We start from the raw sequence: 52662 nt of genomic DNA, 5'->3' as shown, positions 1-52662 counted from the left end.
TAATTTGTTATCATGAATATATCACTATAATACATAAATACTTAAAATTATTAAATAATAAAATATAAATTAAAGATAATAAATATGAATTATGAAAATAAATTATATTATTATTATTTCGAAATGTTCAAATCATACAAATTTTACGGATCATAATTTTGAATGTTTTAATAGAAATCAAAATATATACTTGTAGTTTTAGTTTTGAATGTTTTAACCATAAAAAAATGGATGGTAAGAATTACTACTATAAATTAGTTTGAATCAAAATATATGCTTGCATTATTAGGTTCAATATTCAAATCATAATTTTTTTTAATTCAGTCAAATTTTTAGACAATTCAGTAATTGTTATGCATGATTTTGATTTTAATATAGAAGAATAAAATAATACAAACAAATGTTCAAATTGATTGCATTTAATGAAGAATAATAAATAATTAAAATGAATATTTCAATTGATTGCATTTAATAAAAAAATAAAACAAATAAAAAGAAAATTGATTGCATTTAACTTAGAAGAATTTATATGGGATTACCAGGTGGCATCACCAATTACAACAAAACATTTTTTTATATATAAACTATATTCGATATGATATTTTAGTTGGTTTTTAACTTTTTTATTAGTTGAAATGTTCATTTGTTTGTTCACTAAACAAATTTTTTTTAATAGATTCTAATGTTGTTTGAAACGTTAATTGGAGTATAATTTTTAAAACGTTAGCTTCTAACTTTTAGTTTTCTTATATTTTCTTTCACTTTCATCCTCAATATATTTATTGATTTTTCTTGTTATCTTTTTTTAATTAATCATATTTTATTATTTTTATGTAATTTTATACTTTTTAACTACACTAACTAGTTTTATTGAACACTCCTAATTTAATAAACTAGTTTTTTAATTTTCAACTACTAGCTATCAGCTAACTTTTCAGCTAGTTTTGTTGAACATAGGATAATGATATTAAAAAATTATATTATTAGTATGTATTATTTACTCTATATTTTACAATTGCAATTTTTATATTTATTAGTTTACAAATAAATTGTTCGTCCAAGTTAAATTAAACTAGATTCTCTTAAGCAATGTCTCAAATTTGAGTTTCATGGATGAAAAATATGATCGTAAGAAGAGATCCAGGTACGTATAAGTTATCAAGAAGGTTAATGAATACTTTTTATAAATGTTATTGTAGAAAAAAAAACATTTATAATTCTTAGAACTTGTTGATACATATTGTTACAAAATTATTCGTGTATATAGAAAATATGACTTATTTCATATTAGTAATTTGTTTTAAAAATATTTAATAATTCTAAAAGCAAATTATACCATATTGATAAAAAAAGTTGTAGTTTTAAAGATAAAGTGCAGTTATTTTTATTAATTATAAAATAATGATTGAAATATACACATTTTTATAATTAATTATATATTATTTTAGTGATCAACTTTTTAATTAATTGTTATTTTTTAAAAGTACATCATTTTTATTTTAGAAGAGATAGATTTAACAATATTAAATACTACTATTAATGTTCTTTTACCAGTTAGATTTCAATCTATGTTAGCCTTACTTAGGATATCTTCATACTATTTTTGTTCCAGATTTAAATTTTAATCTAACGAATTTTGCTTAAAAAAAAGCAAAAAGATTTTACAAAAGAAAAATCGTTTGGTGATCGAGTAGTCAAAGTCAAAATATTTTTTGTTTTTTAAAAACACTTGATAACCCTGATAAAAAAATAAGGTTTCATCAATAAGGTGATATTTGGTTTGGTTGTTTCCTATTTTCATTCTCACTAAAAACAGAAAATGGTGATGAAAATGTGTTTGATTGGATTTTTGAAAAATATTTTCCCAAACGAACTAGAAAATGGAAACAATAAAATCATGTTTTCAATGAAAATATTTTTACAGAAACCTCATTTTGGGTAAAATGAAAACGCGGTGGCAAGTAATTTTAAGCAAGAAGTCAAACCAAACATGTCAAAATTCTTATCTTTTGAAAATGAAAACAGTTTTTAGAAAATGAAACCAGGAAATAAAAATAGAAAATGAAAATGCAAACCAAACAAACCCCAAGGAAGTTGTTGGAAATAAAGTTCCATTCAATTCATGTTAACCTTTTAGAGGATAATGGTGGTGGATTTCTTGATAGCTTTTTTTTTAATCAATTCAAAGAATTACAAATGTTAGTGTTTGTAGGCACGGTTAAAAAATTAAAAATAGAAAAAAAATATTAGAATAAATAACATTGTGTTCATTAACTAATATCTTAAACATCCAGGTAAGTAAGACTCTAAAAAATAATAAAGAATTAAATTCTTATGAAAGGAGTCATGAGTCAACCTACTTTTATTTTAAAAACTAGTTTTGCATGGGGTATTAAACTCATATTTTATAATGAGAGAGATTAAGTTATATTGATATAATTTTAATAAATTATTATACTGTTTAATAACTTTAAATTAGATAATGTTTTCTTGAAACCTATTATTAGATTAAAATTTTATTTCATTTAAATCATATATAAAGAAATTTCATCTTAATACAAAATTATTTACTACCTCATTCATACAAATTAAAATTGATGTGATATAAATTTTTTCATATATACTAAAATATGAATCGTTTGATTACTTTCTTATTATTACTATTATTATTATTATTATTATTATTATTATTATTATTATTATTATTATTATTATTTAATTTTAAAAAAAATCACATAAAAAATATTGGTAATATGTAAATATAATTCAATTGATGGATCGATAAAAATCATATTCTATATCAAATTATAAAATACTATAATAGTTACTTAAGTTACATTAATATAATTTGCTTCCTCCTCTTTTATAATTTATAAGAATAATTTTTATATTATTTTGAACTTTTAATATAGTATTAATTATTTAGTTTAAATTTTAATAAATACTAGTCGGTAACTGTGCATACGGGTCGTTCGCCAATTGATTTTCGATGAATGAATTAAAAGAAAGGTATAGTAAAAAAACAAAGCAGTGAAAGAAAAAGAAAAACAAAAAGGAAGAAGGGAATAGCTGAAGGTGAGTGTGTTGCACTGGAAAAAGAGAAATGCAAAAAGGAAGAAGGAAATACCTGAAGGTGAGTGTATTGCGGTGGAGAAAGAGAAATGTGAATCCGAAAGAAGAAGAGATAAATGTGGTTGTGGAAGCGGAAATATATCCTACAGGAACGACAGCGAGATAAACCATGACTACCTAACCCATCGTCAAACCTTAACCAAAATTGTAAAAAATAGAATGAAGATGAGAAGAGAGTCATATCAAGAATAGAAAATGCAACAACGTTTCTAGAACCCTCCTATAGAGATTAAGAGAGAGAAAAGATCTCACTTTGTCGCTGCCACATGTCAACAACTCTGCCACACGTCAGCAAATTACGCAAAGGCCAAAATGACCAAAAAACCGACAAATGTGTCACGTGTCAAGCTGGATTTACAGTTAAAATGAAAAGAAAAAAAAGATAGTTAGAAATTTATGTAATATAGAGCATTACTGCATAGGCAAACGGGTAAACAAAGGGATTACTATATAGGCAAACTGGTACTTGCATGAATTTCACCAATGTAACTGCATGAAACTTAATGCTTCATAAAAGGAAAATGGTTTTAGTTGTTATTACCACCTATACACACCAGGAATCCCAAAGAAAAATCTCAATGTTCACTCTTTGCATTGCAACATAAAAAAGGGCTTTTCAGCTAGAGCATACACAATAATAATTATTATTATAATAATAATAACAACAACAACAACAACAATAACAACAACAACAATAACAACAATAATAATAATAAATGAGGCGAAGAAACAGGGAGAGAGAGGACAATTCTGATTATTAAGTGAAATTAAATGGGGAGTTGAAATCCGCCAATTAGGGAGTGACATATGTTTGAAACTTGATATGCAATGCGACACTTGGCGGTGGCAACAAAGCAAAACGGTGCAAAAAAAGGGAGGGGTAAAATGACCAAAAAAAAGTCTCGAAAATGCTTCATGGGGAGTTCAGAAAAGACTTCACAGCAGCATCTCAATTGTGTAAGTAAATAATATTACAGTGGCCTGAAGAAAAAGGGATGTGTTCTCATTGCCAATAAAGAGTACACCACAGAACAATGTGAGCAACTGTGATATGCATTTTTTAAATTTACAGTTCTCAATTCATACACAATTGTGAATGCCAATTAACCGTAAGATTGAAACCCCCCACTGTTGCCCTGTAACCTAACAAGCAAAGAGTACATCCTGAACCACTTTGAACCTCTAAATCTGCAAAATCCAGTCACAACCACCCCAAACTAGGTAAATAATATTACAAACATGAATTTGAAATGCGCGAGAAAATTAAAAAGCAATAAAATGAACTAGGAGTCTAGGATAGGTTTAGGGTTTAGGGCTTACCTTGAGAAACCGCAGAAATTGGTGCAGAAGCAAAAATCGCGAGCGAGAGAGCTTGAGTTCGAAGAGCGGGTCGAAGGAGCGAGCAACTGATTGTCCTTCGTTCGTCGAAAGGGGGTTAGGGTTTCGGTGGAATCAAATAGAGTTTTTTGGGAGTGAATTTTGGAGAACGTAATCAGTGACTCTGCTGATGTTGGATGAAGGAAAGAAAGAATAAAAATTCCCTCCCAAATCTATTTTTATTGTTTTAAAAATATGGTAAAAAGTATTTTAACAACCAGTAAAATATAAACTCAAAATTATCCAAACAAATTTTGAGTTAAAAATATCATTTCAAAAGTGAAAATTACCATGCCTTAGTCTTCATTCTATGCTTTTAATTTTGTACCCAAACTCTTTTTTTGTATTGCTCTTTTTAAATTAGGATTAGGTTTTAAATTTTTATTTATTTCAAAAATAATAACGAGTCTCAATAAGAAATAGTAGATAAATAAAATATATGAAAAGTTATTTCCTTCTTATTCTTAAGGGATAAAATACATATTTTTAAAGTTTTTAATTTATTTATTTAAATAGAAGTAACCATTTTAGGATGGACTAGAATATTATTATTTTTCTTGTGTGTAATTGAACTTGACACGTCTCAAATCTTATTTTAAAGATCAGATAAAATTGTAAAACTAAGTCAACAAACACACTTTCCTTATGGAGTCCGCGATCAAAAGAGACAATGTTTGACATGCTTTTGACCAAGCTTGACATGAGGGAAGACAACATTGATTTGCAATCACGATTAAAGATAGAGGTCATCCAAATCTAGATTGGTTAGGACCCTACATGAACATTTAGATTGGAGCCAATTTACAATTAGAAGTCAAAGGAAAAGTGATAAAGTTTTTTTGAAGCAACACTAACTTATTTGCATGGCCCATTGTTGACATGTCATGAATCAATTATAAGTTCATAAGCAATAGCTAGACCCATTAACTTCTTCAGACATTATTATATGATATCCGTAGCGGGTAGGAATGAAAACAAGGTGGATTCAGATTTACAAAACATGAGTGTAAAAATGAAACCAAATCTTATCCCCATTGGATTTTAGCGGGACACATATGGGACGAAGTGACATATCTAAACCCAAACTCAAACTCGCTTCTCCAAGTCGGGCAAAATCAAGGTGGGGTTGAACAGGTACCAACGAGTTCGATTTTTATTGCCAAGCTTATCCATAGGAATTGAAGATTATGTTAGAAAATTTTAACAACTCACGCATTTGTTTAACCAATTCAATTAGACCCCCTTAACCTACAACTACTATCTACTATACTATATAAGATTATGTTTGATTCTATTAGATGATGATATTGATTTCCTCCCAATAATTCAATTAATTAATGCGGATTTTATATTTATTCTATTTTATTATATTAAATTAATTTAATCATTGAATTAAATCTTAAATTATTAATTGATATGATAAAATATTAGTTGATTGATTAATATATATATATATATATGTGTGTGTGTGTGTGTGTGTGTGTGGGGGGGGGGGGGGGAGGAGTGAGTTAGTGGATGAAAATTTTGTATTATTATATATTTTCAATTTTTTTAACATATCTTCTTTTCTATTGTTCTAATTTCTTATTTGATCATAATTTTTCTCATTTTATTATCTCCTGACATTCTTTGTTTTCTCTAGGTTTTGATTTGTGTTTTTCCTATAAAATTAGTTTTTTCTCCTAGAATTAATTCTTCTACATATAATCATTATGATCATGTAGTTGACATTCTTTTCTATTTTTATTTTCATTTTTTTGTCCTTTGTTATGGAGGTCATGTTGTTGATTGATATATATATTTGTAGGTATGTGATTGTGGATAATTTTCAAGGTATGATTAGAAAGACATTGTCAAAGTCTCTAACATGTTAAACTTATTTTAATGTGTCCAAATTGATATTTTTATATTTTTACCTTTATTATTTTTTTGGCATTTATCATAATTACAATAATAAAGTTTTTAATAAAAAGGGAAAATTAAATATAAAAATTGAGTGGGCAATATTTATTTATTAATTTTAATAATGTTTAATTTCTTATGACATTTATTCACTTAAAAATATTCAATGAATTATTATAAAAAATTACACAAAATTATTTATTAACATTTTTTAACCATACTAAAATTTAAACCTTGCAAATGAAATTATACAAGATTTTATCATTCATGAAAGTATATTTCTCTATGGATATTTATTTATTTTAATAAATTTTCATTTCTTATGACATTTATTCACTAATTTTTTCAATGAACAAGTTATTTTTGGAACTAATTTAATTTAAAATAAAATTAACCATAATAAAATTTAAAACAAAATTGATGTAGGTAAATGACTTAATTTTTGGAATAATTCAAATTAAAAGGAAAGATATAATAATGCATATATATTTATAATTAAAATTTTAAAATAATATAACATGAAATTAATCAAATTGTCAAGTATCAATTCAAATAATTAACATTAATATAATTTATTTTATCCTTCAATTCCAACCATAATGAGATGATGTTTTTTAAACACTATTTTTTTACCATTTAAACATTTTTAGACGAAATTTAAAGCTTAAAAAAAGTAATCATATCGTAATTAAAAAACATTCTCAATTTTTTTAATCTCAAAACAAGCTTTCAAACCATAAAATAAATAAATAAATAGAAAAATTAAATTAACCTTTTTTAAAAGAAAATCAAAAGAGAGCATGCATACACCACCAAAGTGAAATAAATCATACCTAGGACAACACCCCAATTTTCTAGAGCATGTGTATATAAAAATATATTTAAATATTTATTGACATATTTACTAACATATCTATATATCTAATCTACTATATTATAAAAGAGAACCCCAGGAAAATTACTGGTGTACCCCTTAGAAAATTGTCACCTGTCCGTTTTGCTGGGTTTATTGTCATTTTGATGTGTTAAATTACTGGTGTGACCCTTCTAAGAAAATTGCCACATGTCCCTTTTGTTAGGTTTATTGTCATTTTGATGTGTTTTTTGTTTGTCCTCAGCTTCTACACGTGGGTGGTTTACGTGTTAAACTTTTTATCTGCAATGGTTTACGTGTTAAGCAAGTGGTTTACGTGTTAATTGTTTTGATCAGCAAGGAATTTTTGTGCCATGTGGCTGATGACTAAGGTAGCTTCCACTCTTTGATTGGGCACGTGGTTTGGGGGTTTTGTGCAATCCCGTTGGTTGTTGTTGTGTCATTTTGGTTTGTTTCTTTTTCAAGTTTGAAAGCAAAACTGGATTTGAAGGTGTGAGGCTCGGCTCTGGTTGTTTCTTTACTAACTTTTATGTGCATGGCTGTGATTTTCATTTTTGTTTTCCAGTTTGGTTTTGTTCTGTTGTTGGGGTTGTTCTATTTTTTTGTTTAATGTCTTTGTGTTGTGTGTTAATCTTTTTCGCTGTTTTTTTTCTTTGGTGCTTTGTTTACTAACTTTTATATTGTGCATGACTGTGATTTTACAGTTTTTCTTTGGTTGACAAGTTTCTTTTGGGGTTTGCTTTTCCTCCGTTGTTGGGTTTGACTGTGAGAAGAAAAGGTAATGTTTATGTTGTGCATGTGTGTTTTAGCTTTCGTTTGGCTTTTGCTGGGTTTGTTCTGATTTTGTTGTCCTTTTGTTTTCTTCTTCAGGTGCAACACGTCTGTGGTTTATGTGTTTGTTTTTTTCCTCAAAAAATAATTGTTGTCCCATGTGTCTGATGGATAAGCTAGCTTGCATTGTTTGATTGGACAGGTGGTTTGGGTGTTTTGCAGAATGGTGTTCGCCGTTGTTGTGTTATTTTCATTTGTTTCAGTTTTCAGTTTGAGAGCAAAAGTGTTTGTTTGATTGGTCGTTTGTTTTCTAACTTTTATGTTGTGCATGGCTCTTATATGATAAAAGAGAAGTATAGGAAAAATACTGGTGTGATCTTTTACGTGTTGATTTTTTTATCAGCAAGTGGTTTACGTGTTAAGCAAGTGGTTTACGTGTTAACTTTTTTATCAGCAAGGAATTTTTGTGCCATGTGTTTAATGGCTAAGCTAGCTTCTACTCTTTGATTGGGCACGTGGTTTGGGGGTTTTGTGCAATGTCGTTGGTTGTTGTTGTGTCATTTTCGTTTCTTTCCCAGTTTGGTTTAGCTTTGTTGTTCAGTTGGTTGTGAGAACAAAAGGTAATGTTTTTTTTGTTGAATGTGTTTGTCTAATTTTTCTATTGTGCATGACTGTGATTTTACATTTTTCCTTTGGTTGAGAAGTTTGTTTTGCAGTTTAGTTTTGCTGAGGTTGGTTGGGAGAAGCTAAGGTACTTCTTCATGTTGTACATTCTTTGCTTGACAGGTTTGTTTTACAGTTTGTTTAATTTTCAAGTTTCCGAGGAAAATTGTTTGTTTGTTTCGTCATTTGTTTTCTAACTTTTATGTTGTGCATGACTGTGATTTTCCTTTTTGTTTCCCAGTTTGGTTTAGGTCTGGTGTTTGGTTGGTTGTGAGAACAAAAGGTAATGTTTTTTTTGTTGAATGTCTTTATCTAATTTTTGTATTGTGCATGACTGTGATTTTGCAGTTTTTTTTTAATTGCCAATTTTGTTTTGCAGTTTAGTTTTGCTGAGTTTGATCGGGAGAACCTAAAGTGATATTCATGTTGTGGATTCTTTGGTTGAGTAGTTTGTTTTACAGTTTGGTTTTGTTTGGCTGTTAGTTTTGAGTGTGACAAATGGAAATTATACTTTTGTACCCATGTTTGGGTTTGGCTGAGAGAAGTTGTGGTTTGAGTTGAGGGTGGTTGTTTTTGTATTGTTTGTTAATTTTGGTGTTAATGGATTTTTATATGTTAATTCTGTTTAGTCACATGTGCAGATGTTTAGTCCACATGTTTATTTTTACTGATTTATATGGAGTTTATTGTGGTCTTATGTGTGTTTTATGAATTTTCTTCTTTGTTTTGTTGGTGACAGGCTGTTAACTTTGGTTTGCAGTGGTTGAGGTGTAGTTTATTTTTGTGCCCGTTTGACTATATGCTTGGTTTTTAACTGATGTTCTGTTTTTCTTGGAGTTGTTGTTCAGGGTTTCCGATTATAAAGTTATGGCACGTGTTGCTGATAAAATAAAATTGATAGATGGATCAAGGGAAGCTCTTAAGCTTTCTGTAAGGATCACTGATCTTTGGTTCATTGGGATTCCTGGAAAGACTGAACAAGCCGAAATGGTGGTTGTTGATTCTGATGTATGTTTTTGGTGGTTTTTTGGGATTATAAATTGTTATTATATTATTGGTCATTCAATGAAGTATTTATATGCTTTCTATATTGTAAGGAAATGAAATCCATGTTGTTTGCAAGCAGGATCAGCTGAAGTCTCGCAAGGCTTATTTGAAAGAGAATTTGACTTATGTGATGCATAATTTTAAAGTTATCAAGAATGATGGGAAATTCATAGTTTGTGATCATGAATAGAAATTATGTTTTACTGGAGTTATTGTTGTTAGGCAATGTGATATGGAACAGTTACCTTTTAGAAAATTCATATTTGTTTCTTTTTCCAGTGTCATTGCTGGTGATTTTAAAATTGGACTCTTGGTTGGTAAGATTGTTGTTTACAATTTGTGGATTGATTTTGATTGACTTGCTTATGTCTTTTTAAGTAAGATACATTTACCTTGTGGTTGTTTTAGATGTTATTGGCGTGGTTGATGAAATGATATTCCGATATGTGTCATCCAAAAATACGAGGGTTGTTTTGAATTTAAAGGATTTGAGGTTATCTTTGACAATTTAATTTAAGTGTGTATGATTGTTGTTTGTAACTGATGATGATTAGCTGCTGATATATTGATACATTAATTGTTGTTTCCTTCTAATAGTGGCCAGTTACTATCCTGTACACTCTGGGAAAATTACTGCTTACAGTTTTTGTCTTATTTGAATGATATTGAAGATGAAAGGCCGATCGTTATTCTCTTGACTCATGCTAGGATTAAGGAAGCACAGGGTCAGTGTAATGTTAGATTTCTCAATTTCCATGCTTGCTAGATTATATTTTTTTTGGGTCTAATCTGTAGGATCATATCCGGCATCGGTCAGTAATTCTTTCAAGGCGTCCAAACTCATGATCAATGACCTCGTGCTGGAAATTCAATAATTTAGAGAGAGGTATTTTGGCAATGTGGTGCTTATGTGATTGTAATTTCAAATTGTTAAAAATATAAGTAATGTTTGCTGGGTTTTTGCATTTGTTGTATTGTTATAGTCTTTTAGATTTAGGGATCGAGGTTAGATCAATTTTGGCGCCTATTGGACAAGGGAGTTCACAGGTTTCAGGCTCATCTCAATTATCATCAAAAGATGTGTTTCTGTCAAAGACTGAAGTAAAAAATATCTCTGAGATTAATGCCAGTTCAGAGGTGATGTTCTTATTCATTTGCAGCTTTTCTTTATAGAAAATCTAATGTCAGTTTCTTCAAACAGGAGTTTGTTCGTGTTACTGTCGCCAAGATTACAACCATAGTGATGGACAACTATTCATGGTGCTATCCGGCTTGTGGTCAATGTTATAAAAAAGCTGACATGCAAACTGTGCCATTCACATGTCTGTATGGCAAAGAGAATGATCAACCTGTACTGAGGTGATTGATTCACTGTTTAATTAGTATGAGGTTCATCAAGTACTTTTTCTTATGTTGGTATCTATATTGGCAGGTATCGGGTTGAGGTGATGGTTAGTCACAAGGGTGAACAAACCAAATTTTTGATCTGGGATCGTGAATATGCACAGTTAATTGGTCAGTCAGTGGATGAAGTCAACAGGCTCAAAATAGAAGTATGTTATTGTATTGTCATGCAATGTTTTTTAATTTACACTAAGCATTTGTTACCTTGCTATCGATTTTGATTCTTCTTTTTCTGTGCAAGGATGGAGATGTTGATTTAAATGCCTCTCCTCAAGCACTAGATAGACTATTGGGTTGTTTCCTTGCATTCAAAGTGAAGGTGCAACCAAGGTTCAGGAATTTTGTTGTTCTTAAATATTCAGATGAATTAGAGTTGATCAATGTTGTGCTAGATATGATTCCCGATAGTGAGGTTGTGTTTTGTCAAATCAATTTTAGTTATTGTGAGTGTATGCATATATTCCATTTGTTTTTTAACTGTCGATTCATATATCATCTAGCCATGTTGCAAGATCGAGAATTCAATACTTGAGTCGACCGATCCTACAGTGCTTGAATCTGTGAGCTAAGATTGTCTTTCTCTGTTTTTCTTGGTGTATGTTGCAATGATGGCAATAAAATTTAGCTGACTCATCAATCAATATTTGATGCAGCAATCTCTGTCTATTACAGCTGATCATGATCGGTCAATGCTTGCCTCAAGTGAGCCTACAGAGTTTGAATCTGTAAGTTGCGGTTATCGTTGTGTGTTTTTGCTAGTGTATTTTTGGATGATGTCAACAGAATTTAGCTTATCGGTCAATTAATATTTTATGCAGCAATCTGTGTCTGTTACCGGGGATCATGACCCTCTTCTCGGGATTCCATTGACACCAACTAAGCGCGTATCTTCTTATGAGTTAGATAATGAGCGAAAAAACTTTGAGATCTCACCTGCTGAAGTTTCCTCGAACAAATTAGCCAAGCATTCTTAGCCTGAATGAATTATGTTGTTGAAATGTTGCCTTGGATGTTTTTTTATGACCGTATGGTCAAATTGTAATATTTGTCCCGTCACAGTTTTTGTGGTTTTTGAACTCTTTGCATGGAGGACGTTCTTGGAACATTAATTTTCGTTAAATTGATTTTGTAGTTGTACACAAAACTGGTTTTCCCCTCTTTCATTAAATGAAACAGTAGTTTTTTGGGACTTTGCATTACTCTATTTGTTAACCCTGTGATGGAATTCCAATCTGTGCATTGTTGTTGTCAAAATCTTAATGTATGTAATCAATTCAAGTTAGCTGATGAATGTTAACGAGTTAAAATAACTGAGAAAGACAGATTGAGTGCAAGGATTATTTCGGTTCAATACAAGAATGCTGATAAATGCTACCAAGTCCAGATAACTCATGAATTAAGGTTTTTTTTGGAGGGAATTGCACATGAACTAAAATATAAGCTGACATTTACTAATTAAAAACTTAGTTTTTTGACTACTCAAATATTAATGGTAAGTCATTAGAATCAATAAAATACGAAATTGCTATTGCACAACTAATTTGGAAATTTAGTATAATCAGTGCTAAGTGAGGACAGATTCAAGGCATGGACTATTTCGATTCTATTAGAGATGAGAATTGCAAATATGACACATTGATCAATTAAAGAGAGATTGGACAGCGTTCAATATCAAAGTTTTCTCTACCCTGCATCTTTAGTAGTAGTTTTGTGTTGTAATTTCAATTTAATGCTAAATTTCCTTTTTTATCTTTCTCTACCCTGCATCTTTAGTTATAGTTTTGTGTTGTGATTTCAATTTGATGCTCGATTTTTTTTATTATAATGATAACTGTCAAAATGTCTAATCACATTTAATCTAGCAAACACATATTTGATATTTGGCATCTCTTGCTTTATGTTAATTAAGATTTGTTTATTAAAATTTACGCATGAATCTTCAACTGTAATTTTGGATGCCAAAATAAATCTACTCATTAATTATGAAATCCATTATATAAAAATGTCAAATCATATTTAATCCCCCAAACTGGCATTTTATATTTGGCATCTCTTGGTTGATGTCAATTAACATTTGTTTATTAATTTACAAAATATTTCATCCTTTGTTGTAAATTGCGTTCTAAATTTTTGACCTCTAAAAATGCAGATCAATCACATAGTCGATTCTATATCCAGAACTTACTCCTCTGTATATAATATATCTTTACAGCTGAGTCTGATCATTCCTCCATGACTGATTTTCGAAACTACTTAAATTCAACTTGCATGTTTACTTTTGTTTTTATTACAGAATTGAACATTTGAAATTACTTTGATGTATAATTTGTTCTCTGTGTATTTCAAATCTTTGTTGTGGTGAATTGATATACCAAAGAGTTTCATTGATATCAACTGCAAACATGCAAAAGAATGCAAATGCAAATGCATGTACCTCAGGTAAAGCCAGAATGTATAGAAAAGGTATCCAGCAAAAAAAAGAAAAGGCTCAGCTTGACAGATCACATGAGACAAGTATAGATTCCACTCTGAAAGATATACAATGTCATGGTGAGAAATTATAAATAAGATGTTTTCTTTTATAAATACATTAATTTGTTCAACTTGACTTAATTTGTCTCTATTTTTAAGTCATGACAGTTGATTTATTAGAAGATATGAATTCTGAATCTCCACAAGGTATGATGATAGAAAATCCTTACTCACTTTTTTGCCCAAATTTTAATTATATCTATGATATCTAACGTAAATTGTCACAGCATCTGATTCTAATTCTTTCTCTGACGATGAAAATTGCGAATCCAATACTAATGAAGCTGCAATCGATACTGAAGGTAATAATTATAGCTTTGATATAACGTTAAGGATATCAACTGATATCCTTTAAATTAAATTCCAGTATCTCATTAGACAATTTCAGGCTATTCAGACTTGGGTGATCAGGCCATGCAATGTACACATTGCAATGCAAAAATGTGGTATGATGAAAGAATTTCAAAAGATAGAAATACAACAAGTCCAAAATTCAGCTTATGTTGTGGAGATGGGAAAGTTGAGCTTCCGTTATTACAAAGTCCACTGAAATATCTTGAACGACTTCTGTTTGATGGTAAAGCAAGTGATAGTAAAAATTATCAATGTAACATACAGACATACAACATGATGTTTGCCTTTACGTCTGCTGGTATTAAGCTAGACAAATCAATTAATGAAAGTAGAGGACCTCCTACAATTAGAATTCAGGGTCAACTATGCCATCGAATAGGCAGCTTATTACCAATGCCTGGAAAGCAACCAAAATTTTCACAATTGTATATCTTTGATACGCAGAATGAAGGTGAAAATAGAATTAATACAATGAGGTAGTACTTCTTTTGTTTCTTTTATTATCAAATATGATGTATTCTAATTGCGAAAGCATTTTTTGTCACACCAATGGATCTGCTTTTATATTATTTTTTGCAGTCAACATGTTGGAATTCAACTAGAGATTGTTTCAACTTTAAGTCAAATGCTGGATGAGTACAATGTTCATGCAAAAAGTTTTAGAATGGTCAGGGACAGATTGGCAGATACTCAAGTCGATAATGTAAAATTGAGATTGATAGCTATACGTGAGAAAGATGGTCATACGTACAATCTCCCAAATGTTTATGAAGTTACTGCTCTAATTATTGGTGATTTTGATCTAGACTCAAGAAGGGATATTATTGTTGAAACTCAAAATGGAGAATTACAAAGAATCCATGAATTACACTCTAGCTATCTAGGACTCCAACACCCTATACTCTTCCCTTATGGTGAAGATGGATATAGACCTGATATACTTCACCGTTGTACACTTAGCAGCAGAAAAAGGAAGAGAAATCGTCTAACAATGAGAGAGTGGTTTGCTTATAGACTACAGTCCAGATCAAATGAAGCACAAACTTTGTTGCATTCTAGAAAACTATTCCAACAATTCATTGTTGAAGCATACACGATGGTTGAGTTTGAAAGACTTAGCTACATTAGGAATAATAAAAAAAAACTTAGAGTTGACAAGTATTGCAGTTTACAAACATCATTAGATGCTGGAAGCAGTAAAGGTTCTTCTAAAGGAAAAAGAGTGATTTTGCCGTCAACCTTTGTTGGCAGTCCACGCTATATGGACCAACTTTATTTTGATGGTATGACAATATGCAGCCATATGGGTTTTCCAAATCTTTTTATTACTTTAACCTGTAATCCAAATTGGCCTGAAATCCGTAGAGTGCTTGCACCTTTGAATCTAAAACCAACAGATAGATCGGATCTTATCTTACGTGTTTTCAGATTGAAGTATGAGCATATGCTTTTTGACTTAACAAAAAAACACTTGCTTGGAAAAGTTGTCGCATGTGAGTTTGCCATTAATATGCTTTTTAAAGTTACACATTTGTTTATTGTTTTTCATTTTTCCTTGATATAATACAACTATATAGAATTTCTATATTACTGTTCCACTATTAATACAATTAGCTAACAATTGCAGATATGCACACAATTGAATTTCAAAAAAGAGGACTTCCTCATGTGCATTTATTGCTATTCTTACATCCAGATAATAAATATCCATCTTCAGATGACATTGACCACATAATATCAGCAAAAATTCCTTCGCATGAAAATGACCCTGAACTCTATACATTAGTCCAAAATCATATGGTACATGGACCATGTGGAATTCTCCAACCTAAGTCTCCATGTATGAAAGAAGGAAAGTGTAGCCGTTTTTACCCAAAAATGTTTCACCCTCAAACTGTTTTAGATTCAAATGGTTGTCCAATCTATCGTAGAAGAAATGATGGTCGTATCATTTCAAAGAATGGAGTTATTATTGATAATAGATATATAGTACCTTACAATGCAAAATTGCTCAGGAAATACCAAGCACATATAAATGTTGAATGGTGTAATCAAAATACTTCCATTAAATATCTATTTAAATATATAAACAAAGGTTATGACAGAGTCACTGCTGTTGTTATTCATGATGCTAATGGTACACTTGAGAATGCTATCAGTCAAAATGATGAGATTAAAGAATATGTGGATTGCAGGTAATATTAATTCAACATGTATACTTAAGTTACTGATTGTTTCTTTAATTAATTCTTTTAATTATGATTTTTTTTTGTCAGATATATTTCTCCATGTGAAGCTACTTATAGAATTTTTGGTTTTCCAATACATGCTAGAAAGCCTGTTGTGGAGAGATTACATTTTCATCTGCCAGGACAACACAGTGTTTTTTATGAAGATGATGATGATATAGATGATATCCTGTCAAAGCCAAGTATTTCAGATTCAAAATTCTTAGCCTGGATGAATAGCAACAAATGTTTTTCAGAGGGTAGAAATCTGACTTATTCACAATTTGTTTCCAAATTTGTCTACAACCAAAAGGCTAGATCATGGAACCTTAGAAAGAAAGGCAATACAATTGGCAGGTTAATATGGGTTCCACCAACCATTGGTGAATTGTTTTATCTAAGAATGATGCTTACTACATGTAAAGGAGCTACTTCATTTGAAGATATTACAACAATTGAAAATGTTATATACCCTACATATAGAGAAGCATGCTTTGTAATGGGTTTTTTGCAAGATGTCAGAGAATTTGTGGAAGCAATCAAAGAAGCTAAGGACTAGGGTACATCTAATTATTTGAGGAAATTATTTGTGTTAATACTATTATCAGGTGTCATTACTAAACCTGAAGAACTTTGGAATCAAACATGGAATTGGTTAGCTGAAGACATTGCATATCATTATAAAAAAACAACTCTGAACACAAGTTAGTTTTAATCAGTTTGTAACTTTCTATATTGAATAACATCACAGATATGCATTGTTTAACTATCTCCTTTATCATTTGTTAGAATTACACATTGATGATGAGCAACTCAAAAATTTAACATTACTGGAAATTGAAAAACTTCTGCATCCAAACCAAAAATTACTCAGAGACTATCCTGCAATGCCATATCCTAAGGGTGGAAATCCTGCATCATGTCTAGAGAATAGTTTGATATTGTTTGAACTTAATTACAACAATGATGAGGCTAGATTAGAATTCGAAAATCTTTTTCTATCGATGACAGGTAATCTACCAATTCATATATTATAAATTGCATTTAACAAAGTTAAATTCCATCTGTATTTTCTAATTTTACATCCGCTAATTCTTCAATTCCATCAAATCTCAACTTATTCTTTATTCTAAACAAACAAAAACAAATTTATCACAAAATTATGGAAGTTGTCAACGACAATGAAGGTGACATGTTTTTTCTATATGGATATGGAGGTACAGGAAAAACATACATATGGAGAACATTAGCAAGTTCACTGAGGGCAAAAAATCAAATTGTGATTATGGTTGCTTCTAGCGGCATAGCTTCTTTGTTATTGCCAAGAGGCAGGACTGCTCATTTCAAATTTAAGATAATGGTGCCAATTTTTGAAGACTCAACATGCAATATACTTCAAGGAAGTCAGCTAGCAGAATTGTTAAATCAGACAAATCTGATAATTTGGGATGAAGCACCCATGGCACACAAATTTTGCTTTGAAGCACTTGATCAAACTTTAAGAGACATTATTAAAAAAAAAAAATCCCAATAAAATTTTTGGAGGCAAAGTTATTGTATTTGGTGGAGATTTTCGACAAATTCTGCCAGTCATTCCAAGAGGAAGTCGTTCAGACATTATAAATGCAACAATCAATTCATCATATTTGTGGCCTTCCTGTGAAGTCTTAACACTCACAAAAAACATGCGTTTACAAGGCAATGCCCAATTAATTGATGATCAAGAAACTACTAAATTTGCAAAGTGGATTCTAGATATTGGGGATGGATTTATTGGGAATCAAAATGATGGATATGCTACTATTGAAATTCCTGAGTACCTACTGATTACTGAATATAATGACCTCATTGATGCTATAGTCAAATCAACATTTCCAGATTTATATCAACATCACAATAATCCTGATTTCTTCAAATCTAGAGCAATATTAGCTTCCACCAATGAAACAGTTGAAGAGGTCAATGATTATATACTTTCCTTGATTCCAGGTATTTATGCATATCTGAAATTTATAAAAACTAAGGTATACTTAGTATTTATTCTCTATTTAGCTTTGTATGGTACCTCAAATAAATATAATAGGTGAACAAATGGAATACTTAAGCTCTGATTATATAGAGAAGTCAAAAACCATTGACAGTTGGCATTTCCAATCAATCACAATTGAATTTCTCAATTCACTAAACACATTTGGTCTGCCAAATCATCGTATCAAGCTAAAAATCGGTAGTCCTATAATGTTGCTAAGAAACTTAGACCAAACCCAAGGACTCTGTAATGGTACTAGATTAATAGTTACTAGACTAGCCAAACATGTCATTGCAGCTGAAATCATTTCTGGCAAAAATGTTGGTGATAATGTTTACATCCCAAGAATGTCAATGTCACCTTCACAATCACCATGACCTTTCAAGCTTTTAAGAAGACAGTTTCCAATCATGCTATCTTATGCAATGACGATTAACAAGTCTCAGGGCCAATCACTTTCTATGGTTGGGCTTTATTTGCCAAAACCAGTCTTTAGCCATGGGCAATTATACGTTGCATTATCGAGGGTCAATTCAAGGCAAGGATTAAAAGTTCTTATTCATGATAAAGACCAAAAAAATATGACTACTACTACTAATGTAGTCTTCAAAGAGGTTTTGAAAAATCTTACAATGTAACTCTAAATTTTCAAACAAGAAATTGTACTATCTATTGACAATAATTCCAAACTGTTATCTTACTTATATACATTCTAACATATAGCCAAAGATGATATCATATATTACAATGTTAAATTTAACATTGCCAGGTATGCAATCTTAATCACCACATTAATATCTTCCATTTATAATTTCATTTACTTAACATTATACTATTTAGCAGTTTATCACAGCTTAACATTTGCTTTGACATTTACATGAACAAATTTTCTTTATTTCTCTGCGAAATATAGAAATTTTAATTGCTGAAGTTCAATGATGAAATATCTAGCGTTCATATGTTACTGCTTATATGATAATTATGCTTGAAACAATATTTTTTAAAAATTGTTCGTGTCAATCGTCCAAATGTAGCACATCATGCTGCATATACTGCATTCCTTCAAACCAACATCATTCTTATTTTACACAAAAAAAACCACATTTAAAAAATGCAGTTATGCAAGATGACATAATCACCTTTAAATAATTCGTTCATACCCCCTCTGCAATACATAAAAAACAAAATGTTAACAAGCAATTCTAGAAGTTGGCCCAATGCTCATATCTTGGCCCAAGATAAATTTAGACAGTTACTGCCCTATAATACCAACGGTCTTAGGCTTCAAATTCGAACAAAAACTCTTCATCTACTTCATACTTCTTCAATTCACAGTTATTGATATCACATTTATTTACAACCGTGCGACATTGGAAAGAAGCAAATATTAAATACCACACTAAAGGCCTATCATCTACTTTCTTTTGCAAATCCTTTTTCATTCCTCTGTCCAAACTCTACTTTCATGCCATACAGAAAATGAGCACCACATCTTCAACCGCATCAACTGAGGTAAATCATTTCTACTCTTTTCTTCACGGCACCTAACTTTTTGTTGCGTTTATTTTCATTTTCATGGGTTTTTGGTTTGCGATTTTTCTGCTATGTTTCTGATGCACGTGGTTTAGCGGTTTTGTGCAATGTCGTTGTTTTTTGTCGTGTCATTTTCCTTACTTTCTTTTTCAAGTTTGAAAACAAAACTGGACTTGAAGGTGTCCGGCCCTCCTTGGTCGTTTCTTTTCTAACTTTTATGTGCATGGCTTGGTCGTTTCTTTTCTAACTTTTATGTGCATGGCTATCATTTTCGTTTTTGTTTTCCACTTTCGTTTTGTTCTATTGTCGTCGTTGTTCTATTTTTTCGTTTAATGTCTTTGCCTTTGATTTGGTTTCCGTTTGTATGCACATTACTCCTTTCCGCTGTTTTTCTTTTTTGGTGTTTTGTTTACAAACCTTTATATTGTGCATCCCTGTCATTTTATAATGGCATCATGCGACCACCACTGATCATGCAATTTATCGATGCCTTCAACAATGACAAGGTCATCTTTTTTCTCAATTCTTCCATTACTATTATTGTTACATATACATGCATTTATATTTCCCACTTTTTTTTCAGAATACCATACAACTTCCAACCTTCTATCATACTCAATGGGCACCAAACTATCCTGAGATTGTTCATCTCAGATACAATGGAGCCATTTATGAAGTACGAGTCAGACAACGCAGAGATAAAGTGTATTTAGCAGATGGACTCCAAAGCTTCTGGAAAGATTTGAAAATTTATGAGTCAACCAGCATCAACTTTTTTGCATGTGACAATCACTCTGTTTTTTACATACATTTCATACCACCACTGGAGCGGCAAACTTGCGGCAGGCAGAGGAAGACCATATGGACTCTTCAACTTACTCAGGAAATGCCGGATCATCCTGAACCCCTGGTAAGCTGACTTTCATATCTTAATCTCTTTAAACACATTTTTACCATTTTAACAATTTAATTTTTTTCCAAATTACAGAAACTCCCCCATTGTACAGAAGTTCCTCTTAGAGCTTGCGGCAACCACATGACAGTCTTAAGGCGGCATGGCCCCCCACTGCAATGGAAAGTTGAAACGCTGAATCCTGCTATTGGTGGAAAAGGTGTTGTCCAACCATGGTATGATTTTATTCAAGAAATGGATTTTTGATGATGGAGATGAAATCTCTATTTATTATAGGTATTATGAAAAAATTTGGGATATCATAATCAGGAGGCAGGAAGATTGGGAAGATGATGACAGTGAGTACGTTGTCTTTATCATTTTGCTGTTAGTATGTTGCTGGTGCAACAAACAATTTTTTTATTTTGCTATGTTGTTGGTGCAACGAACAATATTTTTATTTTCCTGTTAATTATCCATGAACAACTAGATTAATGCTTTAGTGTTAATTTTTATACTCATGCATGTGCACGGGTTGCAGACTAGTTATCTAATAAAAGAGAAGTAATTGGAAAAGCCTGTTGTGCCCCTACCTAGAATTTTGACACATGTCACTTTTTCGGGTTTTTTGGTCATTTTGTCTCTCCCTTTTTTGGCACCATTTTTTTGTTGCCTCCGCCACATGTCGCTTGCTGATTGACGGATTTTAACTTCCCATTTAATTCCACTTAATACTTGGAACTGCCCTCACCACATGTCGCTTCCTGACTGGCGGATTTAAACTCCTCATTTAATTCCACTTAATAATCACAACTTTCTTCTCTCTCCTGCATCATTTTCTCTGTTGTTGCGTTTTCTCCCTCAATCTTCTCTTTCTCCATCTTTCTCTTCCTCAATCTTCTCCTCTTTTCCTTACTTTCTTCTCTCTCCTGCATCATTTTCTCCGTTGTTGCGTTTTCTCCCTCAATCTTCTTTTTCTCCATTTTTCTCTTCCTCAATTTTCTCCTCTTTTCCTTTTATTCTTTTTGTTTCTTCCTTCATGCAGGCGATTACTAGCGATTCTGGCTCCATGCACGCAAGTTGCAGCCTACAATCTGAAATGAGGACGAGTTTTTACTACAACACACTCACCTTCAGGTATTTCCTTCTTTTTTTTTCTTTCATTGTAGCTTGATATCTAATTTTTTTTAACCTTCCTTTTCTCTGTGAGTATTTTCTGCTATGGCTGAAGAATTTGTGAAGGGCTCTGTTCATCAAAACGGCGTTGCTCTTATAACCCTCGATCGCCTCAAAGGTATTTTCTTCTTTCTTTTTCTTTTTCTTTCACTGTAGCTTGGTATCTAATGTTTTTTTTTTGTGGTGTTGTTGATTTGTTGTTCACAGAGGTAAATGTTTTTTGCTTTGTTTGTGGTTTTCCCTCTTATGAGCTGATCCACGAAAGAGCATCCACGAGGCAAGTTTGTTAGTTTTTGATCTATTTTTTGCATGCTTCTTTCTGGTGACTCTTTTTTTTCAAAAACTGATATGTCTGATGTTGTTTGGTGTTTAACAGACGAATGTTCGAGGTAAGCTATAATGACCATGTCTGGAATGTTTTCTAATATCTATGCATGTTTGTTCGTTACCTTTTCTTTCCACCCCTGTCTTGCCTAATGTTATTTGGTGTATGTTTTGGTTGTCATTTAGGCAGGTGTCATTCTTTGTTACTATTGTTGTGCATTTTACTTAGAGTTTGATGGATTCTATTTTATTATGTTTTTTTCCATGCTTGATCAAGCGTGATGATGTAATATTGTTTTTGGAAGTTTTTGTCAGCATTTCAGAGTCATAGATGATGGAAGGAAGAGCATTAACATGCAGGTAAATATCTATTGTTTTGCACTTCAATCCATATTAAATCTCATGATTGTTGTCTCATACTCATTCCAAAGAAGAATCCCTTCTTACTTTTACTGTGTCGTGATTATTGTCTCAAACAATTCAAATTTCAAATTTTAAACATCTCAACTAAAATATTTTGTTTTAAATAAATCTGATTGATACCTAATTCTCATTGTTACAATTTTTCCCCACCTCATTCTATATTCCTGTATCATTTGTGTCTGTTCATTTTTTTTAATTTCACATATTTTCTATTTTTTGGAATTCAAATTGCATACAGTTGTGGCTTTATTGATGGATTCTATTTTATTATATATTTTTTCCTGCTTGATCAAGTGTGATGATGTAATGTTTTTTTTTGGAAGTTTTTGTCAGCATTTCAGAGTCATAGATGATGGGAGGAAGAGCATTAACATGTAGGTAAATATCTATTGTTTTGCACTTCAATCTATATTAATTTTCTTGATTATTGTCTCATACTCATTCCAAAGAAGAACTTCTTACTTTTATTCTGTCGTGATTATTGTCTCAAACAATTCAAAATTCAAATTTTAAACATCTCAACTGAAATATTTTGTTTTAAATAAATCTGATTGATACCTAATTCTCATTGTTACAATTTTTCCCCCCACTTCATTCTATATTCTTGGATCATTTGTGTCTGTTCATTTTTTTTTAATTTCACATATTTTCTATTTTTTTGGAATTCAAATTGCATACGGTTGTGGCTTTATTGATGGATTCTATTTTATTATGTTTTTTTTTCTGCTTGATCAAGTGTGATGATGTAATATTTTTTTTTTGGAATTTTTTGTTAGCATTTCAGAGTCAGAGATGTGGAACCCTGTGTCTTGATCAAGTGTTATTGATGCTTTAGAAAGATTCAGGACTTCTTCACGAGGCCATCAGGGATGCAAAAACGCAATGATTTGACTTCTCAATATAATGCTGGTGGATATATACCTCAGCAAGATGGAGCTGGGGATGCTGCACATGGAGTTTTTGAAATTGAGGTATTTTTTTATCCCTTATTGGTCAGCATAATATATATCTCCAGGATGTCTACTATCTTTTAGTCAATTGTTAAATTAAATTTTATAGTATACATAATTATATAATAGGTATTATATACTTTAATCTCTGATACAATAACACATCTTCTTATTTTATTTGTTAAAGTTTTGTCATGATCAGTCGATTATATAATAGGTATTATGCGCTAACTTTTTGACGATGTGGTTGCTAGATTGTAACTATGAACTATATCAATTTTAAGCCAAAACTTGTAACCTAGGAAAACATTATGTTTTGTGCTACTAAGATCTTTTGAATTTATCTAAATTTTGTATTTTAAATTGTGAAAAAGTTGAAACTAATTGTGGGAATACATGGGATGCTCGTTGCTAATATCTTCTTTCGTTTGGTGTGTTGAAGATTATTTTGATGTAATGATTAATGGCACCGGTCTTGCTTTGTAATTTGTAAAAGCATGCTATCATAGTAATTCAATCTAGCCAATTTGTTGATTGTAATTTCAGGTCTGAGCAATTTGGTTGGTAGAACCTGTGGTCTTAGAGAGTCAAGTTTTTTTTGCCTAATTCAATATTTCATTTTAATTTTGTTGTACGGTGATTTTTAAGGCATGTGATTTTTTTTCCTAATTCAATATTCCATTTTAATTTTGTTGTGCAGTGATTTTTGTGTTATTTTTTTTTTGTTTAATTATTGTTATTATTATTATTATGTAGGTGCTAGCTGAAGGCCCCTTTTGTACGTTGTGATGACACATGTCTTCTTTCTACTCTCTCAGGTAAAACTAACATGCTAATTTGTTATAGAACCCTCTGAGTTACTTTTTAAATTTGAGGATTTACCTGGATAATTTCTTTTTACCAATGCAGGGGAAGGCATGAGTGAACTGTCTTTGGCAGATCGTGCCACCATAACAAACATGGAAAATAGTTATGTTTGGATTCTGATTATTTCTCATGCTACCACGTATAAAAACAAAATGTTGGGATATATTGAAGACTATTTTTTCCATATTCTCTTTATTGCAGGATTTTGGTGGCTGTTTTGACAGTATGTGAGAGAGTTAGTGATACTTTTATATTTAGAATAATTTTAATTTTACATGCAATGAAAAAAAATTCATCCCGTGATTCAAATTTGTCTTCTGAATCAGGTTTTGTGATTTTAATTTTGCAGGTTAATTTAGAATACCTTGGTAGAGTTGTGTTCAACACAAATGCCAGGAACTGATTCACACACAACTATGATTGATGGCCTTGGTGTTGCTGGATGGGGAGTTGGTGGAATAGAAGCTGCAATGCTTGGCCAGGTAAAACTAACATGCTAATTTGTTACATAACCCTCTGAGTTACTTTTAAAATTAGATAATGAAATTAATTTATTCTCTGAGTATCTCTCAAAAATTCCAATTCTCTCCTTTCTTTTAACAATATGCATGTTGTTTGTAATAATGTATAGACCTGTGTGGTTTTGACTATAGGAGAAGTTATTGTTAGAAGTTTTTGTATTTATCTAAAATCTTTTTATTTGGGGGTTTGGAGTTTGGACATTAAAGTTTTGTCTGGTTTGTTGCAGGTTAGTATTTATATTTTTTATTATTATTATTTTTAGTGAATGACAATTAAACCAAGGATACCAAGGATACCAAATGCTCTAACAAGAGGAAGACTTGAGCTGGGACATTGAAGATGATGATGATGAGACTGTTAAGGCTTGAAATGTTTGATGCATTATGTTCTGATTTCTCAATGGGAGTGTATGGTGTAAGTGTCATTTTCACGCAAAGAAATTTGTCCGTGTTTTTATATTTTCAGAAATTGGGATAGAAGTATTGTAGTTTGTTCTGTTCCTAAAATGCATGAAAAGTATTTATTTCTATGTTATTGTTTCTAAAAGTCTGCCTGTGCCTTTTATTTGACAACTTATGAATCAGGACTAATTATTTATTACCAGTAATATATTCCTTTAAGAAACTTGAGCTATGCTCACTTTATCTGGAAACATAAGTGATCAAATCAAAATCAAAGCAGAGGAAATGAACGAGTTTCCCGCAATTCTTTTAAAAATAAAAAAATGACTAAAATCAAATTAGAGAAAGTCAGATATAAACTACATCACTGTCATTCCTAACCCAAAAAGTCTTGCTACTATTCATGGAAGTTATAATGCTTTTCATGATTTCACATAGATAAAGTCAATAATTCACATTAGTATGAATTATATAAAAGGAAAAGGTAGTAAGCCGCAGTTGCATCGCACCACAAGAACACGGATATGTTGGAAATGAGAAATGGTAACCATAGTTTGTTTTTGTACAGCTTCTGTATAAAAGAAAAGAGAGATGAGAAGAAAAGAAAGAAAAGTTTGTGATGAGTGATGCAATAAAGATAAAAAAAAGAGAGGAAAATAAATGTTTTTAACAGTATTGTATGAATAATATAAATTGTGGAAAATATTCAGCTGAAATTGTGTTAAGTGTATACTTTCGAGACAAGAGATAGTTACTTATCTAACCAATATAAGAATAATTAAAACAATCCACAAATAACAGAGCGTGTTAAGTACATTATCTTAAGTACGATCATTGCTCATAGTGCAACATAAAAGTATAACCTCTTGAGTTTTTTTTTTTAAAGGAAAAGTATAACCTCTTGAGTTTTTTTTTAAAGGAAAAGTATAACCTCAAATTTATTTAACTAATTTAGTTCACCTGTTTTTAAAATGAAGCAGATCTAGTTTTGTGGTGTTTTTCTATCTTAAATTCTAAATTCTAATTTTCTATTAAAAATCTTCACAAATTCGATTGATTATTATCAATCTATTTTTCAGAATAGTTATAAATTTTAACATTTAAATTACAAATTAAAATTTAAAAACAAAGCAAATTTGACAAAAGTTGAGTTAAATTAATTTTACCTCACTTTCAAAATGGTTTTACATCAATTTTTTAAAAAAAGGCAATTTCAAGACGTGTTTGATTGTGTTTTTTTTTTAATCTATTTTATAGAATAATTTTAAAAATAGAGATGTTTTGATTTTTTTTAGTTTTTTAGTCACCATAACATTACATTAGTATAAAATATTAATTAATTTTATTAATGACTAATTTTTTATAAAGGCATATATTTATTACTACTAAAGAAGTTATTTATACTAATACAACTTAGTTTTATTTATTAACATTATCTTATTCATATATACTAATAATATTAACTATTAAATACTAAAAAACAATAAATATATAATAATACTAAAATAAATATAATATTATTAAAAAATAACTTATAATTCTAATACTATATCTTTTCCTAAAATAAATACTATAAACAATAACTTTTTTTTACATCCATTTTTTGCACCTTTTTTCCCTGTTGCCCCAGCCACATGTGACTCCCTGATTGACGGATTTCTAACTTCCCATTTAATTTTACTTAATTCCCCTGTTGCCTCTCCCACGTGTCTTGTTGTCCAGGCTTCTCCGGTCATGTCGGTGTAAACGTGCATTATGCTTCCTCCCATGTCCAAAAACCCATTTTTTTTTGTATTATCGTTTACCTATTCCTTCTTCGTGTTCTTCCTTCTCCAAAACCAAAACCAAACTTCTCTCTCTAAAAAGCGCAGTTTCAACTTTCTCTCTCATCGCTTCGCCGGAATCTCACCACCTCCGTCGCCAGAAAGGTGAGGCTTGGAGCTCACGAGTCGTGACGCCATCCTCAGGAGAACCTAATGCAGCCTTTTAAACAAATAATCACATAACCATCAGAATCACAAAAACAAAAATGTTCAGGCACATCATGTACATCATATAAAATGAATAATAATAATAATAATAATAATAATAATAATAATAATAATAATAATAATAATAATAATAATAATAATGATAATAATAACAACAACAACAATAAAATTAAATAGAATCCTAATCCAGTTTCCTGCAACAAACTATCTAACAAAAGAAATGTACCTGTTGTGCCCATACCTAAAATGCTTTATTATTATTATTATTATTATTATTATTATTATTATTATTATTAACTATTATTTGAGCCTCCAAAAGTATGCTGCTATGTATACTGTTATATCATACTGCAATTTTACATTTTAAATCATAAAATTTATTGTTGTTGCAGGAAGCTAGATTAGGATTTTATTAAATTTTATTGTTGTTGTTGTTGTTGTTGTTGTTATTATTATTATTATTATTATTATTATTATTATTATTATTATTATTATTATTATTATTATTATTATTATTATGCTCTAGCTGAAGACCCTTTTTTATGTTGTGATGCCGAGAGTGAACATTGAGATTTTTCTTTGAGATTCTTGGTGTGTCATTCTCCAATTGGCGGATTTCAACTTTCCATTTAATTTCACTTAATAATCTGACTCAAATCCTGAATCTTCTCTTCCTTGTTTATCTCTTTTTCTTCCTTATTACTCTCTCTCTTCGTTAATCTTTTCTTTCTTCGGCTTTCATCAATCTTCTATTTTCATTATTTTGATATTGTAATTCTGTTTTCGTAAATAAATAGGCACAGTTGTTGTTCCCAACAAGTGTGTTGCATCTTCGGCAGACACAATGGAGCAAGAGAATCACAATATCAAAGGAGTGAGTTTACTTCGAAAATCGGAATGTGTTGTGTGTGTTGGATTTTCTGTTTTTGATAGAGTTCTCTTCTCATCTTCATTCTATTTTTTGCGATTTTGATTATGATTCTTTTTTCTTTTTTTTTGGTCTGCTTTTTTGTGGTTTGATTTTTGGGACAAGCTACAGTAAGAACGACGGTGTTGAAGGTTATGATGCTTTGCCCATGCAAGGGTTGCAACAATAGGATTCACATGTCGGTGTTGAAGAATAAAGTCCCAAAGTGCATCCTATTTTTAAGGAACTCAAAGCCTACATGATAATAATAATAATAATAATAATAATAATAATAATAATAATAATAATAATAATAATAATCCCATGACCCTACCATTTTTCCAAATAATTAAAAGAATTAGGACTGGTGATTGACATGTGAGATTTTCTATAATAAAATATCTAATCACTTTAGTTGGAGAGGGCACCTCAGCCTCAACTCATCACCTTCCCTTTGTGTTCTTTAGTATTTTACATTAAACATTGCATTTGTGTAATAAGAGAATGACTGGATGAGTAATTATAAATACATGTATGATATTAATATGGAAATACATTTAAGAAAAAAAATTAACCTTTCTTTAAGGAAGATACTATAAGAAAAATGACATAATATAGGATCTCATATATACTTTTTTTAGGCAATGTAACAACCCGTCCATACACACAAGCTTCTGGAACCCTCTGATTGGCGGATTTCAACTCCCCATTCAATTCCACTTAATGCTCAGAACTGTCTTCTATTTCCTGCGTTTTCTCTATTACTCTCTCTCCCTGAATCTTCTCCTTCTCCATCTTTCTCTTCCTAAATCTTTTCCTTTTTTTTCTTTTATTCTTTTCGTTTCGTCCTTCATGCAGGCGATTACTAGCGATTCCAACTTCATGCAGGCAAGTTGCAACCTACAATTCAAACTGAGTACGAGTTTTTACCACAACACACTCACCTTCAGGTATTTCTTCATTCTTTTTCTTTTTCTTTTTCTTCCACTGCAGTTTACGCAAGGTTTTGAAACCCTCAACATGAAGAGAGAGGAAAATCTAAGGCTGCGACATGTGAGACTTTTTTCAGTTTTTTGGTCATTTTACCCCTCCCTTTTTTTGCACCGTTTTGTTTTGTTGCCACCGCCAAGTGTCGCATTGCATATCAAGTTTCAAACATATGTCACTCCCTAATTGGCGGATTTCAACTCCCCATTTAATTTCACTTAATAATCAGAATTGTCCTCTCTCTCCCTATTTCTTCGCCTCATTTATTATTATTATTATTGTTGTTGTTGTTATTGTTGTTGTAGTTGTTGTTATTATTATTATAATAATAATAATAATAATTATTATTATTATTATTATTATTATTATTGTGTATGCTCTAGCTGAAAGCCCTTTTTTATGTTATAATGCAAAGAGTGAACATTGAGATTTTTCTTTGGGATTCGTGGTGTGTGTAGGTGGTAATAACAAATAAAATCATTTTCCTTTTATGAAGCATTAAGTTTCATGCGGTTACATTGGTGAAATTCATGCAAGTACCAATTTGCCTATATAGTAATCCCTTTGTTTACCCGTTTGTCTATGCAGTAATGCTCTATATTACATAAATTTCTAACTATCTTTTTTTTTTCCTTTTCATTTTAACTGTAAATCTAGCTTGACACGTGACACATTTGTTGGTTTTTTGGTCATTTTGGCCTTTGCGTGATTTGCTTATGTGTGGCAGAGTTGTTGACATGTGGCAGCGACAAAGTGAGATCTTTCCTCTCTCTTCATCTCTATAGGAGGGTTCTAGAAACGTTGTTGCATTTTCTATTCTTGATATGACTCTCTTTTCATCTTCATTCTATTTTTTACAATTTTGGTTAAGGTTTGACGATGGGTTAGGTAGTCATGGTTTATCTCGCTGTCGTTCCTGTAGGATATATTTCCGCTTCCACAACCACATTTACCTCTTCTCCTTTCGGATTCACATTTCTCTTTCTCCACCGCAATACACTCACCTTCACGTATTTCCTTCTTCCTTTTTGCATTTCTCTTTCTCCAGTGCAACACACTCACATTCAGGTATTCCCTTCTTCCTTTTTGTTTTTCTTTTTCTTTCACTGCTTTGTTTTTTTTACTATACCTTTCTTTTAATTCATTCATCGAAAATCAATTGGCGAACGACCCATGCGTATGCACAGTTACTGACTAGTATTAATACTATATTAAAAGTTCAAAATAATATAAAAATTATTCTTATAAATTATAAAAGAGGAGGAAGCAAATTATATTAATGTAACTTAAGTAACTATTATAGTATTTTATAATTTGATATAGAATATGATTTTTATCGATCCATCAATTGAATTATATCTACATATTACCAATATTTTTTATGTGAAATTTTTTTAAAATTAAATAATAATAATAATAATAAGAAGAAGAAGAAGAAGAAGAAGAAGAAGAAAGTAATCAAACGATTCATATTTTAGTATATATTAAAAAATTTATATCACATCAATTTTAATTTGTATGAATGAGGTAGTAAATAATTTTGTATTAATATGAAATTTCTTTATATATGATTTAAATGAAATAAAATTTTAATCTAATAATAGGTTTTAAGAAAACATTATCTAATTTAAAGTTATTAAACAGTATAATAATTTATTAAAATTATATCAATATAACTTAATCTCTCTCATTATAAAATATGAGTTTAATACCCTATGCAAAACTAGTTTTTAAAATAAAAGTAGGTTGACTCATGACTCCTTTCATAAGAATTTAATTCTTTATTATTTTTTAGAGTCTTACTTACCTGGATGTTTAATATATTAGTTAATGAACACAATGTTATTTATTCTAATATTTTTTTCTATTTTTAATTTTTTAATCGTGCCTACAAACACTAACATTTGTAATTCTTTGAATTGATTAAAAAAAAAGTTATCAAGAAATCGACCACCATTATCCTCTAAAAGGTTAACATGAATTGAATGAAACTTTATTTCCAACAATTTCCTTGGGGTTTGTTTGGTTTGCATTTTCATTTTCTGTTTTCATTTTCTAAAAACCGTTTTCATTTTTAAAAGATAAGAATTCTGACATGTTTGATTTGACTTTTTGCTTAAAATTACTTGCCACCGCGTTTTCATTTTATCCAAAATGAGTTTTCTGTAAAAATATTTTCATTGAAAACGTGATTTTATTGTTTCCATTTTCTAGTTCGTTTGGGAAAATATTTTTTAAAAATCCAACCAAACACATTTTCATCACCATTTTCTGTTTTTAGAGAATGAAAATAGGAAACAACCAAACTAAATACCACCTTATTCATGAAACCTTATTTTTTTATCAGGGTTATCAAGTGTTTTTAAAAAATAAAAAATATTTTGACTTTGACTACTCGATCACCAAACGATTTTTCTTTTGTAAAATCTTTTTGCTTTTTTTAAGCAAAATTCGTTAGATTAAAATTCAAATCTGGAACAAAAATGGTATGAAGATATCCTAAGTAAGGCTAACATAGATTGAAATCTAACTCGTAAAAGAACATTAATAGTAGTATTTAATATTGTTAAATCTATCTCTTCTAAAATAAAAATGATGTACTTTTAAAAAATAACAATTAATTAAAAAGTTGATCACTAAAATAATATATAATTAATTATAAAAATGTGTATATTTCAATCATTATTTTATAATTAATAAAAATAACTGCACTTTATCTTTAAAACTACAACTTTTTTTTTTATCAATATGGTATAATTTGCTTTTAGAATTATTAAATATTTTTTAAACAAATTACTAATATGAAATAAGTCATATTTTCTATATACACGAATAATTTTGTAACAATATGTATCAACAAGTTCTAAGAATTATAAATGTTTTTTTCCACAATAACATTTATAAAAAGTATTCATTAACTTTCTTGATAACTAATACGTACCTGGATCTCTTCTTACGATCATAATTTTTCACTCAAATTTGAGACATTGCTTAAGAGAATCTAGTTTAATTTAACTTGGACCAACAATTTATTTGTAGAATAATAAATATAAAAATTGCAATTGTAAAATATAGAGTAAATAATATATACTAATAATATAATTTTTTAATATCATTATCCTATGTTCAACAAAACTAGCTGAAAAGTTAGCTGATAGCTAGTAGTTAAAAATTAAAAAACTAGTTTATTAAATTAGGAGTGTTCAATAAAACTAGTTTGTCTAGTTAAAAAGTATAAAATTACATAAAAATAATAAAATATGATTAATTAAAAAAAGATAACAAGAAAAATCAATAAATATATTGAGGATGAAAGTGAAAGAAAATATAAAAAAATTAAAAGTTATAAGCTAACGTTTTAAAAATTATACTCCAATTAGCGTTTCAAACAACATTAGAATCTATTAAAAAAAATTGTTTACTGAACAAACAAATGAACATTTCAACTAATAAAAAAGTTAAAAACCAACTAAAATATCATATCGAATATAGTTTATATATAAAAAAATGTTTTATTGTAATTGGTGATGCCACCGGGTAATCCCATATAAATTCTTCTCCGTTAAATGCAATCAATTTTCTTTTTATTTGTTTTATTTTTTTATTAAATGCAATCAATTGAAATATTCATTTTAATTATTTATTATTCTTCATTAAATGCAATCAATTTGAACATTTGTTTGTATTATTTTATTCTTCTATATTAAAATCAAAATCATGCATAACAATTACTGAATTGTCTAAAAAATTGACTGAATTAAAAAAATTATGATTTGAATATTGAACCTAATAATGCAAGCATATATTTTGATTCAAACTAATTTATAGTAGTAATTCTTACCATCCATTTTTTATGGTTAAAACATTCAAAACTAAAACTACAAGTATATATTTTGATTTCTATTAAAAATTCAAAATTATAATCCGTAAGATTTCTATGATTTGAACATTTCGAAATAATAATAATATAATTTATTTTCATAATTTATATTTATTATCTTTAATTAAAAATTCAAAATTATAATCCGTAAGATTTCTATGATTTGAACATTTCGAAATAATAATAATATAATTTATTTTCATAATTTATATTTATTATCTTTAATTTATATTTTATTATTTAATAATTTTAAGTATTTATGTATTATAGTGATATATTCATGATAACAAATTATTATTACTTATTAATTATTAATATAAGAAACGGATAAATATACATTATCAAATAATACTATTATCTTAATTTTTGCACACAATCTCTGATTTGGATTATTAAGTAATACTATTACCTTAAATATAAATCATTTCACAATATCTATGTTGATAATAAATTATTATATTTCTTATATATAATTACCTTGAATACTAACAAATATTTATTATTATTGATTTGAGTTTATAATACTTTTTTAAAAAAATCAATCAATTTCTACATATATTAGTAAATTTACATGATAACTATTACATGTATCAATGGTAAATTTATTTAAAACTTTAGTAACTTTAATTTAAGTATTTTAATTAATATGTTATGGAGTATTCATCGACTTTGCTTATGACTCATCTCTGTTGAAGAAGTAGACTCATCACCTTTGCTAATGATTAATCTCCGTCGAAGAATCGAGCGGATCACCTTGGTTAATTACTAATCCATCCTAAGTGAAACGACTCGTGTCTCACTCGATCTAATGTCTTATTGGTTCTATTTGTAATAATTAATTAAGTAATTACATTTAAAATCTATTACAAAATAAAATTTTGTCTCGTGAACATATGTTACTCTTTTTAATAAATATTAGTCATCAACAAAATTATTAGATATTTCATATTAATAACATAATTAAAAAAATAACAAAAACTAAATTAATTTTTTAAAAGAAAGTCAAAAGGAAACATAGAAGACATCACTAAAGTAAAGTAAATTCTATCCAAGACAACACCTTCTATAATAGTCATCATCTTAAAATTGAATAGGTGTGTATATAAAAATATATTTAAATATTTATTAACTTATATTTATTTAAATTTAAATTAAATAATTAATAATATATAAAACTTAAAAATAATATAAAAATTACTCTTATAAATTATAAAATATAAATTTAATGTCCATGCCAGACACTAAATGTTAAGCTACTGACATAAATAATTATATTTTATTTATATTTTATTGCGAGCCATAAATAATTATGTTAACAATACATAAAAATTATTCTAAAATATAACCTACCCCAATAAATTTTTTAAAATATCTTGATAGTTTCAAAATTGCCTTAGTTTAAGTAACTAAATCCAAATCCAAATTCAGTATTGTTAGAGTTTAATATTGATATAACAAATTTATAAAACAATTTTATATTATTATTTAATCATAAATCATATTAAGATATACTTTAAAATAATTTTATAATATCATTCAATTATAATATATATATATATATATATAATAATTTTATTGAGTTTTATTTTATTTTATTTTCTTAAAAGTTGTTAAAAATTATTGCAACGATGGATGATTTATTAAATTCTTAAATTCTATTTTATTTTTATTTTGCAAATTATAAAATGGTAGAAAATGAGGAATTGCACTTTGCGAAGGGTAAGAAAGGAGAGAGAGAAGCTGCGCACCTTTTCATACTAGTGCTGATTGCTGAAACTGCCATCGCTCGCCATTTGCACAAAGATCCCAACAACACTTGAAAGTTGAAACAGAAAAACACCAATCCCTCATCGTACTGTTCCGTTATCAATTCTCGTGTTTAAGGTTTGGTTCCCTTGGACCCTGTATTTTTCAATGTACTTTGATCACTTTTTTCTTTCGAAGTTTTTCTCTTTTTTTGCTTCTTCTTTTTTGGGTCTTTGATTGTTTGCTGGGTCCGCTTCAATTTATGTCTTCTTAGCTGTTTGTGTGTGTGTTTTTTTTACCAGTTTTCCCATCCCTTTGGAATACCCTTTATTTTGGATTGGTCAACTTGCTCATTTTTGTATAAATAATGAAAATTGGGTTCTCTATTTTCTTTTTCTTTGAGAAAAAAATTTGGATGTTAGATGAAGGGTTTAATTCCTTATATTTGGTTGGTGGATTTTTTTTTTCATTTGGACCACCTGCTTTATTATCTGGTAAGTTATGTGTCTCAAGATGGGGTTCATTTTGTTTTTCTTTGATGGTGGCTTTTGTGCTATTTTATGTGCAGACAAGTTTTCTTTGGTTTCTTTCCCAAAATTTCAGATTTGGGTGAGATATTGATTATGGAGTTTAACTGGTGTGATCTCTCTTAGATGACACTGTAATGTGGCTTTTGGGTTGTGTCTTTATATCAGTTTGTTGGACAATCAACTAGTATCAGTTTATTAAGTACCTTTGCTATATGATTCTAAACTAGATTTTTTCTGTCTCTTACCATTTTTGGCTGGTTCCAAAATTCAGGACACAATTTGCTTGATACATTTTCAAGTTTTCATCTCCATGTTTTGATTTTGAAGAATAAGGAGTATGCAATTGACTACTACAGATATGGTTTTACTATAAGTGGCCTGTATATGGTTTTGGGTCTTGCAAGTGTAAGCAGTATGGAGGATATTCAATTGGATATCAGTTGGGACGATGCTGTCTGTCCCATATGCTTGGATTTTCCTCATAACAGTGTTCTCCTTCGGTGTTCATTTTATGATAAAGGATGTCGTGCTTTTGTTTGTGACACAAATCAATTGCACTCTAATTGTTTGGATCGCTTTAAAAATTCATGTGGCATGCCATCCTCTCCAGCGTCTAATGCAATTTCCACTGAAAGTACTGAAAATAGTGATGATCCTGAGGTATCAAATGGTCAATGCAATCTGACTTGCCCCTTGTGTAGAGGTGAGGTTTCTGGGTGGGTTATAGTTGATAAAGCTCGCATTCATCTTGATGAGAAGAAGCGTTGTTGTGATGAGGTGCGATGCACTTTCATGGGAAGTTACTTGGAGCTACAGACACATGCTCAACTTGAACACCCTCATGCACGTCCATCAAAAATTGATCCTTCCCGCCTGCTTGATTGGGAGAATTTTCAACAATCGTCAGAGATCATAGATGTTTTGAGCACTATTCATTCAGAAATCCCCAGAGGGGTGGTTCTAGGAGATTATGTGATTGAATATGGGGATGATTATGCTAGAGACGAGTTTGAAGACTTCCCTGGAGATGAGGGCAACTGGTGGACCTCATGTATTCTATATTTCGACAACTTTAGAAGATCCAGAAATAGAAGAAGGACAAGAGTCAGTCATACAAGAAGGGATAATCGTCGTTTAAGTTATGATACTTCTAATTCTGATGAAGGTTCTGTAGTATCTATGGAGTATGCAGATTATAGGATAGAAGAGATCGATGATGAGATTGTTAGTACTAGTGGCTCTTCAAGGGGTAGCAGTGGTTATCGCAGGTGCATAGACTTTTCCTTCTTTTTTCATTTTTGCTCTTACTATACAGTAATATTAATGTCATTTCCATCTCATGCCTTTTACTTTTACTTTACTTTCTAGGTTGTTAAGCTCTGACAATTTCAGTAGAAGACTTTGCAGGCAGAATTTGTTCACTATTTTTTTTTGTATCAAGATAAACAGTTTTCTAGCGCTAAAGCTGTATTTTTCTAAACACAACATTCTAAACAATTACTAGTTTCTACTGTTCCTCTTTCTAGATGAACATGATTATGTATCAGTATACACTATACAGCTTACTAGAATCATACTCTTTTTACTATGCTTCGATGTCAATAATCTAACTAGTCATATTAGTGAATGGTGTTTCATGTGCATTACTGTAAAGCATAATATTCTGATTTGAAAAAGAAACATGATCTCACTCATTATTTGCTAGCTGATTTATTGTGGTTCATTTCAATGTATATCATACTTAAGAAGTGGTTATAGTTGTAAATTTTGTACTAGTTAGCTTTTGAAAGTTATTATTCAATAGTTCTTTACTTGCTATTGTATTTTAAGAGAATGGTATGGTTTTCTTACTGTTTTTCTTTTTACTGTTGGTCTTAAAAGATACTTCCCTGGGCCATTAATGATGAGATTTCATCTGATTCAAGTGTTTGCATGTTCTACCATTTTCGAATTTATTCAGTGTGATAAGTAATATGGCTATCGAAGGATCCTATGTGATTGACTATCATAGGAGTGACTTAGTGTATTTGATTTAGAGTTATGTGGTTATTTGATGTTTGAACTTTGAGTTAGAATGATTTTCTTCAGTTGTCTTTAGAATTTCGATATCCTTATTTCATTTATGTTATTCACAGATCCCATAGATGCCGTTCCCGCTTTTATGACAATTAGGTATGTGTTGACAGCTTAAGAAGATCCTTTATTGTTAAAGACCCCTGATGGCTTAAACTAACTTACTAACTAATTGTAGATTTCATTCTGGCTAGGAAGTTCACAGTGATGGTGCTGGGGGCTTTTTGTTCCATTACCTTAAAATTACTAATGAACTTTCTCTATGTTTGCAGGCAGCATGTGAATTGAATGAAAGAAAAAGTCAAGGGGGCATGGAAAACATTGTGTTTCACCATGCAAAGATATTACATTTAGCTTGTTTGTTGCTTTTACCATGAGATGTGGTGATTGGAGAACTCTATAAATTTGACAGTTCCTTGTGGTCACATACTCAATTTCTTTTGTTTTTTGCTTTTAGCTTTAAAATCACAGTTTCTGTCTGAATCTAAGGAAGTGTATGCTAGCAATCAGAAGCCTGTTAATTTCCTCATAGGCTAGTGATTTAGCTAGCATTCTGCTGCCAAACTATGGAATAATGATTTTTTTTAATTTTAATTTCCTTGTACATATGGATATAGCTAATTGATTGTGATATGTTTAGAATACCATAAAGATGACAGTTTCCATGTCACTCCAAAATTATTCTATATTTTGCCCATTTACTAATTGCCCACTTGACTTCATATATGAGGCATTTACAAAATTCTTACATTTGTAACTGCACAATTTTGCAAGTGGTTTTTCAGTATGGATTCAATTTGGTTCCACTTGACTTTATGTTGTTAAAATATTTAACAGGACCTTTTCTAAAATTGTGGTCCAAATGTAAGAATTAGTCTTTGCCTCCTGAACGTGGAATATAGAAGTAGAAGATTTCTGAAGACCGAAAATATTTAGGTTTTGTTTTGATAAATTTTTCAATAAACGTTTATACTGCTTATGCACAAGTTACAATAAGTTTTTCTTGCACAAAAGAAAAATAAGTTTTTTTTTTCTTCTAAAGAACTAATCTTAATCTATGCATGATCTAATTTTAACTTATAATTTGTTTTTATTTTTTTCTTATTATTTTATTCTCCTTTCTTACAAAAAAATAAAATAAACAAGCATTTAGTTTTTTATCTAAAGGGTTGGTGCAAATGGTAGAAGTCATGTTGTTTGATTCAAACTGAATACAAAATCCATTTGGGTTAATTGTAACTATGTATCACAAACGAAATTTATCTTTAATTCAATGGGGTGAAAAACACATGTAATCTCTAATCCAGGAAAAAAAAATTATTCATTTTTTATGTTTAGAATGCCAAAGACACTTTTACAATATTCAGCCGAAGGTTAATAGGTGTAAATTATGGATCCATAAGAGGTGGGATAGTGATTATATAGTGTTTCCTTTCATACCAAAAAAGAAAAGAAACTTCCATCACGGGACATCACATTAATCCTTTATGATATATGAAAATGACGTGACAATCAAATGTTACTATGAAATCTGAATATTCAGAAAGAGATGCTGGCTTTACGTATTGGATTTCTATTAATTCCTGCTACTTGTGAAGTTAATAGTCTACGTTAAAATTGTCACACCAACAATACAAAATCCCCGTTGTTGACCAAAACTATATACAAGATCCCAAGAGAGTAAAGTAATTATTGATAAAAAAAATTCAGTGATTAGAATATGAATGACTACTTATTCCCTTCAATAATGATTTTTCACTTAATCACTATGAAATTTACTGTATCAAGTGATTAATACTCAAATAAGCAAATCCGATAGAGTTTCCAATTCATATGGGAATCGGAATTTTAACATTCATTTCCGTCCTACTTGATTAAATCTATAAGATTCATGAATAATGAATAAGTAATAATGATTGTGACAATAGTAGTAGGGCGATAATGTGATTGTAGTAACAATAATAATGATTGTGATAGCAATAACAAAATGGTGTTGCCACCAGCAGTGTGGTGCGGTGAAACAATGGAAGTGACGGTGATAATGAAAGGATAATGGTGGGTTTTTTAAAATTAAAAACCAAATTCACAAAATCTTTTTTTTCTGATTTTGAAAATAATGGTAAAACTGTGTCAAAATTGAGTTAAACCATTTAAACTCTATTTTTGTCAAACATATTTTATTTTAAAAATTACATTTGAAAAACAAAAAACTCGCAACCTCGCTAAACAAGGCCTAAATTATTCTCAAGCTTAAACTTGAAAATAAAATGCAATATCTCGAAAGAACAAGAGACTAGTTCAATTCCTCATCTCCCTCTCCAAACAAAAAAAAACGATCAGAATGCAAAATTGTAATTCCTCTAGGATTAAAATTAAAATTAAAATTTCCACTCATTATGGTTCCATCGTTTTCCAAAAAAAAAAAAAATCAACTCCATGCCGCACTCCACCCAAAAATAGAACCAATCAGAAATGTGTCCTTATCATCCAGATGTTGATGATACCCCTAACGACAAAGAAAAAAGTAAAATGCCTAATTCCACATTGGAAAATATCATGTATATCATGTCACTCTACTACCTTTGATGGATACCTTGTGGATGATTCATGAGATCAAGAAATGCAAAATTATTTCATGAGGAAACCTTATAGAAAAAACTAATACACAGCACCACTCATGTAAAACTATTACCAGTGAGGACTAATATGGTACATTCTTTGGCAGGTTCCTGATGACATTACTCTTCATCGCCATCTTGGTACGCATATTGTCCACACCTGACCTATTCATTTCCTTCAGCACTTTCATCCTCACAATCTTCTCCCTTGATTGGATAGTGGTCAAGCCCATGCTCCTGTACCTGAAATAAAAAAAAAAAAAGAAGGATCATCACCACCATCTGTCTATGATTCGCTTGAATGAAATTATGAAACATCAAATGTCCCTCAGCATTACAAAGAAATAGAAAACAAGGTTCGAAAGGCGGACCTTGAAGCCAACGCAGCAGTGATAGCCATATTTGCTAGTGATGGCCGAGGTTTTTGACGATAATAACGCAAAAATTCACGGGAACCTAGTGTTTTGGTTGATGCTCTTTCACCAGATTTCGTGGTGATTATGAGCTCAGACCCACCAACAAGTTCTACATTGTTAGATGCATCACAAGATGCAACAAGCTGCTTGCCTTGATCATCCACATAACTGAACAAAAATAAAGAACATTTGAGATTGGATGTATCAGCAAGCCTTGCAAATTTTATAGGGATAGTTTTTAAAGATAGGTAATTCAAACCATGCAGTTGGAACTAGACTAACCTGCTGCTATAATCATAGAATTCATCTAATTCTACCTCCTCGTCATCATCACCATCACCATAATGCACTTTACAGTGACTTTTTGCCTCCATATGTTTCCTGACTGCTTCCAAGCTGCTGAATGGATAACATCGATCATTGCAGTACAGACACATGTAGTCCTTTTTGACCTAGAAAATGGAAAAAAGCGAAGTTAAGGACCAAACCAAACCTGTTTTCCTTTTGTTTGGGATGGGGAACACAGAAATATACCTTAAGGCCAAGATAGGTGAGGAGGCCTTTTGGATCCTTCAAATACTCAACATCTGGAATGAAGAATCCATGATGCTTGTGCATGTGAACCATGCAGTCTTCTATTGTTTTGTGCTCTTGATCACACATAAAGCAACAAGAGGGGTCTAACTCCTCAAAATCATCATCTACCTCCATATCAACATTTTCGCCATGCTCATTCACATTCAAATCAGTCAAGGACTTTGCAGCACCGTCAACCAAATCCTCTTCAGGATCAACCTCCTCCCATTCATCTTCACTTTCCTCATTTTCAGAGTTATCTACCTCTCTCTTAGGAGGAGGCCTATTCACAACACGTTGTGGAAGAGGCTTAACTATTGCCTTCTCATCTGCGTGACTAGTTCCTTCAGAGGCCCGCATCATATGACCACGTGATTTAAGGTGCTCAGCATGAGCCTTAGAACTTTTATAATCCTTTCCACAAAGACCACAGGTGTAGAGCATGGGGGTTTCACCCAGTTTATTTTTCTCTTGAGCAAGCACAGATTGTCTAGCCAGAAATAGCGCCTCGGTCACCCCAGGAACCCCAGCCACCTATATGCATTTTATTTTAAAAAAAACAGACATTCATTTAATATTTTCAAGGAAATAAACCAAGTTCTTAAAAAAAATGGATAGTCACCAAATCCTCCCCCTCCCCAACAAGGCATGCATGTGAGTACACACACATATAGAAGGGTCATGTATAGTGAAAGTATGAGAGGAGTATATCTTAATTCTTAGTACAAAGATGGTAAAAATTATTTCAATGCATTTTAATCTTAGTCATTGATTTCAATTATATGGATGAAATTTGCTTCCCTCAAACTTTCAGCCTTTTCAAGTGATTGTATGATATAAATTTACCCCTCCACTTTCATCTCACTTGATATGCCTCTATGGTAACAACATCTTCCTCCCATGTCCTAATATTATAAGACGCTATTTGGATAAACTAAAAAGTAAAATGAATTGAGTTTCTCCCATAACATCAAATCGACTCATGTACTCAACTTTTGTATAAGCTCTCTCATCTAACTTCTCCAAAAGCTGAGATGTATAACTTACAAGAAAAACTCAATTTTTTTTAACTTCTTACTTTTTTCACAAGCCTTAAGAAGCTTATTCAAACAGGGTCTAAGACCTTCTTATTAATATACCTTCAACAATAACTCTATGAAATGTTCTTAACACAATTGATTTGAAGTTGTTTATATTCTACACATTCCATAACACAATACAAAAACAGATCTTTCCACAGGATTCAAGTTGTAAAATAACAATTCTAACTGAGAAACATGAAATAGCAAGGCACATAATTAACGAAGCTAGTTCATTCTATCAAGGAGGACATAAAAACCTTATTTAATCGCATATCCTCAAACCTCAAACAAAAAAAAAAACTAGGGTTTAACAAAATTAAATAAATAAATCGATTAATTATAAAAATAGAGAAAAAGGAAAGAGAACCTTGCGCTTGAGATTGTATCGATGCCACTCGGATTTGTAATGGAGCTTTTGCTCTGTGTCATCTTTGAATTTGGTGTTGCAAGCGTTGCACGTTAACCCCGGCATGCTTCAAAGGAATGAACCACTTTGAACCTCTAAATCTGCAAAATCCAGTCACAACCACCCCAAACTAGGTAAATAATATTACAAACATGAATTTGAAATGCGCGAGAAAATTAAAAAGCAATAAAATGAACTAGGATAGGTTTCGGGTTTAGGGCTTACCTTGAGAAACCGCAGAAATTGGTGCAGAAGCAGAAATCGCGAGCGAGAGAGCTTGAGTTCGAAGAGCGATAACGAGAATTTCAAGAATGGATCGAAGGAGCGAGCAACTGATTGCCCTTCGTTCGTCGAAAGGGGTTAGGGTTTCGGTGGAATCAAATAGAGTTTTTTGGGAGTGAATTTTAGAGAACGTAATCGGTGACTCTGCTGTTGTTGGATGAAGGAAAGAAAGAATAAAACTTACCTCCCAAATCCTAAAATCTATTTTTATTGTTTTAAAAAATATGGTAAAAAGTATTTTAACAACCAGTAAATAAAACTCAAAATTATCCAAATAAATTTGGAGTTAAAAATATCATTTCAAAACTGAAAATTACCATGCCTTAGTCTTCATTCTATGCTTTTATTTTTGTACTCAAACTCTTTTCTTGTACTGCTCTTTTTAAATTAGGATTAGGTTTTAAATTTTTATTTATTTCAAAAATAATAACAAGTCTCAATTAGAAATAGTAGATAAATAAAATATATAAAAAGTTATTTCCTTCTTATTCTTAAGGGATAAAATACATATTTTTAAAGTTATTTTAATTTATTTATTTAAATAGAAGTTAATCATTTTAGGATGGACTAGGATATTAATATTTTCCTTGTGTGTAATTAAACTTGACACGGCCTCAAATCTTATTTTAAAGACCAAATAAAATTGTAAAACTAAGTCAACAAACACACTTTTCTTATGGAGTTCGCGATCAAAAGAGACAATGTTTGACATGTTTCTGACCAAGCTTGACATGAGGGAAGACAACATTGATTTGCAGTCACGATTAAAGATAGAGTTCGTCCAAATCTAGATTGGTTAGGACCCTACATGAACATTTAGATTGGAGCCAATTTACAATTAGAAGTCAAAGGAAAAGTGATAAAGTTTTTCTCGAGCAACACTAACTTATTTGCATGGCCCATTGCTGACATGTCATGAATCGATTATAAGTTCATAAGCAATAGCTAAATCCATTTGCACAAAGACATTCAAAGATGGACCCATAACATTAAGGAGCCTCTAAAGGCTTTTTAAGAAACTATTAAGGGATTTTCTTCTTGCATCCAACACCATTTCTTCTACACTCAACATATGGAATGAAAAACCAATTTTGTCCTTCTTTCATTGATGCTTAAAATGTGAAATCCAGATTGGGATTTCATCTGTCTGCATCAGTCATTCACGCTCACTGCATTTCTCCTCTCATCTTCTTCTCTTCAATCTGTGTTTGATCTTCATTAATCGGTGGTTCATCTTCATCAATCCGTGCATGCTTGTTGTTGGTGTTCGCCATCGTCTCGTTATCGCTGTCGTGAGTCACCGTGGGTTCTGTTGTCACCTTCTATTTTTCTTTTGAGCACATTTTGTTTTGACATTTTCAGGAGAAGCACACATAGAATTTAGATCAGGGTAGGCATTTCCCGAAGTTTACTCTTTAGAGCCACTTTGCCACATGCATCAAGCTCTTCAAACCACTTGGATATGGTTTCCATTTCTTCGATTATGTTGACTTTGGGCTCAGATAAACCTTGGTTTTAAAAACTTAGCATCCGCCAAAACATATGGATTGTGTCAAGTGGTATGCTACCGAGAACATATCTAGCTAGCTCACATGCACATGGAAGATCATAAGTAGTTCTCATTATACATCCACAACGAGAACTGTCAATGCCAGCATAATTTACACGCTCAAACTCAGCAGCAATCTAATTTAATATATACCTTGATATCATGCCAATTAGTCTCTTGTATAAGGTAACTTTTAAAAAATGTTTGACCATATGTGTGTTTGTCTCAAAAGATGTCTTAATTTCAGTATGTTGCAGAGTGATCCTGTTGTTCATGGCTTCCCAAACACTACATAGGTCTTCAAGGCTATTATGCAATAGTCTCTTTAAGGCCCAATGTGCAGACTCAATCCTGCATTTGAAAAACAAGCAATTATTTTTATCCATTGAAGTGTTGCTATTAAAACCAACAGACTTTGTTAAAACCAACAGAATGATTATGCAGAGTTTGACATGATTGAATTTTTGTTAAAATTATATTGATATGCAAAATAGTTGAATTAAGTAAAGAATTACCATGATATGTGTTGATAAGTTTTACTTAGATTTTTAGGGGTTAGTTCTCTGGTAATCGATTACCACTATGTGTAATCGATTACAGTAGAATAGACTTCTTGTAATCGATTACAGTCTACATGTAATCGATTACATGAAAAGTTTTAGTTCTGGTAATCGATTATAGGATCTATGTAATCGATTACAGCGCGTCTCCCTGTATAAATTCAAAATGTCAGAAACACAGCCATTCGCGATTTCTTCTTCGCGACGAACCCTTTTCTCCCAAATTTCAAAATCACATAACTTCCTTATTTCTCAACCAAATCACATCCCACAAAGGCCAAAATTCATCATTTTTCATTCTCTTTCATCTCCACCAATCAAAACTTCCAAAAAAATCCTTCAAATGGAAAAACCATCAAAGAAGCAAAAGGGTGTTTCGACTTCATCCGCAGTCATCAGAACTCGAAGTCACGGATCATCCAAGGTGCAGACAACCCAAATTCCTCCCTCCATATCATCTCCTACGTTGTTTTCCTCGAAAGAACAACGTATTCGGTACAATTCCCTTTTCTCTTCTCGTTCCATTATCGACCCTAAGTTTGTAGACTTATCTTTCTTTGATGATGAAGTGTTTGATTATTTTCAAGAATTTCAAAATTCTGGTTTAATTCAATTTATCTCCATCAAACTTCCTTTTTATCTTGAATTAGTTAGAGCTTTTTATTCTAACTTGGAAATTCAAGAAGATTCCTTGATTTCCGAAGTATATGGGATTAAAATGGTCATAGACCAGTCCTTTCTCTTTGAACTCACTCAATTATCCAATGACGGTGTACCTTTTAAGGGTACACTTGATGATGAGTGGAAGTTCGATTTTTCTATTTTTGATGTCCGCCGGATGGTTTGTACCAACCAAGCGGATATGACCGGAAGGCTTCTTGCCGGTTCATTGGCATTCGAATGCCACATCATGCACTACTTGATTATGCGCATCCTACTCCCTAGATCATCCAACCTTGCACAGGTTTCTGAGGAAGATTTAATAATTATATGGGTTTTCTTAACTGGTCGTCAAATCGACTGAGCCCATTCTTGTGGGATATCACATGCATAAGGCATTGCGATCAAATGCTCCACTTCCATATCCTCATTTGATCACCTTGTTCTTACAACATTTTAATGTCCCTCTTGACTCTGAACCTTTTGTTAAAGTCAAGAGATCTTTCTCTATCGGTGTGAATGTGGTCTCTTCCTTTGGATACCGCAAAAAGAGAGATGGTTCTTGGGTGAAGAAAGATGCTCCAGTACAGGCCGCTGAAGACCGTTCTCCATCACCACCTCTTCAGAGAGATGATTCTTCATCTCTTATGCACAACATTCTTGACAGGTTGGATGGACTCCACACCTTCGTCAGTGAACGCTTTGACTCATTGGACAACCGTATTGATGCCATGGATGCACGGTTTGCAAGAATGGATACACGCATCACCAAGCTTGAGGAGGATGTGAGTTATGTTCGTTAGTGCTTTGACCTTCCACCTCCATCCTCATAGATCTAGTTTATTATTATTATATTTTAATCTTAAGCCTTGTATTTGGCTATGTTTTTATGACATTATTCTCTGAACATTTGGGATTGTTTTTAGTATTTACTACTTAGTTAATTATGACTGAACATGGTGATTATATTTATTTGCTCTTAGATGTTTATGATTATCTGTTTCAAACTTAGTTATTTTGATGATATATGTCTAGTTGTATGTACTTACATTTGGGATTATGCTTTGTGTATGTTTTAAAATTATTTATGTATGATTTTATTTTATGAACTTTGGCTTTTTGATGTTTCCAAAGGGGGAGAGAAAATGGGTATTTTAGAAATCAAGATATTATATTTTCAAAGCTTTAAAATTAAGCATAAATTCAAAAAGAAAGGGGGAGAAAGAGATGAGTGAACGATAGAACAAAACTTGTATGTATCCTCTTGATTTCAAGATTGTCATCATCAAAAAGGGGGAGATTGTGGAAGCAATGTCTTCCAAGATTATTTTGATAATGCCAAAGAATCAAGAGTCGAGCAAGTTCCATAGAATCAAGATTTAGATTCAAGTTTCAAGAATCAAGATCAAGATTCAAGATTCAAGAATAATCAAGATCAAGATTCAAGATTCAAGAATCAAGAGAAGACTCAATCAAGATAAGTATTAAAAGAGTTTTTCAAAAACTATTGAATAGCACAATTTTGTTCAAAAGAATTTTTCAAAAGAAATTTTTTACCAAAGAGTTTTACTCTCTAGTAGTCGATTACCAGAAGGCAATAATCGATTACCAGTAGCCAACATTGTTTTCAAACTGATTTACAAAGCTGTAATTGATTACCATAATCATGTAATTGATTACTAATGTTTTAAAATGTTAGATTTCAAATTTCAAGAGTTACAACTTGTGATAAAACATTTTCAAATCATTTCAAACTTGTGTAATCGATTACACAATACTTGTAATCGATTACCAGTATTTCTAAACGTTTTGATTTTCAAATTTAAACATGAAGAGTCACATCTGTTGATGTATAATCGATTACACTATGATGGTAATCGATTACCAGTGACTTATTTTGAAAATTAAATTACCAAAAGTCACAATTCTTAAAGTGACTAATTTCTGAAGATTTTTCAAAAGTCACAACCTTTAAAGTGACTAGTTTTCAAAAGAGTCACAACTTTTAAAGTGACTAGTTTTCAAAAGAGTCACAACTTTTAAAAAGTGACTAGTTTTGAAGAAATTATCAAGAGTCATAAACTTTTAACTTGAGTCATCAAATGACTATAAATATATGACCATGGCACGAATTTTAAAGACAACTTTCAGATTTCTTTCATTCATTCAAAGCATTCTTCTAAGAGTTTTTGTTCAAAACTTTCTTTATTCAAGAAAAGTTCATTGGCAAAAAACTTGTACTATTCTTCTTTTTCATTCCTTCTCTCTTCTCAAAAGATTCAAAGGACTAACGGCATGAGAATTTTTTTGTTTCTTCCCTTCTCCCTCTTGACAAAATATTTCAAAGGACTAACCACCTGAGATATCTTCTGTTTCTTACAAAAGATTTCAAAGGACTAACCGCTTGAGATATCTTTTGTTTTCCCTTACAAAGATTCAAGGGACTAACTGCCTAAGAATTCTTTGTCTTAACACACTGGAGTGTACATCCTTTGTAGTACAAGTAGAGCGTACATCTGCTTGGGTTGTTATACTGAGAACAAGAGATGATACATCTCTTGTGGATCAGTTCAAGTGGAGCGTACATCCACTTGGTTGTTCAAGGAGAACAAGGGAGGGTACACCCCTTGTGGATCTTTGCTTGTAAAGGATTTTACAAGGTTATTGGAAATCTCAAGAACCGGTGGTTGCTTGGGGACTGGATGTAGGCACGAGTTGTGGCCGAACCAGTATAAATCTTGTGTTTGCCTTCTTCTTCCCTACACTCTTTATCTTACCGCTGTGTACTTTTTATTTCCGTTTTACTTTTGTCTAAGTTATTGTTTTTGTTCTTTACTTCCTCATAACTTGGTAGTAAAGCCTAATTGAATCTAATAACATTAAGAAGGATAAATTTTTAATTAGTCAAGACACGTTTATAATTAATTCAACCCCCCCTTCTTAATTATTCCAAGGCCACTTGATCCAACAAGATTATGTCAGAAAATTTTAACAACGTACGCTTTTTGTTCAACCAATTCAATTAGACCCCCTTAACCTACAACTACCATCTACTATACTATATAAGATTATGTTTGATTCTATTAGATGATGATATTGATTTCCTCCCAATAATTCAACTAATTAATGTGGATTTTATATTTATTATATTTTATTATATTAAATTAATTTAATCATTAAATTAAATCTTAAAATATTAATTGATATGATAAAATATTAATTGATTGATTAATATATATATGTGTGGGTGTGTGTGTGTGGGGGGGGGGAGTGAGTTAGGAAATTTTGTATTATTATATATTTTCACTTTTTTAAACATATCTTCTTTCCTATTGTTCTAAATTCTTATTTGATCATAATTTTTCTCATTTTATTATCTCCTGACATTCTTTGTTTTCTCTAGGTTTTGATTTGTGTTTTTCCTATAAAATTAGTTTTTTCTCCTAGAATTAATTCTTCTACATATAATCATTATGATCATGTAGTTGACATTCTTTTCTATTTTTATTTTCATCTTTTTGTCTTTTGTTATGGAGGTCATGTTATTGATTGATATATATATTGGTAGGTATGTGATTGTGGATAATTTTCAAGGTATGATTAGAAAGACATTGTCAAAGTCTCTAACATGTTAAACTTATTTTAATGTGTCCAAATTGATATTTTTATATGTTTACCTTTATTATTTTTTGGCATTTATCATAATTACAATAATAAAATTTTTAATAAAAAGGGAAAATTAAATATAAAAATTGAGTTGGCAATATTTATTTATTAATTTTAATAAAGTTTAATTTCTTTTGACATTTATTCACTTAAAAATATTCAATGAATTATTATAAAAAATTACACAAAATTATTTATTAACATTTTTTACCATACTAAAATTTAAACCTTGCAAATGAAATTATACAAGATTTTATCATTGATGAAATTATATTTGTCTATGGATATTTATTTATTTTAATAAATTTTCATTTCTTATGACATTTATTCACTAATTTTTTCAATGAACAAGTTATTTTTGGAACTAATTTAATTTAAAATAAAATTATCCATAATAAAATTAAAAACAAAATTGATGTAGGTAAATGACTTAATTTTTGGAATAATTCAAATTAAAAGGAAAGATATAATAATGCATATATATTTATAATTAAAATTTTAAAATAATATAACATGAAATTAATCAAATTGTCAAGTATCAATTCAAATAATTAACATTAATATAATTTATTTTATCCTTCAATTCCAACCAAAATGAGATGATGTTTTTTAATCGCAATTTTTTTACCATTTAAACCTTAAAATAGTAATCATATTGTAATTAAAAAATATTCTCATCTTTTTATCCCAAAACAAGCTTGAAAACCATAAAATAAATAAACAAATAAAAAAAATTAAATTAACCCTTTTTAAAAGAAAATCAAAAGAGAGCATGCATACACCACCAAAGTGAAATAAATCATACCTAGGACAACACCCCAATCATAATATTTTCGAGAGCATGTGTATATAAAAATATATTTAAATATTTATTGACATATTTACTTACATATATTTATTAAAATTTAAACTAAATAATTAATACTATATTAAAATTTCAAAATAATATAAAAATTACTCTTATAAATTATGAAAGAGAAGGAAGCAAATTATATTAATGTAACTTAAGTAACTATTATAGTATTTTATAATTTGATATAGAATATGATTTTTATCGATCCATCAATTGAATTATATCTACATATTATTAATATTTTTTATGTGAAATTTTGTTAAAATTAAATAATAATAATAATAATAAAAAAGTAATCAAACGATTCATATTTTAGTATATATTAAAAAAATTATATCATGCCAATTTTAATTTGTATGAATGAGGTAGTAAATAATTTTGTATTAATATGAAATTTTTTATATATGATTTAAATGAAAGAAAATTTTAATCCAACAATAGATTTTAAGAAAATATTATCTAATTGAAAGTTATTAAATAATATAATAATTGATTAAAATTATATCGATATAACTTAATCTTTCTCATTATAAAATATGAGTTTAATACCCCATACAAAACTAGTTTTTAAAATAAAAGTAGGTTGACTAATGACTCCTTTTATAAGAATTTAATTCTTTATTATTTTTTAGAGTCTTACTTACCGGTATGCTTAAAATATTAGTTAATGAACATAATGTTATTTATTCTAATATTTTTTTTAATTTTTTAACCGTGCTTCCAAACACTAACATTAGTAATTCTTTGAATTGATTAAAAAACAAAAAGCTATCAAGAAATCGACCAGCACTATCCTCTAAAGGGTTAACATGAATTGAATGGAACTTTATTTCCAAGAACTTCCTTGGAGTGTGTTTGGTTTGCATTTTCATTTTCTGTTTTCATTTCTGAAAACTGTTTTCATTTTCAAAAGATTTGAATTCTGACAACATGTTGGATTTGACTTCTTGCTTAAAATTATTTTTATGAGGTTTTTGTTTTCAACTGAAAAATATTTTCACTAAAAACGTGATTTTATTATTTCTATTTTCTGGTTCGGTTGGAAAAATATTTTCACTGAAAATGTTTTCAAAAATTCAATCAAATACATTTCCATCACTATTTTTTGTTTTTAGTGAAAATGAAAACAAGAAACAACCAAAACAAACACCCCCTTATTAATGGAAGCTTATTTTTTTTTATTGGGGTTATCAAATGTTTTTAAAAAACAAAAAATATTTTGACTTTGACTACTCGATCACCAAATGATTATTTTTTTTGTAAAATCTTTTTGCTTTTTTAAGCAAAATTCGTTAGATTAAAATTCAAATCTGAAACAAAAATGGTATGAAGATTATCCTAGGTAAGGCTAACATAGATTGAAATCTTACTCGTAAAAGAACACTAATAGTAGTATTTAATATTGTTAAATCTATCTCTTCTAAAATAAAAATGATGTACTTTTAAAAAATAACAATTAATTTAAAAGTCGATCACTAAAATAATATATATAATTAATTATAAAAATTTGTATATTTCAATCATTATATTATAATTAATAAAAAATAACTGCACTTTATCTTTAAAACTACAACTTTTTTTTTTATCAATATGGTATAATTTGCTTTTAGAATTATTAAATATTTTTTAAACAAATTACTAATATGAAATAAATCATATTTTCTATATACATGAATAATTTTGTAACAATATGTATCAACAAGTTCTAAGAATTATAAATGTTTTTTTTTGCCACAATAACATTTATATAAAGTATTCATTAAACTTCTTGATAACTAATACTTACCTGAAACTCTCCTTACAATCATAATTTTTCATCCATTAAACTCAAATTTGAGACATTGCTTAAGAGAATCTAATCTAGTTTCACTTGGACTGACAATTTATTTGTAGAATAATAAATATAAAAATTGCAATTGTAAAATATAGAGTAAATAATATATACTAATAATATAATTTTTTAATATCATTATCCTATGTTCAACCAAACTAGCTGAAAAGTTAGCTGGTAGCTAATAGTTGAAAACTGAAAAACTAATTTATTAAATTAGGAGTGTTCAATAAAACTAGTTAGAGTAGTTAAAAAGTATAAAATTACATAAAAATAATTAAATATAATTTATTAAAAAAAGATAACAAGGAAAATCAATAAATATATTGAGGATAAAAGTGAAAGAAAATATAAAAAAACATAAAGTTAGAAACTAACGTTTTAAATGTTTTGTTCTAATTGTTGATGGCACCTGGTAATCCCATATAAATTCTTCTCAGTTAAATGCAATCAATTTTCTTTTTATTTGTTTTATTTTTTTATTAAATGCAATCAATTGAAATATTCATTTTAATTATTTATTATTCTTCATTAAACGCAATCAATTTGAACATTTGTTCGTATTATTTTATTCTTCTATATTAAAATCAAAATTGTGCATAACAATTACTGAATTGTCTAAAAAAACTGACTGAATTAAAAAAAAAT

At 30.1% G+C, this 52662-nt stretch overlaps 3 protein-coding genes, 1 long non-coding RNA gene and 1 pseudogene across 6 annotated transcripts; 4 read left to right on the top strand and 1 right to left on the bottom strand.

The window, feature by feature from the left end:
- Positions 1 to 9586: 9586 nt before the first annotated feature.
- Positions 9587 to 12144, top strand: LOC114391649. Its single transcript, XM_028352627.1, has 10 exons — positions 9587 to 9727; positions 9846 to 9938; positions 10410 to 10491; positions 10758 to 10867; positions 10968 to 11125; positions 11199 to 11319; positions 11412 to 11582; positions 11671 to 11730; positions 11824 to 11895; positions 11989 to 12144. Exons 1-10 carry the CDS (start codon positions 9587 to 9589, stop codon positions 12142 to 12144), a joined length of 1164 nt encoding a protein of 387 aa, XP_028208428.1.
- Positions 12145 to 13803: 1659 nt separating this feature from the next.
- On the top strand, positions 13804 to 21005 carry LOC114391648 (annotated as a pseudogene).
- Positions 21006 to 21635: 630 nt separating this feature from the next.
- Positions 21636 to 25507, top strand: LOC114392056. Of its 2 annotated transcripts, none has more exons than XR_003662231.1 (8): positions 21636 to 22032; positions 22122 to 22598; positions 22985 to 23039; positions 23438 to 23632; positions 24368 to 24429; positions 24521 to 24701; positions 24828 to 24960; positions 25227 to 25507. It is a non-coding gene; the product is annotated as an uncharacterized LOC114392056 (long non-coding RNA). The 2 variants fall into 2 exon arrangements; XR_003662230.1 differs by having other exon boundaries at positions 24521 to 24713.
- Positions 25508 to 34869: 9362 nt separating this feature from the next.
- LOC114394054 lies at positions 34870 to 38193 on the top strand. Of its 2 annotated transcripts, XM_028355601.1 has the most exons (4): positions 34870 to 35050; positions 35714 to 36710; positions 37578 to 37614; positions 37788 to 38193. In XM_028355601.1, exons 2-3 carry the CDS (start codon positions 35827 to 35829, stop codon positions 37612 to 37614), a joined length of 921 nt encoding a protein of 306 aa, XP_028211402.1. In that variant the 5' UTR covers positions 34870 to 35050; positions 35714 to 35826; the 3' UTR covers positions 37788 to 38193. The 2 variants fall into 2 exon arrangements, with proteins under 2 accessions (XP_028211402.1, XP_028211403.1); XM_028355602.1 differs by lacking the exon at positions 37578 to 37614.
- A 1664-nt stretch (positions 38194 to 39857) lies between these two features.
- LOC114394156 (cytoplasmic 60S subunit biogenesis factor REI1 homolog 1-like) lies at positions 39858 to 43073 on the bottom strand. The gene is made up of 6 exons (XM_028355771.1): positions 42839 to 43073; positions 42575 to 42714; positions 41084 to 41659; positions 40832 to 41001; positions 40505 to 40717; positions 39858 to 40376 (listed from the first exon to the last, which is right to left on the bottom strand). The coding sequence occupies exons 2-6, from the start codon at positions 42677 to 42679 to the stop codon at positions 40217 to 40219; spliced, it is 1224 nt and encodes a 407-aa protein (XP_028211572.1). The 5' UTR covers positions 42680 to 42714; positions 42839 to 43073; the 3' UTR covers positions 39858 to 40216.
- Positions 43074 to 52662: the final 9589 nt, after the last annotated feature.

This window comes from Glycine soja, chromosome 17, assembly GCF_004193775.1.
Source record: "Glycine soja cultivar W05 chromosome 17, ASM419377v2, whole genome shotgun sequence".
Classification (NCBI taxonomy): Eukaryota; Viridiplantae; Streptophyta; class Magnoliopsida; order Fabales; family Fabaceae; genus Glycine; species Glycine soja.
The sequence above is the reverse complement of the archived record's forward strand: the minus strand, read 5'-3'. Positions and strand labels throughout refer to the sequence as shown.

Bases quoted from the DNA above. Each gene is read 5' to 3' on its own strand.
- LOC114394156 (XM_028355771.1), bottom strand. From the start codon at position 42,679: ATGCCGGGGTTAACGTGCAACGCTTGCAACACCAAATTCAAAGATGAC. The intron at 41,002-41,083 runs GTATATTTCTGT...TCCATTTTCTAG, and splicing joins TCACCTATCTTGGCCTTAAG to GTCAAAAAGGACTACATGTG. The intron at 40,718-40,831 runs GTTAGTCTAGTT...ATTTTTGTTCAG, and splicing joins TTCTATGATTATAGCAGCAG to TTATGTGGATGATCAAGGCA.
- LOC114391649 (XM_028352627.1), top strand. From the start codon at position 9,587: ATGGCACGTGTTGCTGATAAAATAAAATTGATAGATGGATCAAGGGAA. The intron at 11,320-11,411 runs GTATGTTATTGT...TTTCTGTGCAAG, and splicing joins TCAACAGGCTCAAAATAGAA to GATGGAGATGTTGATTTAAA. The intron at 11,583-11,670 runs GTTGTGTTTTGT...TATATCATCTAG, and splicing joins ATATGATTCCCGATAGTGAG to CCATGTTGCAAGATCGAGAA.
- LOC114394054 (XM_028355601.1), top strand. From the start codon at position 35,827: ATGGTTTTGGGTCTTGCAAGTGTAAGCAGTATGGAGGATATTCAATTG. The intron at 36,711-37,577 runs GTGCATAGACTT...TGTTATTCACAG, and splicing joins GGTAGCAGTGGTTATCGCAG to ATCCCATAGATGCCGTTCCC.